Genomic DNA, 72089 nt, shown 5'->3' with positions numbered 1-72089 from the left:
TGACTGTCCTGACCAGGAGGATTACAGTACCGATGACTGACTGTCCTGACCAGGAGGATTACAGTACCGATGACTGACCTGACCAGGAGGATTACAGTACCGATGACTGTCCTGATCAGGAGGATTACAGTACCGATGACTGTCCTGATCAGGAGGATTACAGTACAGATGACTGTCCTGACCAGGAGGATTACAGTACCGATGACTGTCCTGATCAGGAGGATTACAGTACCGATGACTGTCCTGATCAGGAGGATTACAGTACAGATGACTGTCCTGACCAGGAGGATTACAGTACCGATGACTGACTGTCCTGACCAGGAGGATTACAGTACCGATGACTGACCTGACCAGGAGGATTACAGTACCGATGACTGTCCTGATCAGGAGGATTACAGTACCGATGACTGTCCTGATCAGGAGGATTACAGTACAGATGACTGTCCTGACCAGGAGGATTACAGTACCGATGACTGTCCTGACCAGGAGGATTACAGTACCGATGACTGTCCTGACCAGGAGGATTACAGTACCGATGACTGACTGTCCTGACCAGGAGGATTACAGTACCGATGACTGACTGTCCTGACCAGGAGGATTACAGTACCGATGACTGTCCTGACCAGGAGGATTACAGTACCGATGACTGACTGTCCTGACCAGGAGGATTACAGTACCGATGACTGACTGTCCTGACCAGGAGGATTACAGTACCGAGGACTGACTGTCCTGACCAGGAGGATTACAGTACCGAGGACTGACTGTCCTGACCAGGAGGATTACAGTACCGATGACTGTCCTGACCAGGAGGATTACAGTACCGATGACTGTCCTGACCAGGAGGATTACAGTACCGACTGACTGTCCTGACCAGGAGGATTACAGATGACTGTCCTGACCAGGAGGATTACAGTACCGATGACTGTCCTGACCAGGAGGATTACAGTACCGATGACTGTCCTGACCAGGAGGATTACAGTACCGAGGACTGACTGTCCTGACCAGGAGGATTACAGTACCGATGACTGTCCTGACCAGGAGGATTACAGTACAGATGACTGACTGTCCTGACCAGGAGGATTACAGTACCGATGACTGACTGTCCTGACCAGGAGGATTACAGTACCAATGACTGACTGTCCTGACCAGGAGGATTACAGTACCAATGACTGACTGTCCATACCAGGAGGATTATAGTACCGATGACTGACTGTCATGATCAGGAGGATTGTAGTACATATGGTTGACTGTCATTCACAAGCTGTCTAGTGTTTACTCTCACAGATAGTTATCGGTTGTCAATAGCGAGCTGCTGAACTCCTGGCCTAGTTTGCTCAATGAGAGATCAGAGATCAAGGTGAATTTACCTTCTGGCCTGTTAGTTTACCTGTTAGCCTACATGTTAGTCTACCTTTTAGCCTACCTGTTAGCCTACCTGTTAGTTTACCTGTAAGCTTACCTGTTAGTTTACCTGTTAGTTTACCTGTTATCCTACCTGTAAGCTTACCTGTTAGTTTACCTGTTAGTCTACCTGTTAGCCTACCTGTTAGCCTACATGTTATCTTACCTGTTAGCCTACCTGTTAGTTTACATGTTAGCCTACCTGTTAGCCTACCTGTTAGCTTACCTGTTAGCTGCACAGACACAATGGAATTCTGTAGAACCCAGGTGAATAAACCCACATCTCATTACCACATGAATAAACCCACATCTCATTACCAGGTGAATAAACCCACATCTCATTACCAGGTGAATAAAACCACATCTCATTACCAGGTGAATAAACCCACATCTCATTCATTACCAGGTGAATAAACCCACATCTCATTACCAGGTGAATAAACCCACATCTCATTACCAGGTGAATAAACCCACATCTCATTACCAGGTGAATAAACCCACATCTCATTACCAGGTGAATAAACCCACATCCCATTACCAGGTGAATAAACCCACATCCCATTACCAGGTGAATAAACCCACATCCCATTACCAGGTGAATAAACCCACATCTCATTACCAGGTGAATAAACCCACATCTCATTACCAGGTGAATTAATTTCATAGGAACACATCCCATTACCAGTGTGTCATTGTACATTCTGATCCACATTTCCACTAACACAACACCATTGTTCTTCAAATTCAAGGCAAGCAGGCGTTTTAAGCACACACACACATACACACATACAAGCAAGGGAGATCAACTTCTTTAGTTGTTTAATATACATTCTGAAGTTTCCACATTTCCAATACACAATATCATTGTTCTTCAAATTGATATTCTGGTTAATGACTGCAACTGATTTCAATATCATGGACACAGTACACACACATTTACAACATTTCCACACACACATAAACACATTGCCACCCACTACAGTGTGAGTTTAAATTTCCTCTGGGTCAGACATTTAAATTGGATACATTTACTCCTAACATAATTGTACACTTTGTATATATTTTTTACATAGGTGGACATCCAAGTAATTCTTCCAGAATATACAGAATATCTGGAGTTATTAAGAGTTTTCTAAAGTTGACTATATGTGTCTTTGGAGCCTAAACATTTAAAAGAGTTTGTTTTCTATTTCAGTTTGGAGGGGAGATCTTCTCTCCCCTCATTTTTACAAAATGTCACCTTATTTGTAAGTAGAGTTGGAAATCTTTATTGGGTAAATTGAATTAATTTCTTGAGTTGTTATCATCAAACATAAATGAGTCCACGGTTTTAAATGAGTCCACGGTTTTAAATGAGTCCACGGTTTTAGCTTTCCATTCTCTATTTACTAAAGGTTTTCCATCATTTGGCCAGAGAGGGGCTTGGGCTGATTGTATTGGAACAAAGCTAAACGTTTTATGTAAACTAAAGGTAATGTCACATCATTTTATGATGGGATTATTTATCCCTTTCCAGTATTTCAGATTGTTACACAGACCTCTTGTTCTATGATCACCCAAGGAGTGGGATTTTAGGATGCTTGTTATAAGCCAATTTGAAATGGTACCTTGCATTAAAACGCCAAACAGTATTTCTGAATATCAGGAAGGCCCAGGCCTCCTCTATTTCTGTCCAATGATAATTTTGAGCAGCTGACTCTAGGAGGTTTCTCTCTCCAGGGGAACTTCCTGAACAAAGTATTGAACTTCTTCAACATATTATCCTGACGGGGTGTTACGTCCATTGTTGGAATTAGACCAAGGTGCAGCGTGGTAGGCGTACATTTTGAATTTATTTAAATGAACACCAAAAAAAAAAAAAAAAAGATAAACGACACGTAAAGTATTGTAGCGCTAACACAGCAACTAACAAAAACAAGATCCCACAACTGAAGGTGGGAAAAAGGGCTGCCTAAGTATGATCCCCAATCAGAGACAACGATAGACAGCTGCCTCTGATTGGGAACCATACCCAGCCAACAAAGAAATAGAACACATAGATTTGCCCACCCAAGTCACACCCTGACCTAACCAGGATTGCACTGAGGAGGTACTGTGTGTTGTACATGGATGAATGGTCGTTTTTTTTTCTTCTAGTGTCTGTTTTACCCCACAGCAAGAGATGGAGGGCTTTCCCTCTTTCAAGGTCGTCTGATATATTTTTAATTAGAATGACCATGTTAAAGGGAGTGATTTCATCTATTTATGTTTTTACATGACTCATTATTAAATAATCGTTTTTCCTCTTAAATCTACACACAATACCCATAATGATAAAGCATAAACCGGTTTTAGAAATGTTTTGCAAATTTTTTTAAAACAAGTATTCAGACCTTTCGCTATGAGACTCAAAATTGAGCTCAGGTGCATCCTGTTCCCATTGATCATCCTTGAGATGTTTTTACAACTTGATTGGAGTCCACCTGTGGTACATTCAATTGATTGGACATGATTTGGAAAGGCGCACACCTGTCTATATAAGGTCCCAAAAACCAAGCCATGAGTTCAAAGGAATTGTCCGTAAGAGGTCCAAGACAGGATTGTGTCGAGGCCTCAGATCTGGGGAGGATACAAAAAATGTCTGCAGCATTAAAGGTCCCCAAGAACACAGTGGCCTCCATCATTCTTAAATGGAAGAAGTTTGGAACCACCAAGACTCTTCCTAGAGCTGGCCACCCAGCCAAACTGAGCAATCGGGGGAGAAGGGCCTTGGTCAGTTGGTCAGGGAGGTGACCAAGAACCCGATGGTCATTCCGAACAGAGCTCCAGAGTTTCTCTGTGGAGATGGGAGAAACTTCCAGAAGGACAACCATCTGTCCCACCCTGATCTGTTTCACCTGTCTTTGTGCTTGTCTCCACCCCCTCCAAGTGTCGCCCATCTTCTCCATTATCCCCAGTGTATTTATACTTGTGTTCTCTGTTTGTCTGTTGCCAGTTCGTCTTGTCTTGTCAGGTCTTACCAGCGTGTTTTCCTGTCTCCCTGCTTTCTCAAGTTCTGTTTCCTAGTTTCCCCGGTTCTGACCATTCTGCCTGCCCTGACCCTGAGCCTGCCTGCCGTTCTGTACCTGCCTGACTCAGACCCTTTAAAGAACCTCTGCCTATCCTGACCCCGAGCCTGCCTGCCATTCTGTATCGTATTGACTCCGCCCTGGATTACGGACCTCTGCCTGCCTTTGACCTGTCTTTTACCTTCGCCCTGTTTGGGTCAATAAACATCTGTGACTCTAGCTGTCTGCACCTGGGTCTTATCCTGAGTTCTGATACCATCTCTGCAGCACTACACAAATCAGGCCTTTATGGCAGAGTGGCCAGATGGAAGCCACTTTTCAGTAAAAGGCACATGACAGCCCGCTTGGTGTTTGCCAAAAGGCACCTAAACAAGATTCACTGGTCTGATGAAACCAAGATTGAAATCTTTGGCCTGAATGCCAAGCGTCACATCTGGAGGAAACCTGCCACCATCCCTTATGGTGAAGCATGGTGGTGGCAGCATCATGCTGTGGGGATGTTATTCAGCGGCAGGGACTGGGAGGCTAGTCAGGATCGAGGGAAAGATGAACGGAGCAAAGTACAGAGAGATCCTTGATGAAAACCTGCTCCAGAGCGCTCAGGACCTCAGGATCACAAGTAAATGTGATATTTCCGTTTTTTATTTTTAATAACTTAGCAAACATTTCTAAAAACATGTTTTTGCTTTGTCATGATGGGGTAGTGTGTGTAGATTGATGAGGGGGAAAAACAATTTAATCCATTTTAGAATAAGGCTGTAACATAACAAAATGTGGGAAAAGTCAAGGGGGTTTGAATACGTTCCGATGGCACTGTATATACTACATTCTATTGTATACTACATTCTATTGTATACTACATTCTATTGTATACTACATTCTATTGTATACTACATTCTATTGTATACTACTATACTATTGTATACTACATTCTATTGTATACTACATTCTATTGTATACTACATTCTATTGTATACTACTATACTATTGTATACTACATTCTATTGTATACTACATTCTATTGTATACTACATTCTATTGTATACTACTATACTATTGTATACTACATTATATTGTATACTACTATACTATTGTATACTACATTCTATTGTATACTACATTCTATTGTATACTACATTCTATTGTATACTACTATACTATTGTATACTACATTCTATTGTATACTACTATACTATTGTATACTACATTCTATTGTATACTACATTCTATTGTATACTACATTCTATTGTATACTACTATACGATTGTATACTACATTATATTGTATACTACATTCCATTGTATACTACATTCTATTGTATACTACTATACTATTGTATACTACATTCTATTGTATACTACATTCTATTGTATACTACATTCTATTGTATACTACTATACTATTGTATACTACATTCTATTGTATACTACATTCTATTGTATACTACATTCTATTGTATACTACATTCTATTGTATACTACTATACTATTGTATACTACATTCTATTGTATACTACTATACTATTGTATACTACATTCTATTGTATACTACATTCTATTGTATACTACATTCTATTGTATACTACATTCTATTGTATACTACATTCTATTGTATACTACATTCAATGCCTCTCCGCTCATCCTAATACTTATATATTTTTTAATTCTATTATTTTACTTTTAGATTTGTATGTATTGTTGTGAATTGTTAGATACTACTACACTGTTGGAGCATTTCCTTACACCCTTAATTAAATTGGCTTAATATGTGACGAATGCGATTTGATTTGATTCACTGTCTCTGTGACAGTGTATGTTTGAAGGTTTTCCCCAATATATCTTATAGCCAGATAATTAGCAAAAACATGTGAGAGAGTTTCTAGTACACGCTTAACAAACGTCCAATAGGATGCCTAAAAAAATTAATACCAGAATTTTATTTTTTAAAACTCTAAATCAAAATCAAATCAAATGTATTCATAAAGCCTTTCTTACATCAGCTGATGTCACAAAGTGCTGCACAGAAACCCAGCCTAAAAACCCCAAACAGCAAGCAATGCAGGTGTAGAAGCACGGTGGCTAGGAAAAACCCTCTAGAACGTGTATGTGGTCATCTGCTCGTCGAACATCTCATTCCAAAATCATGGGCATTAATATGGAGTTGGTGCCCCCTTTTGCTGCTATAACAGCCTCTACTCTTCTGGGAAGGCTTTCCACTAGATGTTGGAACATTGCTGCTATAACAGCCTCCACCACTCTTCTTGGAAGGCTTTCCACTAGATGTTGGAACATTGCTGCTATAACAGCCTCCATTCTTCAGGGAAGGCTTTCCACTAGATGTTGGAACATTGCTGCTATAACAGCCTCCATTCTTCAGGGAAGGCTTTCCACTAGATGTTGGAACATTGTTGCGAGGACTCCATTCAGCCACAAGAGCATTAGTGAGGTTCGGGCACTGATGTTGGGCGATTAGGCCTGGCTGGCAGTCGGCGTTACAATTCATCCCAAAGTTTTTCGATGGCGATGAGGTCAGTGATCTGTGCAGGCCAGTCAAGTTCTTCCACACATCTCGACAAACCATTTCTGTATGGACCTCGCTTTGTGCACGGAGGCATTGCCATTCTGAAACAGGAAAGGGCCTTCCCCAAATTGTTGTCACAAGGTTGGGAGCACAGAATCGTCTAGAATGTCATTGTAAGATATAAATATACCCATGACATTGAAAAAGCACCTGGAAGCACCTGTATGATCATCGAGACTCTTGGAGGAATGTTATATGGATAGATTAGTCAAAAGTATAACGTTTTGGATGAGATGGGTCCCATTATGTCTGGCGAAAACCAAACACAAGCATGGTGGATGGTAGTGTGATGGTTTTAAGGATGTTTTGCTGCCTCAGGACTTGGACGACTTGCCTTAATAGAAGGAACGATGAATTCTGCTCTGTATCAGAGGACTGTGTGTTTTTTGGATCATTGTCTTGCTGCATGACCCAGCTGCAGTTCAGCTTCAGCTCACAGACAGATGGCCTGACATTATCCTGTAGAATTAAGGCTACATGAAAATGTATAAAAAGCAACAAATTTGAAGTTTTAGAATGGCCTAGTCAAAGTCCAAACCTAATCCCAATTGAGATGTTGTGGCAGGATTTGAAACAAGCAGTTCATGCTTGAAAACCCACAAATGTCACTGAGTTACAGCAGTTCTGTATGGAAGAGTGGACCAAAATTCCTCCACAGCGATGTGAGAGACTGATCAACAACTACAGGAAGTGGTTGGAGTCGTTACAGTTAAATGTGGCACAACCAGTTACTGAGGGTAAGGGAGCAATTACTTCTTCACACAGGGGAAAATGGGTGTTGGATAACTTAATTAAATATATAAAATAAGTCTCCATTTTATCTTGTTATTTGTAAACTCTGGTTCCGTTTATCTAACATTATGTGTTGGTTGAAGATCTGATAACATTCAGTATAAAAAATATAAAACATTTGCAAAAACAGAAAATCTCAGAAAGGGGGCAAATACTTTTTCATGTATATCAGAAACAAAATTCATGAGATTAGTAATTTGCTAATCTTAGATAATATTGAAACCAGTTAATTGTAAAAACGTGTAGCAACCTTTGAGGACACAAGCTCCAGTAAACAAATTTGATGAAAATATGAACATATAAAGATGTATTTTCTATTCAACAAAACTGTATGAATAAGGCTTGAAAGGACTTATATGCATTCAAAATATAAACTCAGTATAAAAAGAAACGTCCCTTTTTCAGGACCTTGTCTTTCAAAGATAATTCGTAAAAATCCAAATAACTTCACAGATCTTCATTGTAAAAGGGTTTAAACACTGTTTGCCATGCTTGTTCAATGAACCATTAACAATTAATGAACATGCACCTGTGGAACGGTCATTAAGACACTAACAGCTTATACAGACGGTAGGCAGTTAAGGTCACAGTCATGAAAACGTAGGACACTAAAGAGGCCTTTCAACTGACTCTGAAAAACACCAAAAGAAAGATGCCCAGGGTCCATGCTCATCTGCGTGAACATGCCTTAGGCATGCTGAAAGGAAGCATGAGGACTGCAGATGTGGCCAGGGCAATGAATTACAATGTCCGTACTGTGAGACGCCTAAGACAGCGCTACAGGGAGACAGGACGGACAGCTGATCATTCTCGCATTGGCAGACCACGTGTAACAACACCTGCACAGGATCGGTACATCCGAACATCCCACCTGCGGGACAGGTACAGGATGGCAACAACAACTGACCGAGTTATACCAGGAATGAACAATTCCTCCATCAGTGCTCAGGCTGTCCGCAATAGGCTGAGAGAGGCTGGACTGAGGGCTTGTAGGCCTGTTGTAAGGCAGGTCCTCACCAAACATCACTGGCAACAATGTCGCCTATGGGCACAAACCCACCGTCACTGGACCAGACAGGACTGGCAAAAAGTGCTCTTCACTAACAAGTCGAGGTTTTGTCTCACCAGGGGTGATGGTCGAATTTGCGTTTATCATCGAAGGAATGAGCGTTACACTGAGGCCTGTTCTCTGGAGCGGGATCGATTTGGAGGTGGAGGGTCCGTCATGGTCTGAGGCGGTGTGTCACAACATCATCGGACTGAGCTCAAATCAAATCAAATGTATTTGTCACATACACATGGTCAGCAGATGTTAATGCGAGTGTAGCGAAATGCTTGTGTTTCTAGTTCCGACAATGCAGTAATAACCAACGAGTAATCTAACCTAACAATTCCAAAACTACTACCTTATTCACACAAGTGTAAAGGGATAAATAATATGTACATAAAGATATATGAATGAGTGATGGTACAGAACGGCATAGGCAAGATGCAGTAGATGGTATAGAGTACAGTATATACATATGAGATGAGTAATGTAGGGTACGTAAACATTATATAAAGTGGCATTGTTTAAAGTGGCTAGTGATGCAGTAGATGGTATAGAGTACAGTATATACATATGAGATGAGTAATGTAGGGTATGTAAACATTATATAAAGTGGCATAGTTTTATTTATTACATACATTGTTACATTGTTAAAGTGGCTAGATTTGAGTCAGTGTGTTGGCAGCAGACACTCAATGTTAGTGATGGCTGTTTAACAGTCTGATGGCCTTGAGATAGAAGCTGTTTTTCAGTCTCTTCGGTCCCAGCTTTGATGTAGCTGTACTGACCTCGCCTTCTGGATAATAGCGGGGTGAACAGGCAGTGGCTCGGGTGGTCGTTGTCCTTGTTGTCATTGCAGGCAATCTCAAAGCTGTGCGTTACAGGGAAGACATCCTCCTCCCTCATGTGGTACCCTTCCTGTAGGTTCACCCTGACATGACCCTCCAGCATGACAATGCCACCAGGCATACTGCTACTTCTGTGCATGATTTCCTGCAAGACAGGAATGTCACTGTTCTGCCATAGCCAGCGAAGAGCCCGTCTGGGACCTGTTTGATCGGAGGTGAGGGCTAGGGCCATTCTCCCCCAGAAATGTCCGGGAACTTGCAGGTGCCTTGGTGGAAGAGGGGGTAACATCTCACAGCAAGAACTGGCAAATCTGGTGCCGTCCATGAGGAGATGCACTGCAGTACTTAATGCAGCTGGTGGCCACACCAGATACTGACTGTTACTTTTGATTTTGAACCCCCCCTTAGTTCAGGGACACATTATTCCACTTCTGTTAGTCACATGTCTGTGGAACTTGTTCAGTTTATGTCTCAGTTGTTGAATCTTGTTAAGTTCATACAAATATTTACACATGTTAAGTTTGCTGAAAATTAACACAGTTGACAGTTAGAGGATGTTTCTTTTTAATGCTGAGTTTAGTACGATCAAATTATAGATTTCACCTTAACTGTAAGATACATATTTGTATGTTTTGTGTTAAAGACATTTGCATATTTTCTAAAGGTCTCTCTTGATCCAAACGTTTGCCCCCATCGCTGTGAATATCTCACAGAGCTCAAGCTTGGCTTCCTGAAACATAGTTGTTGTCCATCTATGACAAACAGAATGTTTTTTTGTTTTTTTTCAAAATCTATGGATTATTTTTGATTAATGGCTATAAATCAATCTCTGAATGTGCTAAATTGATGAAACCACTCTCTCCTGCTGCGCTACGATGTCATGTTTGCTTTGTCAGTGGATGTGATATAGGGTTCAGCCAGGAGTCGGGAGGAGGGCCATCCCAGCTTCAAGTGGTTTCAGATTTTCACATCCTACATCAAACAGGCTCAGTGTCTGTGGGAACCTGGGCTATCGCTCAATGCAAGACATTTCCATCTAAGGTGTCCACAGATCGATTTATACGCAAAAAATGTTGGTTGGAACCGGAACCAGAACCACGCAGGTCCTATAAACATATTTATATATATAAACATATTAAACACCTATTTCATCTCAGAGGTTTTAATATATCATAAATTTCTGAGACTGGGACCTTTGATGATACAAGGATATAACGTCTATAGACAAGACAGGAATGTCTACGGGGGAGGTGTTGCTGTATATATTCAGGATATAACGTCTATAGACAAGACAGGAATGTCTACGGGGGAGGTGTTGCTGTATATATTCAGGATATAACGTCTGTAGAAAAGACAGAAATGACTACTGTATGTATACGTTGCTGTATATATTCAGGGCCATATTCCTGTAAAGCTCAGAGACGATCTCATCAAGAGAATCCAGATGCAGCACCTTTTAAAATGTTATTGTACCTTTATTTAACTGGGCAAGTCAGTTAAGAACAAATTCTTATTTTCAATGACGGCCTAGGAACAGTGGGTTAACTGCCTGTTCAGGGGCAGAATGACAGTTTTGTACCTTGGGGATTTGAACCTTCCGGTTACTAGTCCAACACTCTAACCACTAGGCTACCCTGCCGCCCCACTTAGACTATTTGTAAAATTATTATTGGCAATTGTTGACACGCATGCAGCTGTTAAGTAACTAACTGTGAGAACTGTTAGAGCCTCTTGGATTGATGATGAACTGAACAATGGTACGGTTCAAAGACATGATGCAAACGAGGTGGCCAACAAGTCAGGCTGCTCATCTGATTGGTTGACAGACTGTCAATTGAGACATTTTGTGATTAAACTTAACAACAACAAAAAAACGACCAGTTATATTACCAAAACAAGATAAAGTAAATATAAAATCAACGGGAAAATACTTTGGAGCACCTTTAATGCAGAAAACCCCATTAATCTCCATCATTCATTACATTTGACTGTTTATAACAAATTATATTGCCAATCATTTCATTGGCTATTTCACCGGTAAAGTGGACAAACTGAGAAGTGAAATGACAACACTGAACAGTGAACCATCTTATTTGTGTATTGAAAATAAATAAGGAATGAGGAGGATTGACATTTTGAATTCGGTCAAGTTTGTGTGGAAGAGGTGGAAAAAACTACAGTATTGGTATCCATTATTAATGATAAGCCACCAGGCATAGACAGCGTTGATGGGGAACTATTGAGAATGGTAGCAGACTGTATTGCCACCCTTATTTGTCATGTCTCTAACCAAAGCTTTAAGGTGTGTGTCCACAGGAGTGGAAGAAAGCTACAGTCATTCCACTATTCCACTAGTAAAGCACTATTTTCTGGCTCTGACAGCCGCCCAATCAGTTTGCTGCCTTTTTGTTTGTAAACTGACAGAGAAAATTGTTTGAACAAATATGTTATTTTTCAAAGAACAAGGTGACTACTGACTTTCAGCATGCATATAGAGAAGGGCACTCAACTTGTACTGCACTGACTCAGGTGACTGGTGATTGGCTAAAAATACATTGATACGATGATAGTTGGAGCTGTATGGTCAGATTTCAGTGCAGCCTTTGATGCAATTGATCATAAATTATTATTGAAAAAACCTCACTTGCCATCACATGATTGGAAAGTTATTTATCCAATAGAACTCAGAGAGTATTCTTCGATGGAAGTTTCTCTAACATCAGATATGTACTGTGCGGTATCTCTCAGGGCAGTTGCCTTGGGACATTACTCTTCTCCATTCTCACAAAACCATTTGTCACTTGTCTTAGAAGAAGCTAAACTATGTTTGCTGATGATTGCACACTCTACACATCAGCACCTACAGCCAGTGAGCTCACAGACTCTTGGCAAGGAGTTACAGTCAGTGTCAGAATGGATACCAATAAATTGGTCTTAAATACATCTAAAACCAAAAGCATTGTATTTGGTTCAAAGCATTCCTCACAGACCTACACCTCAACTGGAGGTGTGTATAAAGGGTGTGACCATTGAACACGTTGAAGTAGCCAAACTCCTAGGAGGAACATTGGATGGTCAGTTATCATGGTCAAGTTATATTGACAAAGTTGTTATGAAGATGGGGGAGAGGAACGTCTGATAAAAATATGTTATGCGTTTTTTGACACGAAGATCGACTGTACTAGTAGTAAATGGTCTGATCTTGTCCCATCTTGATTTCTGTCAGGTGCAGAAGAAAAAAAAGACCTAGAAAATCTTTAGCTTTGCTCAAAACAAACAGAGCAGCACACCTTGCACTTAACTGCACACACAGAACTAACATCAACAACATGCGTGGTAGTCCTTCATGTTTGAGCAGAAATGGACTACTTCCCTTCTAGTCTTTTTAAGAAACATTTGTGTGTTGAAAATACCTAACCACTAATATAATCTATCAGCATACCCTACCAAACATGCCACTAAGAGATTCTTCATGGTACCCAAACCAAAAACTGATTTAATGTGTCGCTCAGTTATGCACAGAGCCATGTCATCGTGGAATGTTCTGCCACCAGAGGTTAGTTTGCTGACGACACAACAGTGATCAGCGAACAGTGTGGTGCCAGGACAACAACCTCTCCCTCAATGTGACCAAGACAAAGGAGCTGATCGTGGACTACAGGAAAAGGCGGGCTGAACAAACCCCCATTAACATTGACGGGGCTGTAGTGGAGCAGGTTGAGAGCTTCAAGATCCTTGGTGTCCACATCACCAACAAACTATCATGGTCCAAACACACCAAGACAGTCGTGAAGAGGGCACGACAAAACCTTTCTAAGGCACTGCATCGCAGTGCTAGCTGTGCCACCAGAGACTGGGTTCGAGCCCAGGCTCTGTCGCAGCCGACCGGGAGGTCCATGGGGTGACGCACAATTGGCCTAGCGTCGTCCGGGTTATGGAGGGTTTGGCTGGTAGGGATATCCTTGTCTCATCGCGCACTAGCGACTCCTGTGGCGGGCTGGGCGCAGTGCACGCTGACCAGGTCGCTAGGTGCACGGTGTTTCCTCCGACACATTGGTCTGGCTGGCTTCCGGGTTGGACGCGCGCTGTGTTAATAAGAAGCAGTGCAGCTTGGTTGGGTTGAGACCTTCGTCTCTCCTGAGTCCGTACCGGAGTTGTAGCGATGAGACAAGACAGAAACTACAAACAATTGGATACCACGAAATTGGGGAGAACAAGTAACGCGGTGTGCTCCATGGAAGAGATGGGAGAGGTGACATGCCTAGAAAAATGTACAACCGCCAGGGTGTTTGTAGTTACGGGCGCTGCCTAGCAACCATGAAGCGTTTAAGAGCATATAGAGAGTGCCGATGCTGCCTCCTTAGTGCGGCTACATTTTAGGCTGAATTTTGACGCATTCTTCACTAGGTCGGTTGGCGGGAAATAAGCCATTTCTAAAGAAAAGTGAGCCAAAAGCCCGGATGCTAAAGGGCCTCTTGGTTTGAAAGGTGTACGACTGCCTTTTCAATATATAACTCTCATTTTTATGCATTTTATTTTATTAAATGTAATATCTTTTGTTGTAATTTGTACATTTTATGTTAACATCTAGACTGGTTTACATCTAGACTGGTTTACATCTAGACTGGTTTACATCCAGGCTGGTTAACATCTAGACTGGTTAACATCTAGACTGGTTAACTTCCAGACTGGTTAACATCCAGACTGGTTAACATCTAGACTGGTTTACATCTAGACTGGTTAACATCCAGGCTCGTTAACATCTAGACTGGTTAACATCTAGACTGGTTAACTTCCAGACTGGTTAACATCCAGACTGGTTAACATCTAGACTGGTTAACATCTAGACTGGTTAACATCCAGACTGGTTAACATCTAGACTGGTTAACATCGAGACTGGTTAACATCCAGACTGGTTAACGTCTAGACTGGTTAACATCTAGACTGGTTAACATCCAGGCTGGTTTACATCTAGACTGGTTAACATCCAGACTGGTTAACGTCTAGACTAGTTAACATCTAGACTGGTTTACATCTAGACTGGTTAACATCAAGACTGGTTTACATCTAGACTGGTTTACATCTAGACTGGTTTACATCTAGACTGGTTTACATCTAGACTGGTTTACATCAAGGCTGGTTAACATCTAGACTGGTTAACATCTAGACTGGTTAACATCCAGACTGGTTAACATCTAGACTGGTTAACATCGAGACTGGTTAGCATCTAGGCTGGTTAGCATCTAGACGGGTTAGCATCCAGACTGGTTAACATCTAGATTGGTTAACATCTAGACTGGTTAACATCTAGACTGGTTAACATCCAGGCTGGTTAGCATCCAGACTGATTAACATCTAGACTGGTTAACATCTAGACTGGTTAACATCTAAATGGGTTAACATCCAGACTGGTTAGCATCTAGACTGGTTAACATCTAGACTGGTTAACATCTAAATTGGTTAACATCTAGACTGGTTAACATCTAGACTGGTTAACATCTAGACTGGTTAACATCCAGACTGTTTAACATATAGACTGGTTAGCATCTAGACTGGTTTACATCTAGACTGGTTAACATCTAGTCTGGTTAACATCTAGACTGGTTAACATCCAGACTGGTTAACATCTAGACTGGTTAACATCCAGACTGGTTAACATCTAGGCTCGTTAACATCTAGACTGGTTAACATCTAGACTGGTTAACATCCAGATTGGTTAACATCTAGACTGGTTTACATCTAGACTGGTTAACATCCAGACTGGTTAACATCCAGACTGGTTAACGTCTAGACTGGTTAACATCTAGACTGGTTAACATCCAGGCTGGTTTACATCTAGACTGGTTAACATCCAGACTGGTTAACGTCTAGACTAGTTAACATCTAGACTGGTTTACATCTAGACTGGTTAACATCAAGACTGGTTTACATCTAGACTGGTTAACATCTAGACTGGTTTACATCTAGACTGGTTAACATCTAGACTGGTTTACATCTAGACTGGTTAACATCTAGACTGGTTAACGTCTAGACTGGTTTACATCTAGACTGGTTAACATCTAGACTGGTTAACATCTAGACTGGTTAACATCTAGACTGGTTAACATCCAGGCTCGTTAACATCTAGACTGGTTAACATCCAGACTGGTTAACATCTAGACTGGTTAACATCCAGACTGGTTTACATTTAGACTGGTTAACATATAGACTGGTTAACATCTAGACTGGTTAACATCCAGGCTGGTAAACGTCTAGACTGGTTAACATCTAGACTGGTTTACATCTAGACTGGTTAACATCTAGACTGGTTTACATCTAAACTGGTTAACATCTAAATGGGTTAACATCCAGACTGGTTAGCATCTAGACTGGTTAACATCTAGACTGGTTAACATCTAAATGGGTTAACATCTAGACTGGTTAATATCTAAATGGGTTAACATCTAGACTGGTTAACATCTAGACTGGTTAACATCTAGACTGGTTAACGTCTAGACTGGTTAACATCTAGACTGGTTAACGTCTAGACTGGTTAACATCCAGACTGGTTAACATCTACATGGGTTAACATCTAGACAGGTTAACATCCAGACTGGTTAGCATCTAGACAGGTTAACATCTAGACTGGTTAACATCTACATGGGTTAACATCTAGACAGGTTAACATCCAGACTGGTTAGCATCTAGACAGGTTAACATCCAGACTGGTTAACGTCTAGACTGGTTAACATCCAGACTGGTTAACATCTAGACTGGTTAACATCCAGACTGGTTAACATCCAGACTGGTTAACGTCTAGACTGGTTAACATCTAGACTGGTTAACATCCAGACTGGTTAACGTCTAGACTGGTTAACATCTAGACTGGTTAACATCCAGACTGGTTAACGTCTAGACTGGTTAACATCTAGACTGGTTAACATCCAGACTGGTTAACATCCAGACTGGTTAACATCTAGACTGGTTAACATCTAGACTGCTAACATCTAGACTGGTTAACATCTAGACTGGTTAACATCCAGGCTGGTTAACATATAGACTGGTTAACATATAGACAGGCTGCTGTGCTGTGTGTTGTTTCTCCCACAACCATTATCACATTATGCAGTTCAACCACACCACAACACAACACAACACACACACAAATACACAGGGACCCTGCAGTCCTGAAAGGTTGCAGCAGGACTCTGGGGCTGAGTGAGGGTAGTGGGGTGAAGGCAGGGCCCAGGGATGACTGTGAGCAGTGTTAGCTACTTCTGGATGGGTGACAGTCAGGGTCACTTCTCTCTGCTACAGCTCTCTCTCCAGGCAGAGTGTGTGTAAGAAAGAGGCAGTCTCTCTACAGGGTTGAAGGGTTTAGAGGAAGGGTTTGATGTGGAGTCTGGAAGAGCCAAGGCTGGCAGAAAGAGACCTTCCTTTCCCTCCACATCCCGAGACCAGGGCCAGGGGAGCTAGTCACTCTGTAACACACACACACACACACACACACACACACACACACACACACACACACACACACACACACACACACACACACACACACACACACACACACACACACACACACACACACACACACACACACACACACACACACGGCTGGAGGAGGGAACAGGGAAACAAGGTGTATACTGTGATCTCAGGGCAGAGCGGGGGGTGGGGGTGGGCAAGCCGGGGGGCTCTGGTTACCCCAACAGGAGGTGTGTTACCACACAGCCTCTCACTGTCGATGGAAGTAGGATGGGAGAGGGGGAGTGAGGGAGGATGGGGAGATGAGGTGTGGGACTGTAAGTGGGTGTGCTGCATGGAGAGAAGAAGAAGACAAGAAGGAGACAAGAAGGAGACAAGGAGAAGAGAAGAAGACAAGGAGACAAGGAGAGAAGAAGGAACGTGAATCAAAGTTTGATTCCAAACACTTATGGAGAAATTCAAAATGTCTCTTTCCCCAACAGTCTTTTATATGTGGCCTACTTCTACAACTTTATTGTTTTTTCTGTTATAAATCGACACAACTAATGAAGGGTGTCGTGCCCTGCGTCTGTTTGTAGAAGACTTTATCCTGGCAAACATGACGCTTCCCTGAAGCCTCTGGAACAACGACAGGAATTCAATCTCGAATTCCAAAGAAAAGGTATCAAATGAAATTGAAGCTAACAGATTTGTGTGTATTTTATTTGACAGGCACATTGTCCATTGAGGGAAGAAGGAGAGAAGAAGGAGACAAGGAGACAAGAAGGAGAGAAGGAGACAAGAAGGAGACAAGAAGGAGAAAAGAATGAGTGAAGGAGACAAGAAGAAGACAAGAAAGAGTGAAGGAGGAGAGAAGGAGGAGACAATGAGACAAGAAGGAGACAAGAAAGACTGAAGGAATGAAGAAGGAGACAAGAAAGAGACAAGAAAGAGTGAAGGAGAGAAGAAGGAGAGAAGAAGGAGACAAGAAGAGAAGAAGTAGAGAAGAACGAGTGAAGAAGTGAAGAAGGAGAGACGAAGGAGAGAAGAAGAATTAGACGAGAAGGAGGAGAGAAGAAGTAGACAAGAAGGAGACAAGGAGACAAGAAAGAGTGAAGGAGAGAAGAAGGAGAGAACAAGTAGAGAAGAAGGAGTGAAGAAGGAGAAAAGAAGGAGACAAGAAAGAGTGAAGGAGAGAAGAAGGAGAGAAGAAGGAGAGACGAAAGAGTGAAGGAGAGAAGGAGAGAAGAATAAGAGCAGGAGAGGAGACAAGAAGGAGACAAGAAAGAGTGAAGGAGAGAAGGAGACAAGAATAAGAGAAGGAGGAGAGGAGACAAGAAGGAGACAAGAAAGAGTGAAGGAGACAAGAAGGAGACGGGAAGGAGAGGAGGCAATAAGAAGGAGACAAGAAAGAGTGAAAGAGAGAAGAAGGAAACAAGACGGAAACAAGGAGACCAGAAAGAGTGAAGGAGACAAGGAGACAAGAAGGAGGTAAGGAGTGAAGAAGTAGAGAAGAAAGAGACATTAAGGAGACAAGAAGGAGACTAGAAGAAGACAAGAAGGAGACAAGAAAGAGTGAAGGAGAGAAGGAGAAAAGAAGGAGACAAGAAGGAGACGAAAGAAAAAGGAAAGGAGAGAAGGAGAAAATAAGGAGACAAGAAAGAGTGAAGGAGAGAAGGAGACAAGAAGTAGACAAGAAGGAGACAAGAAAGAATGAAGAAGAGAAGAAGGAAGCAAGAAGGAGAGAAAAAATAGGAAAATATGAGACATTGAATCAAAGTTTGATTCCAAAAACTTATGGAGAAATTCAAAATGTCTCTTTCCCCAACAGTCTTTTATATGTGGCCTACTTCTACCACTTTATTATTTTTTCTGTTATAAATCAACACAACTAATGAAGGGTGTCGTGCCCTGCGTCTGTTTTTAGAAGACTTTATCCTGGCAAACATGACGCTTCCCTGAAGCCTCTGGAACAACGACAGGAATTCAATCTCGAATTCCAAAGAAAAGGTATCAAATGAAACAGATTTGCTTGAAACAGATTTGTGTGTATTTTATTTGACAGGCACCTTCTGCATTGATCAACTTGTCATGGCAGATTTGGCCAGCCGGCTACATTTCATCTGTAGTCCCCATGAATTTAAGAACATTTTCGAAGGTAAGGCATGAATTATATAGTTATTTCTGAGTTTTGTGTCGCGCCTGGCGGGTTGAAATATGATTGTCATGTGTTTGTTTGATGGGGTGCTGTCCTCAGATAATCGCATGGTTTGCTTTCTCCGTAAAGCCTTTTTGAAATCTGACACAGCGGCTGGATTCACAAGAAGTTCAGCTTTATTTTGATGTGTTACACTTGTGATTGTATGAAAGTTAAATATTTCTAATAATTGCTGTTTTTCAGTCTCTCGGTCCCTACTTTGATGCACCTGTACTGACCTCGCCATCTGGATGATAGCGGGGTGAACAGGCAATGGCTCGGGTGGTTGTTGTCCTTGATGATCTTTTTGGCCTTCCTGTGACGTAGGTGTCCTGGAGGGCAGATAGTTTGCCCCCTGTGATGCGTTGTGCAGACCTCATTACCCTCTGGAGAGCCCTGTGGTTGTGGGCGGAGCGGTTGCCGTACCAGGCGGGGATACAGCCCGACAGGATGCTCTCGATTGTGCATCTGTAGAAGTTTGTGAGTGTTTTTGGTTGACAAGCCGAATTTCTTCAGCCTCCTGAGGTTGAAGAGGCGCTGCACCACCTTCCTCACCACGCTGTCTGTGTGGTTGGACCATTTCAGTTTGTCTGTGATGTGGACACCGAGGAATTTAAAACTTACTACCCTCTCCTCTACTGTCCCGTCAATGTGGATAGGGGGGGGTGCTCCCTCCCTCTGCTGTTTCCTGAAGTCCACGATCATCTCCGTTGTTTTGTTGACGTTGAGTGTAATACCCATGATTCATTACTGTATGGTATATGTCTTGTCTTGTTTGATATTCTAACTGGTATTTGATTAGAACTGTGAAGGGGGTTGATACTTTGAATGTTTGTGTCTTAGAAATAAGACACAAATAAAGCAGATTTGTTTTCTGAAAGAAACGCTCAGTGGCCAGTTTATTAGGTACACCCATCTGGTACCGGGTCGGACCCTCCTGTAGCCATGAGGGGATGCACCTGGTCAGCAGCAGCAAAAAATTACACCCATTGAGCTGCAATAATCACGCTGTGAAGAGTAAACAATCCTTCTAAAGCGTTCAATGAGAGAGAGAGCACAGGGCCAGAAATGATGGGTATTTTATTAGTGTATAGCAGAGAGTCAATCAGCTCTTTAAAAATCAAGTTTCAACTGTTCAGAGCTGCCCTTCATAATGTCATTAAAACCCACATGGACTACAACAGAATCGATGTCCATGTCATGGTGTAGTACATTCGGGAGCAGTTTAGTAATGTAATTTACTCGAGCTCCGGGAAAGGACATTGTTTTTGCTCCAGGAATGGTCACATGTCTTACCATGCAGCTGCCCAAAATCACAGCTGGCAAGAAGGAAGTGGAAATCCGCCCACTCCCATGCTTCACAGGATTTGGGGAACCCTTTATGGATGTGCGAGAGTCAGGATAACTTGAGCCCGTTGTTCCCGGCGCCTGGCACAGGACTCCGACAGATGGAGAAGCCCTACTTGATCCATAGCATGGACGAAAGGTTGCCGACGTCGACTTCGAAATCGTAGTTGTAGGCACTGAGGCCGTGGACACAGGCACCCCCAGAGACAGTGCAGGAATATCAGGCTCCAGGACGGCTAAACTATTTGTTGTTTGTATCCTCTCCGGGCCTCTCGTTGGGAGTGTAGACTGCTTTGTGGGAGGCCGCATTCTTCGGCTTCCACGGCTCGTGACATGCGACCATCATTGATTGCCTCTCTTGCTGTGCTCCTTTGACTCCACTATCAGATGGGGCAACACCGGTCAGTCGGATATATCAACAAACGCCGGAGATGCATCCAACAAGCGCAAAAGCCGTCTAGCCAACGGCATAGAAAATGTAAACATTCAACTCTGCGTCTTCCCCAGTTTCTTACGTAGGCCGGCGACCTGCGTAATCAAGGAATCCACCTCAAGCCTATAATCCTCGGCAAGCAAACTATTACCTCATAGGATCTCTGAGTGATCCAGTTTTTCCCGAAACAAAGCGTGGTAGACACAGCTTCTACAGCGCTGGAACCGTTCATTTAACTCTCCAGACGAAGAGGGCTCCATTGCAAAACTCATCGGGGACTAACTTTGATGTCTAACAGAGATTCTAAGCTGTACGGTTATGATTTTGATTTGTCCTGGTGTTCCTGCTATTCTTACATGATTTGTTCAGTAAACAATTTGACTTCCAAAATGCCTTGTATTTTAAATGTGGGTTTCTCTTCTGACTGAAAACATGAAATAAGAAGAAATAAGAATTTAAAGTCATAAGACACGGCCAGATATGGGATTATTAACACATACTAACTACACTACAGCTTAGCATCTCTGTCAAGCAGGCTTCAACTTGTCTGTTAATAGGGATTGCGGGACAAGAAAGTTCGGTATTCGTATTTAATGAATAGTGGTTTTGTTTCGATCAAAAATAACTAACCAAGTGTACAAAGTTCAGATGTGCACTCTGATGATGTACGAATCTGGAGCTTCTTCTTCTTGTTTTTAGATGATAGGAATGAAACCCGGTGTGGTGATTGGCTGCAACAGCCCATTCGTGACAAGGACTGGCAAGTTGTCCTTTCCGAGCTTCCGTTCTGCACACCACTGTTGTACTGCGCCGTTATTTGCCTGTTTGTGGCCCGCCTGTTGAATTGCACAATTCTTGATATTCTCCTTCGACCGCTCTCATCAATGAGCTGTTTCCCCCCACAGGTGTCACATTCTGACTTTTATTTCCTTTGTTTTGTCTTTATTTAGTATGGTCAGGGCGTGAGTTGGTGTGGGCAGTCTATGTTTGTGTTTCTATGTTTTTTTTATATTTCTGTGTTTGGCCTGATATGGTTCTCAATCAGAGGCAGCTGTTTATCGTTGTCCCTGATTGAGAACCATATTTAGGTAGCCTGGGTTTCACTGTTGGTTTGTGGGTGTTTGTTTCCATGTGTGTGTTTGTCGGTACTGTTTCGGTTTGGTGATTTCACATATTCGTTTATTGTTTTTGTATTTCACAGTGTTCAGTGCTTTTCTTATTAAAATCGTCATGAACACTTACCACGCCGCATCTTGGTCCGATCCTTACTCCTCTTCAGACGAAGGAGGAAATCTGACGTTACAGAAACACCCACCAACAGAGGACCAAGTGGCGTGGTAATGGGCAGCAGCAACAGCGGCCGAAGACACAGGACTCATGGACTTGGGAGGAAATTCTAGACGGGAGAGGACCCTGGGCACAGTCAGGGGAATATCGCCGCCCCAAATCAGAGCTGGAAGCAGCGAAGGCAGAGAGGCACTGGTATGAGGAGGCAGCACGGCGGCGCGGTTGGAAGCCCGAGAGTCAGCCACAAAAAATTATTGGGGGGTCACACAGGGAGTGTGTCGAAGCCAGGTAGGAGACCTGCGCCAACTTCCTGTGCTTACCGGAGAGCGAGAGGGACCGGGCAGGCACCGTGTTATGCTGTGGAGCGCACGGTGTCCCCGGTGCGGGTGCATAGCCCGGTGCGGTACATTTCAGCTCCTCGTATCGGCCGGGCTAGAGTGGGCATCGAGCCAGGTGCCATGAAGCCGGCTCTATGCATCTGGTCTCCAGTGCATCTCCTTGGGCCAGCGTACATGGCACCAGCCTTACGCATGGTGTCCCCAGTTTGCCAGCACAGCCCAGCGCGGGCTATTCCACCTCGCCGCACTGTCCTGGCTACCGGGAACATTCAACCAGGTAAGGTTGGGCAGGCTCGGTGCTCAAGAGCTCCAGTGCGCCTGCACGGTCCGGTCTACCCAGTGCCACCTCCACGCACCAGCCCTCCGGTGGCAGCCCCCCACTCCAGGCTGTCTCTCCGTTTTCTGCCTACAGGGTCTCCCACCTGTCCAGCACTGCCAGAGCCTTCCTCCTCTCCAGCACTGCCAGAGTCTCCTGTCTGTCCTGAGCTGCCAGAGTCTCCCATCTGTCCAGAGCTGCCAGAGTCTCCTGTCTGTCCTGAGCTGCCAGAATCTCCCATCTGTCCAGAGCTGCTAGCGTCTCCCGTCTGTCCTGAGCTGCTAGCGTCTCCCGTCTGTCCTGAGCTGCTAACGTCTCCCGTCTGTCCTGAGCTGCTAGAGTCTCCCGTCTGTCTTGAGCTGCTAGAGTCTCCCGCCTGTCCTGAGCTGCTAGAGTCTCCCGTCTGTCCGGAGCTGCTAGAGCCGCCAGTCTGTCCTGAGCCGTCAGCCAGCCAGGAGCTGCCAGAGCCGCCAGCCAGCCAGGAGCTGCCAGAACCGCCAGCCAGCCAGGAGCTGCCAGAGCCGCCAGCCAGCCAGGAGCTGCCAGAGCCGCCAGCCAGCCAGGAGCTGCCAGAGCCGTCAGTCAGCCAGGATCTGCCAGAGCCGTCAGTCAGCCAGGCGATGTCAGAATCGCCCTTCACTCCGGAGCTGCCGGAGTCTCCCGCCTGTCCGGCGCTGCCGGAGGCGTCCTTCACTCCAGCGCTGCCGGAATCCCGCGTCTATTCGGAACCCATGTCTAGGATCCCCAGTCCAAGGTCAGTGGCGAGGGTCAACGCTTTAAAGAGGCCACGGAGGCGGGCGAAGAGGCGCACTAGAACTATGGTGAAGTGGGGTCCACGTCCCATGCCAGAATCGCCACCCCGGACAGAGGCCCACCAAGACCCTCCCCTATAGGTTCAGGTTTTGCGGCCGGAGTCCGCACCTTTGGGGGGGGGGGGGGGGGGGTACTGTCACGTTCTTGATCTTTATTTCCTTTGTTTTGTCTTTATTTAGTATGGTCAGGGCGTGAGTTGGGGTGGGCAGTCTATGTTTGTGTTTCTATGTTTTTTCTATTTCTGTGTTTGGCCTGATATGGTTCTCAATCAGAGGCAGCTGTTTATCGTTGTCCCTGATTGAGAACCATATTTAGGTAGCCTGGGTTTCACTGTTGGTTTGTGGGTGTTTGTTTCCGTGTGTGTGTCTCCACACGGTACTGTTTCGGTTTGGTTATTTCACATATTCGTTTATTGTTCTTGTATTTCACAGTGTTCAGTGCTTTTCTTATTCAAATCGCCATGAACACTTACCACGCCGCATCTTGGTCCGATCCTTAGTCCTCTTCAGACGAAGAGGAGGAAATCTGCCGTTACAACAGGACTGGATGTTTTCAGTTTGTCACACCATTCTTGGTAAACCCTAAACACCGTTGTGCGTGAAAAGCCCAGGAGGCTTTCTGAGGTACTGGAACCGTACCCCTTGCACCGACAATCATACCACGTATGACTAACGTTCAATCAAACAGTAACTAAATGCCTCAACCCATGTCTGCCTGCTTTATATAGCAAGTCACAGCCATGTGACTCACTGTCTGTAGGAGCGAACCATTTTCGTGAACGGGGTGGTGTACCTAATAAACTGTCCGGTGAGTGTATATCTACTCTATCCAAAATTGTATTCACAGTGAAAAAAAAGGCCATGGCTTTTTGTAAATCATTCAGCTATAGAGAAACACAAGGTTATGTTCTTGGAGTCAATGCAATAGCAGGGTATAACACACAGAAACAGTTTCATTGCAAAAGTAAGATGAAAGCCTGGATTCAATCTGATCACCCCTTTTCGGCACCTTTTAAAAGGCATAGTTCCTGTGGATGCACTTGATATGTCGGCTCATTTGGAAATTAGCTTTAGAGCGCGCTATCATGTGAATCTACCACTGTTCTGATTGAATCCTGGCCAAAGTTGTCTCAGCAGTGTGTTTCAGGCCAGGCTGATGTGAAAGCCCTGACAGCCCAGGCTGGTGTGGAAGACCTGACAGCCCAGGCTGGTGTGGAAGACCAGACAGCCCAGGCTGATGTGAAAGACCAGACAGCCCAGGCTGATGTGGAAGACCAGACAGCCCAGGCTGATGTGGAAGACCAGACAGCCCAGGCTGATGTGAAAGACCAGACAGCCCAGGCTGATGTGGAAGACCAGACATTCCAGGCTGATGTGAAAGACCAGACAGCCCAGGCTGATGTGAAAGACCAGACAGCCCAGGCTGATGTGAAAGACCAGACAGCCCAGGCTGATGTGAAAGACCAGACAGCCCAGGCTGATGTGGAAGACCAGACAGCCCAGGCTGGTGTGGAAGACCAGACAGGCCAGGCTGATGTGGAAGACCAGACAGCCCAGGCTGGTGTGAAAGACCAGACAGCCCAGGCTGGTGTGGAAGACCAGACAGGCCAGGCTGGTGTGGAAGACAAGACAGCCCAGGCTGATGTGAAAGATCAGACAGCTTAGGCTGGTGTGGAAGACCAGACAGGCCAGGCTGATGTGAAAGACCAGACAGGCAAGGCTGATGTGAAAGACCAGACAGGCCAGGCTGATGTGAAAGACCAGACAGCCCAGGCTGATGTGAAAGACCAGACAGCCCAGGCTGATGTGAAAGACCTGACAGCCCAGGCTGGTGTGGAAGACCTGACAGCCCAGGCTGGTGTGGAAGACCAGACAGCCCAGGCTGATGTGAAAGACCAGACAGCCCAGGCTGATGTGGAAGACCAGACAGCCCAGGCTGATGTGGAAGACCAGACAGCCCAGGCTGATGTGAAAGACCAGACACCCCAGGCTGATGTGGAAGACCAGACATTCCAGGCTGATGTGAAAGACCAGACAGCCCAGGCTGATGTGAAAGACCAGACAGCCCAGGCTGATGTGAAAGACCAGACAGCCCAGGCTGATGTGAAATACCAGACAGCCCAGGCTGATGTGGAAGACCAGACAGCCCAGGCTGGTGTGGAAGACCAGACAGGCCATGCTGGTGTGGAAGACCAGACAGGCCAGGCTGGTGTGGAAGACCAGACAGCCCAGGCTGATGTGAAAGATCAGACAGCTCAGGCTGGTGTGGAAGACCAGACAGGCCAGGCTGATGTGAAAGACCAGACAGGCCAGGCTGATGTGAAAGACCAGACAGGCCAGGCTGATGTGCACCTGTTGATTGAGGAGTGTCAATGATCACTTGTCATAGTGTTAGGTTAAACCTACACCTAATATTATGCTTACCTAGAATGCCTAATTAATTACAGTTGATAATTGCTTAAAGAAAACCAGACCTGTTTTATATCTCTACCTTGGTCTACATAGTAGGCTAATGAATTGGTTATTGGCTTGTTGGAATTATAAATTGTTATTTTGGCTGGGGAAGATTTTGTAGGCTGCTTAAAGAAATAAGTTTAAGCTAAAATAAATTAAACAAATTACATTCGTACTAGTGAAGTGGCTTACTTGAGTTTTTCCCGTATTGGTTGGGATTCCACTCCAAAATCTCCATCTGTTTTGTCCTTAAGACAAAAATTGGATTACCAGGCACGGCTACTCGTTATCAATTGGTCTGTAATGAGTTGCACTGTAGGCTAACTTTAGGGCATTGGTGTTTATTTCTAAGCTGGCTTTACGAGGAAGCAGGGGTCAGGAGTTTCCGTTTGGCACACGAGGCAGTATCTCAGTGAATGAAGACTTGAGAGAAGGGAAGAGAAGCTCCTCGGAACTGACAGGGATTCGGGCCTTTGGAACGTTGAGAAGATGGAACAGCTAGCACCACTGAGACATCCAATGAAGATAGCTAACATTCCGTGGAGGAATAACAACCTGAGTCAGCTGTACAAGGAGCCTCCTCTGTCGGAACAGGGAGAGACTGTCATCGGAGTTTACCTGTTGCTGATAGGTGGGTGTTGTGTGTAGTTAGTGGACTAGCGCCTTAGCTTTGAGTTTACTCTGTAATGAAAAGGGCTATGGAAATTAAATGTCTTATTATTATTGTGTGGTTGAATGCTGTTGAGATAGAAGTATGTATGTACTGTACGTTGCAGATAGAAGTATGTATGTACTGTACGTTGCAGATAGAAGTATGTATGTACTGTACGTTGCAGATAGAAGTATATATGTACTGTACGTACGTTTCAGATAGAAGTATGTATGTACTGTACGTTGCAGATAGAAGTATGTATGTACTGTACGTTGCAGATAGAAGTATGTATGTACTGTACGTTTCAGATAGAAGTATGTATGTACTGTACGTTGCAGATAGAAGTATGTATGTACTGTACGTTGCAGATAGAAGTATGTATGTACTGTACGTTGCAGATAGAAGTATGTATGTACTGTACGTTGCAGATAGAAGTATGTATGTACTGTACGTTGCAGATAGAAGTATGTATGTACTGTACGTTGCAGATAGAAGTATGTATGTACTGTACGTTTCAGATAGAAGTATGTATGTACTGTACGTTGCAGATAGAAGTATGTATGTACTGTACGTTGCAGATAGAAGTATGTATGTACTGTACGTTTCAGATAGAAGTATGTATGTACTGTACGTTGCAGATAGAAGTATGTATGTACTGTACGTTGCAGATAGAAGTATGTATGTACTGTACGTTTCAGATAGAAGTATGTATGTACTGTACGTTTCAGATAGAAGTATGTATGTACTGTACGTTTCAGATAGAAGTATGTATGTACTGTACGTTTCAGATAGAAGTATGTATGTACTGTACGTTTCAGATAGAAGTATGTATGTACTGTACGTTGCAGATAGAAGTATGTATATACTGTACGTTTCAGATAGAAGTATGTATGTACTGTACGTTGCAGATATAAGTATGTATGTACTGTACGTTTCAGATAATACACATTTTCAATATCCTAATGTAAACCATGTTGTTTACATATAGAAATCAACACAGAATTGTTTTTAACATTATATTTCTTTAAACAGAATCAAAATTGTTTGTTTGTATTTGGATGTTGCAGTTCAGTTTGTATGTAGCCTAATTTGCAAATTATATAAAAAATATATATATTTTCAAGATGTTTTTTCAGATCTTATTTTGGATTCAAACGCAGGAACTATTGTTAAGTATTGTGAAGTTTATTTAAATGTAGTCCTATGCCAATGAGATGCAGGAAATAGTGAATGAAGTGCTCCATTTTGATAGCTCAAGGACAAGAACAGTCATCTTGAATCCACCGGACACTCATCTGGCTAATGGCTGATATAACCAAGTAGCTGTTGTACAAGTGGCCATCATACCACGGCCCAATCTTCTGAGCTACCGGTATGCCTAACGTGAACCAGGCTACTGAGTCAAGGAGTTTGTCTCACGGATACAGAGTGTTCAGAAAAGTATTCAGACCACTTGACTCTTTCCACATTTTGTCGACATTACTGCCTTATTCTAAAATATATTTTTTTTTTTATCCTCATCAGATTACACACAACACACTATAACGACAAAGTAAAAACAGTTGTTTAATTTGTTCTTGCAAATGTATACAAAATGTATAAATAGAAATATCATATTTACATACAGCGCCTTGAAAAAGTATTCATCCCCTCTGCGTTTTTTGTGATTATTTTACATTACAACCTGTAGTTTATTTATTTGAATTTCATGTAATGGACACACACAAAATAGTCCAAATTGGTGAAGTGAAATAAAATAACTTGTTTAAAAAAAAAATCAAAAAAAATTGAATATGGATAATGTGGTGTGTGCATATGTAGTCACCCCCTTTTTCATTGCAGCCCCTAAATGAGGTCTGGTGCAACCAGTTACCTTCACATAATTAGTTAGATTGCACACAGGTGGACTGTATTTAAGTGTCACGTGATCTGTCACATGATCTCAGTATAGAGTGCCTTGCGAAAGTATTCGGCCCCCTTGAACTTTGCGACCTTTTGCCACATTTCAGGCTTCAAACATAAAGATATAAAACTGTATTTTTTTGTGAAGAATCAACAACAAGTGGGACACAATCATGAAGTGGAACGACATTTATTGGATATTTCAAACTTTTTTAACAAATCAAAAACTGAAAAATTGGGCGTGCAAAATTATTCAGCCCCCTTAAGTTAATACTTTGTAGCGCCACCTTTTGCTGCGATTACAGCTGTAAGTCGCTTGGGGTATGTCTCTATCAGTTTTGCAGAATTGAGAGACTGACATTTTTTCCCATTCCTCCTTGCAAAACAGCTCGAGCTCAGTGAGGTTGGATGGAGAGCATTTGTGAACAGCAGTTTTCAGTTCTTTCCACAGATTCTCGATTGGATTCAGGTCTGGACTTTGACTTGGCCATTCTAACACCTGGATATGTTTATTTTTGAACCATTCCATTGTAGATTTTGCTTTATGTTTTGGATCATTGTCTTGTTGGAAGACAAATCTCCGTCCCAGTCTCAGGTCTTTTGCAGACTCCATCAGGTTTTCTTCCAGAATGGTCCTGTATTTGGCTCCATCCATCTTCCCATCAATTTTAACCATCTTCCCTGTCCCTGCTGAAGAAAAGCAGGCCCAAACCATGATGCTGCCACCACCATGTTTGACAGTGGGGATGGTGTGTTCAGGGTGATGAGCTGTGTTGCTTTTACGCCAAACATAATGTTTTGCATTGTTGCCAAAAAGTTCAATTTTGGTTTCATCTGACCAAAGCACCTTCTTCCACATGTTTGGTGTGTCTCCCAGGTGGCTTATGGCAAACTTTAAACAACACTTTTTATGGATATCTTTAAGAAATGGCTTTCTTCTTGCCACTCTTCCATAAAGGCCAGATTTGTGCAATATACGACTGATTGTTGTCCTATGGACAGAGTCTCCCACCTCAGCTGTAGATCTCTGCTGTTCATTCAGAGTGATCATGGGCCTCTTGGCTGCATCTCTGATCATCTCTGATCAGTTCTCCTTGTATGAGCTGAAAGTTTAGCGGGACGGCCAGGTCTTGGTAGATTTGCAGTGGTCTGATACTCCTTCCATTTCAATATTATCGCTTGCACAGTGCTCCTTGGGATGTTTAAAGCTTGGAAAATCTTTTTGTATCCAAATCCGGCTTTAAACTTCTTCACAACAGTATCTCGGACCTGCCTGGTGTGTTCCTTGTTCTTCATGATGCTCTCTGCGCTTTTAACGGACCTCTGAGACTATCACAGTGCAGGTGCATTTATACGGAGACTTGATTACACACAGGTGGATTGTATTTATCATCATTAGTCATTTAGGTCAACATTGGATCATTCAGAGATCCTCACTGAACTTCTGGAGAGAGTTTGCTGCACTGAAAGTAAAGGGGCTGAATAATTTTGCACGCCCAATTTTTCAGTTTTTGATTTGTTAAAAAAGTTTTAAATATCCAATAAATGTTGTTCCACTTCATGATTGTGTCCCACTTGTTGTTGATTCTTCACAAAAAATACAGTTTTATATCTTTATGTTTGAAGCCTGAAATGTGGCAAAAGGTCGCAAAGTTCAAGGGGGCCGAATACTTTCGCAAGGCACTGTATACCAAGAGACTTGTGCATTTAAAGTTTGTTCACAGAGTGTATTTAACACCAAGGAATCGTTTTATGATGAAATTGGCCCCAAGTCCCAACTATTCACTGTATCCCCTAAATCAGGTAGGCACATTCCTTCACATGATGTGGGAGTGCCCTTGCAGTTAAATGCTTCTGGGACAAAGTTACAAAATTCATTTTAAAGTGCATGTTATTTAACGATGATAGCTCCTTGAATATCTCAATGTCAGAGATGGTTACAGCTGGCAGGCAGCGCCACAGAAAAAAACATGTTGACTCTAAGATGGCAGCCATCTCAATTTAACCAGTAGATACAGTAACTAACTGCAGTTATAGCGTTATAATTATCGACATGAGAGAATGAATGGTGCTAGTCAAGGAACAATTGCGGTCTGGAAAAATATTATTGTCCCTGTAAAGGATTATCTCAGTTAAAGCCAAACACATACAGATAAACAATCTATAAAGCCCAGACATGTTGGATGGGTGGAGTAGAGGGAGACATGTTGGATTTGTGGGGTAGAGGGAGGTTGGAGTATAGGGAGACATGTTGCGTGGTTGGGGTTAGGGGAGGTTGGGGCTGGATGGAGATATGTTGGATGGGTGGGGTTAGGGGAGGTTGGGCTGGAGGGAGCCATGTTGGATGGCTGGGGTTAGGGGAGGTTGGGCTGGAGGGAGCCATGTTGGATGGGTGGGGTAGAGGGAGGTTGGGGTAGAGGGAGACATGTTGGATGGATGGGGTAGAGGGAGGTTGGGCTGGATGGAGACATGTTGGATAGGTGGGGTTAGGGGAGGTTGGGCTGGAGGGAGCCATGTTGGATGGGTGGGGTTAGGGGAAGTTGGGCTGGATGGAGACATGTTGGATGGGTGGGGTTAGGGGAGGTTGGGGCTGGATGGAGACATGTTGGATGGGTGGGGTTAGGGGAGGTTGGGGCTGGATGGAGACATGTTGGATGGGTGGGGTTAGGGGAGACATGTTGGATGGGTGGGGTTAGGGGAGCCATGTTGGATGGGTGGGGTTAGGGGAGCCATGTTGGATGGGTGGGGTTAGGGGAGACATGTTGGATGGGTGGGGTTAGGGGAGACATGTTGGATGGGTGGGGTTAGGGGAGCCATGTTGGATGGGTGGGGTTAGGGGAGACATGTTGGATGGGTGGGGTTAGGGGAGCCATGTTGGATGGGTGGGGTTAGGGGAGACATGTTGGATGGGTGCGGTTAGGGGAGATGTGTTGGATGGGTGCGGTTAGGGGAGATGTGTTGGATGGGTGGGGTTAGGGAAGGTTGGGGTGGAGGCTCACTTCTGTTATATTTGTGTCTCTCTTTACATACTCAATGTGTTGTTATGTTTTGTCTCTGTGATGCGAGCGAACTATTAAATTACATTAATTTGTGCATTCTGCATGTAGTCCCCCTATCAAGAAAAATGGAAAAACGTGTACAAATTTGGTCAAAAATAAAGGGGATTGTCTCTCACCTAAATCAACTGGTCAAGGACCTTTGTAGCCCTCTCTCCACCTCTCTAGGGGACGTGGAACCCCACGGCTGTGTGGCTCATGATCGGGTATGAGTGGAATGCTTTGGACTGTTGACCATTGATCCTGTAACACCTTAAATGCCATGCCGGGAGGAGCAAGACCTCTTAATCTGTAAATTGAGACTTAAAATAACAGGTGTTATTGGAAGCCATGCTGGGAAAAAAATATGTTTGAAGTTGCTATTGAGATAATTATTCAAATTAGTTTTATGTGCACCAGAGCTTTTCCCCTGAAAACAATTATCAGATATGATTTATTTTTTTTAATTGCATAAGTAGGCCTATATCTGAATTTCTATCCTGTCGGTGAAATGTTTCAGTGAATTTGTGTGTCTCATCTCTTCTCCAGGTTGGCTGTCGTTGTTTGGCAACAGTCTCGTGATATTGGTGCTGTACAGACAGAGGGCCTCCCTGCTGCCTACAGACTTCCTCACGTTGAACCTGGCTATCTCGGACGCGAGCATCTCCATGTTCGGGTACTCCAGAGGGATTTTGGACATCTTTAACCTCTTCAGAGATGACGGCTTTTGGATCACCTGGTTCTGGACCTGCCAGGTTAAGAGATAAATATTGGTTGATTGGTTGCTTGGTTGGATAGTTGGTTGGTTGTTGCTATCCAGGATCTTTGGGACGTCCCTATCCTAAATGTACGGAAGAGTATTAGGGCCAAGTGAAGAGAAACATCAAACTGCTCGTGGTTGGTGGCACTTGCATTATTATTGTTGTTTGCATGATAGTACTTTTTTTTAAAAGTGACAATATTTCCAGAATGAACTCGAAATGTAATTTCGAGAATAAAGTCAAACTATTGAGAATAAAGTCTCAGTTATATTTTAAGATTTAAGTAAGGGGATTTGGTTAAGCATGTCTTCTTGGTTTCCCGTTGCTGTGAAACGCCTCAGTTAGATGACCCGGTGGAAACTATACTTTAGAATTGGCTTTAGGTAAGAAGGAAATCCTTTCTCTTTTACATAATTTATTTTATCTTTATTTGACCTTTTATTTAACTAGTCGAGTCAGTTAAGAACAAATTCTTATTTTCAATGACGGCCAACCAGGGAACAGTGGGTTAACTGCCTCGTTCAGGGGAACAGTGGGTTAACTGCCTGTTCAGGGGCAGAACAATGACGGCCACCCAGGGAACAGTGGGTTAACTGCCTGTTCAGGGGCAGAACAATGACGGCCAACCAGGGAACAGTGGGTTAACTGCCTTGTTCAGGGGCAGAACAATGACGGCCAACCAGGGAACAGTGGGTTAACTGCCTTGTTCAGGGGGCAGGAGGACAGATGGACCCCCTTTAGTGCATCATAGCCATATTATTGTAGGTGTTATGGAAAAGGAGGAGCCGTGGTTGCATAAATAGGTAGAGATGGGTGGGTTGTGTGTGTGCGTGTGTGTGTGTGTGTGTGTGTGTGTGGGTTGCAAAAAGTGGGGGCAAAATAAACAAATGGCCATCAAAACTACACACACACACACACACACACACACACACAGAGAGTTTCCCCCTGGCAATTTCAGACTGTAGGAATAAACTCTTCTAAAGACCATGGTGCATTCTTGCCACTGTCACTGAAAGCTGCGTAGCCTAGGCAACAACCTTTCAGAAAGGTAACTATTAACGACTGTATCCGTGGTGATTTACTAACAGTAGTATTTGCCCCTTAAGGCAGCTATCCTTCTAACGACAATAGGCTCGTTGGCTACGACAGCACACCCAATAAAACTAATTATTTTGGGATCCTTGAGACCGGGGGCTATGCGTGTGCATGTCCCATGTCAAATTCACTACAACGCCTCTATTTTACAGCCCATTACCCAGTACCCTAACTTGTAGGCTAATGGTACATTTTAGTGGGCAAGTGAAAGTCAATTATAGGGCTATTCAACGGCTGAGGGCGCAGGGGTAAGAGGAAGCTCACTGCATTTCCAGTGCTAGAGGCGTCACTACAGTCCCTGGTTCGATTCCAGGCTGTATCACAGCGGTCTAAGCCACTGCATCTAGAGGCGTCACTACAGACCCTGGTTCGATTCCAGGCTGTATCACAGCGGTCTAAGCCACTGCATCGAAAGGCGTCACTACAGTCCCTGGTTCGATTCCAGGCTGTATCACAGCGGTCTAAGCCACTGCATCTAGAGGCGTCACTACAGACCCTGGTTCGATTCCAGGCTGTATCACAGCGGTCTAAGCCACTGCATCTAGAGGCGTCACTACAGACCCTGGTTCGATTCCAGGCTGTATCACAGCGGTCTAAGCCACTGCATCTAGAGGCGTCACTACAGACCCTGGTTCGATTCCAGGCTGTATCACAACCGGCCGTGATTGGGAGCCCCATAGGGCGGCGCACAATTGGCCCAGCGTCGTCCGGGTTAGAGTTTGGCCGGGGGTAGTCCGTCATTGTAAATGACGTCTTATCTGACTTGCCTAGTTAAATACAAATTGTGTAAACGAAGCTAATCTGAGGCACTGTTTGAATATATGCTAATTTAGGCTACCACTGGTCCCCCTTACAGAGGCCGTTAGGTTATAATAATGGAACCTAAAATTACTGTCTTAGAGGGGGCTTTAACCAAACCCCAGGCCCCCCTGCTCAGTGGCAAGGTCCATGACAGGAGTTGGGGGAGGGGGGGGGGGGGGGGGGGGGGGTATTAGCCTCCCCCGACCCACCTGTCTCTATACCTATGTACTGAACCACATGGGTGTGTGTGTATTAAGTCTGTGTATAGCCCCCCCCGACCCACCTGTCTCTATACCTATGTACTGAACCACATGGGTGTGGCTGAAATAGCCCCCCCTGACCCACCTGTCTCTATACCTATGTACTGAACCACATGGGTGTGTGTGTGTGTGTGTGTATTAGCCTCCCCCGACCCACCTGTCTCTATACCTATGTACTGAACCACATGGGTGTGTCTGAAATAGCTCCCCCCCCGACCCACCTGTCTCTATACCTATGTACTGAACCACATGGGTGTGTCTGAAATAGCTCCCCCCCCGACCCACCTGTCTCTATACCTATGTACTGAACCACATGGGTGTGGCTGAAATAGCCCCCCCCCCCCCGACCCACCTGTCTCTATACCTATGTACTGAACCACATGGGTGTGTCTGAAATAGCCAAATCCCCTAATTTGATGGGGTGTCGACATACTTTGGTATATGTAGTGTATTCTCTCCAAATGTAGTCTGAACAGGTGAGAAACATGGTGGAGGAACGTGGATCATTGAAGAGGGACCATACATCACTTTAAAACGCATTCATTTCAATGGAACTCAATATTCATGTTTGGACATGACAAAATTACCATAATTTGTAAAACATGTACCTCAGTCCTCATTTTAACAATGTTTATTCTACCTATAAAATCCAATGAAGTAGGCCTAAAATAATGAAAGTCAAATTGTTGAGTTTAGTAAAAATGCTATGTCTTTTCAAGTTTGATCTCATGCTCTTCGGATTGTATAAGGCGCCAAAGTACCTTTCAACGATAAATGATTTATTCTATATTTGGTCAAGATACTCATGATGGTTTTAGACCCATGATTGAGGGGGGCTTGGAGTCTAGAGTATAGAACCTGTGCTATTTCAGATTCCTCTTTCCAGAAGAGTCCAAATGAGTCCTAGGCTGAGCTAGACTAGGGCTCACCTGGAAAGAGCCAGAGTGAAGGGAGGCCCTTTCCTAATGTCTTGTAACAATCCAGAGTGAAGGGAGGCCCTTTCCTAATGTCTTGGACCAATCCAGAGGGAAGGAGGTCCATTTCCTAATGTCTTGGACCAATCCAGAGTGAAGGGAGACCCTTTCCTAATGTATTGGACCAATCCAGAGTGAAGGGAGAGCCTTTCCTAATGTCTTGGACCAATCCAGAGTGAAGGGAGAGCCTTTCCTAATGTCTTGGACCAATCCAGAGTGAAGAGGGCCCATTTCCTAATGTCTTGGACCAATCCAGAGTGAAGGGGCCCATTTCCTAATGTCTTGGACCAATCCAGAGTGAAGGGGGCCCATTTCCTAATGTCTTGGACCAATCCAGAGTAAAGGGGGTCAATATTCTAATGTCTTGGACCAATCCAGAGTGAAGGGGGCCCATTTACTAATGTCTTGGACCAATCCAGAGTGAAGGGGGCCCATTTCCTAATGTCTTGGACCAATCCAGAGTGAAGGAGGTCCATTTCCTAATGTCTTGGACCAATATTCTAATATCTTGAACCAATCTAGATGAATGCAGTGAAGGAGTGGTAAGTGGAAACAGAGTGAGAAGGGGGGATTAAGACTAGGACTAGTATTCATGTGGGTAGAAGGTTAATCTGTAATCAGATTATGGCTGTGGACCGTGGAGCCAGGGTTCCTGTACCATCTGTCAACAACCACATACCCATTGGAATCTGGAAGCCTGGTCCCAGATCTGTTTGTTTTGTCAACAACCGGGTGGTTGTTGCAACAGCACAAACAGATCTGAGACCAGTTAGGAATTTGGGGATTCCATCTGAAAAACCATTAGGCAATATAATATGTTGAGACAAGTACAGACAATGTTGGTGTCGTGTCTGTAGAGTGAACTGGAATGACAGGATTCCTTTACCTCAGATCAGTGTTGGAAAAGAACTGCTGTGAATCCACGAGAAAGAAAGCCTTCAAAATACAAATTTGTGTCTTCAGTATGAAATACAGATCTGCCTGGTCCCAGATCTGTTGGTGACCACACCCGTTAGAGTTGTCAAAGAGAGCACAAATAGATCTGGGACCAGGCTATTTTCAAATACGTCTCTCAGCCTGAAATAACGAACGCAAAGCAAACTTAATATCTCAATCTTTTGATACAACGTTACCTATTTCATTTCCTGCATCGGTATAGTCGGAGAAATCTGCTTGAACTATGTATATATATATATATATTTATTTTTTACCTACATGTATGTTTGCCTCTGCTCCTCTCTCCCTGAGGGGTTTTAACTCGCGACTGAAATAAACGTCATACTTGGTTGGTACTTTAGGAATTTCTGACTGCTTTATTTACCTTAGTGAAGGTTAGCCCGTGGTCAAGGCCTGATATCCTGCTAGCTACTCTGTGAGAGGACCCTCTGTGGATTTAGGACCTACAACAACATTGGTGTAACAATAACTGCCTCAGTGCCAGTCACAGGCTGTGTCTGAAATGACCTGTGTGGAGAACGACATTTCACCAGGGCTCACATAGGGTACATAGTAGTTCAGTATACAGGGAATACAGGCGCCATTTTGGATCCAGAGTCTCCCTACCGTTATGAGAGAGTCTAAGCTCAGAAGCGGAGATGTAGAGATATAACCAGGCCTGTAGCTATGTGTTATAATTAGGTTCATGAGCAGAAGGAAGGGAGAAGGGAGGCTTCCACACCTTTGTTCTAGAAAACAGCCTTACTTAATGATCTCACCTCTCAGCCATTGCTGTTATCTCAGGTTTTTAATGGGAGGAGAGAACAATATTGGGATAGGAAGCATTCCCCTCTCTTGTGTCTTTAGAGAGATGTGGAGGAAAGTAAAGTAGAGACGGAGGGAGGGAGGGAGCAAAGAGAGAGAGAGAGAGAGAGACAGAGAGAGACAGAGACAGAGACAGAGACAGAGTCAGAGACAGAGAGAGAGAGAGAGAGAGAGAGAGAGAGAGAGAGAGAGAGAGAGAGAGAGGGAGCGAGACAGAGACAGAGACAGAGAGGGGGTAAGTGGAGTGAGAGAGTGAGACAGAAAGCAAGAAGTTGAGGGAAGGAGAGAGAGAGAGAGAGAGAGAGAGAGAGAGAGAGAGGGAGCGAGAGAGAGAGGGAGCGAGAGAGAGAGAGAGAGGGAGGGAGCGAGACAGGCATGTGAGAAGTATTAGCAGATTACTGCATCAGAGAGCGTGAAGGGACATGAACAGAAGTATTAGCAGATTACTGCATCAGAGAGCGTGACGGGACATGAACAGAACAGGTACACATGGGACATTCCACCCGTCTCTGAGTGGCTCCGTCAGGATGGGGACGTGGCGAGACCCTTTGGAGCTATTAGAGGAGGACTTTAAGTTTGGGGTCAATTCAAATTTGTGAAATTCCAATTTATAGTTCACCTCCTGAAATGACTGAATTGAAATGGAATTGACCGTGGAACACATAAGCCGAGAGGATGCAACTGTACAGTATGATACTGTAGGCCCAGATGTCTGACCCAGGTTGAGGTACAGGAATGACTTTGGTACGGAGGATACTTATTGCACAGATGGCCCTAAAGCAGAGTTCCAATAGTAGACAATAGTCGCAAATGATTCCTTGATCAACCATAATAAGCCTACAGAGATATTGGCTCCAGGCAGGCTTGGTTTGCCTCGTTCTACCTTCTCTGACTTACGGATCACATTCTGTTTCTCTGTAAACACATTAGTCAGTTGGTTTCACCAGCCTGAGGCTGGGTTAGAGTTAAGGTATTCTGGCATTACCACACGTTCAAGGAAAAGCCTGGAAGGGAAGTGCAGGAAAAGCCTAGAAGGGAAGTGCAGGAAAAGCCTAGAAGGGAAGGGCAGGAAAAGCCTAGAAGGGAAGGGCAGGAAAAGCCTAGAAGGGAAGTGCAGGAAAAGCCTAGAAGGGAAGTGCAGGAAAAGCCTGGAAGGGAAGTGCAGGAAAAGCCTAGAAGGGAAGGGCAGGAAAAGCCTAGAAGGGAAGGGCAGGAAAAGCCTAGAAGGGAAGGGCAGGAAAAGCCTAGAAGGGAAGTGCAGGAAAAGCCTAGAAGGGAAGTGCAGGAAAAGCCTAGAAGGGAAGGGCAGGAAAAGCCTGGAAGGGAAGTGCAGGAAAAGCCTAGAAGGGAAGGGCAGGAAAAGCCTAGAAGGGAAGTACAGGAAAAGCCTAGAAGGGGAGTGCAGGAAAAGCCTAGAAGGGAAGGGCAGGAAAAGCCTAGAAGGGAAGGGCAGGAAAAGCCTAGAAGGGAAGTGCAGGAAAAGCCTAGAAGGGAAGGGCAGGAAAAGCCTAGAAGGGAAGTGCAGGAAAAGCCTAGAAGGGAAGGGCAGGAAAAGCCTGGAAGGGAAGTGCAGGAAAAGCCTAGAAGGGAAGGGCAGGAAAAGCCTAGAAGGGAAGGGCAGGAAAAGCCTAGAAGGGAAGGGCAGGAAAAGCCTGGAAGGGAAGTGCAGGAAAAGCCTAGAAGGGAAGGGCAGGAAAAGCCTGGAAGGGAAGTGCAGGAAAAGCCTGGAAGGGAAGTGCAGGAAAAGCCTAGAAGGGAAGTACAGGAAAAGCCTAGAAGGGAAGGGCAGGAAAAGCCTAGAAGGGAAGTGCAGGAAAAGCCTAGAAGGGAAGGGCAGGAAAAGCCTAGAAGGGAAGGGCAGGAAAAGCCTAGAAATTATTTTAGGGTTAAAAGAGGCAGACAGGGTTACAGCTGCAATATGTAACTTTTTGGGAGACCTGACCAAATTCACATAGAAATGTGTGTTACAGATCTGTCACTCTCATTGACAGCCAGTCTAAGAAGCAGTAGATCTGATCTATGTGAGCTAGTTCTATGCTTCTCGTTCTTATGTTTAGTTTTTGCGTCTTTTACTTTGGGTTTTGTACACCAGCTAAGTACTCTCACTATTGTTGTGTCTGAGCCTATAGGGTTAAAGGAAGAGTTTCCTAATGTTGTGTCTGAGCCTATAGGGTTAAAGGAAGAGTTTCCTATTGTTGTGTCTGAGCCTATAGGGTTATTAAGGGAAGAGTTTCCTATTGTTGTGTCTGAGCCTATAGGGTTAAAGGAAGAGTTTCCTATTGTTGTGTCTGAGCCTATAGGGTTAAAGGAAGAGTTTCCTATTGTTGTGTCTGAGCCTATAGGGTTATTAAGGGAAGAGTTTCCTATTGTTGTGTCTGAGCCTATAGGGGTAAGGGAAGAGTTTCCTATTGTTGTGTCTGAGCCTATAGGGTTAATGGAAGAGTTTCCTATTGTTGTGTCTGAGCCTATAGGGTTAATGGTAGAGTTTCCTATTGTTGTGTCTGAGCCTATAGGGTTATTAAGGGAAGAGTTTCCTATTGTTGTGTCTGAGCCTATAGGGTTAAAGGAAGAGTTTCCTATTGTTGTGTCTGAGCCTATAGGGTTATTAAGGGAAGAGTTTCCTATTGTTGTGTCTGAGCCTATAGGGGTAAGGGAAGAGTTTCCTATTGTTGTGTCTGAGCCTATAGGGTTATTAAGGGAAGAGTTTCCAGGCAGAAAGGGTTAGGGGAAAAGACCTGACAGTAATGATATTATAGAAGCTCTTACAGCAGATCAAGAGTAATCAGTGACAGCGAACAGCATGGGAACCTCTCTAAGGGTTTACCTCTATGGTCACAACAGGATACAAGTCAAATCAAATCATATTTATCACATGCGCCAAAAACAACAGGTGTCGTAGACCTTACAGTGAAATGCTGAATACAACAGGTGTAGTAGACCTTACAGTGAAATGCTGAATACAACAGGTGTAGTAGACCTTACAGTGAAATGCTGAATACAACAGGTGTAGTAGACCTTACAGTGAAATGCTGAATACAACAGGTGTAGTAGACCTCACAGTGAAATGCTGAATACAACAGGTGTAGTAGACCTTACAGTGAAATGCTGAATACAACAGGTGTAGTAGACCTTACAGTGAAATGCTGAATACAACAGGTGTAGTAGACCTTACAGTGAAATGCTGAATACAACAGGTGTAGTAGACCTCACAGTGAAATGCTGAATACAACAGGTGTAGTAGACCTTACAGTGAAATGCTGAATACAACAGGTGTAGTAGACCTCACAGTGAAATGCTGAATACAACAGGTGTAGTAGACCTTACAGTGAAATGCTGAATACAACAGGTGTAGTAGACCTTACAGTGAAATGCTGAATACAACAGGTGTAGTAGACCTTACAGTGAAATGCTGAATACAACAGGTGTAGTAGACCTTACAGTGAAATGCTGAATACAACAGGTGTAGTAGACCTTACAGTGAAATGCTGAATACAACAGGTGTAGTAGACCTTACAGTGAAATGCTGAATACAACAGGTGTAGTAGACCTCACAGTGAAATGCTGAATACAACAGGTGTAGTAGACCTCACAGTGAAATGCTGAATACAACAGGTGTAGTAGACCTCACAGTGAAATGCTGAATACAACAGGTGTAGTAGACCTTACAGTGAAATGCTGAATACAACAGGTGTAGTAGACCTCACAGTGAAATGCTGAATACAACAGGTGTAGTAGACCTTACAGTGAAATGCTGAATACAACAGGTGTAGTAGACCTCACAGTGAAATGCTGAATACAACAGGTGTAGTAGAACCTCACAGTGAAATGCTGAATACAACAGGTGTAGTAGACCTCACAGTGAAATGCTGAATACAACAGGTGTAGTAGACCTTACAGTGAAATGCTGAATACAACAGGTGTAGTAGACCTCACAGTGAAATGCTGAATACAACAGGTGTAGTAGAACCTCACAGTGAAATGCTGAATACAACAGGTGTAGTAGACCTCACAGTGAAATGCTGAATACAACAGGTGTAGTAGACCTTACAGTGAAATGCTGAATACAACAGGTGTAGTAGACCTCACAGTGAAATGCTGAATACAACAGGTGTAGTAGACCTTACAGTGAAATGCTGAATACAACAGGTGTAGTAGACCTTACAGTGAAATGCTGAATACAACAGGTGTAGTAGACCTTACAGTGAAATGCTGAATACAACAGGTGTAGTAGACCTTACAGTGAAATGCTGAATACAACAGGTGTAGTAGACCTTACAGTGAAATGCTGAATACAACAGGTGTAGTAGACCTTACAGTGAAATGCTGAATACAACAGGTGTAGTAGACCTTACAGTGAAATGCTGAATACAACAGGTGTAGTAGACCTCACAGTGAAATGCTGAATACAACAGGTGTAGTAGACCTCACAGTGAAATGCTGAATACAACAGGTGTAGTAGACCTTACAGTGAAATGCTGAATACAACAGGTGTAGTAGACCTCACAGTGAAATGCTGAATACAACAGGTGTAGTAGACCTTACAGTGAAATGCTGAATACAACAGGTGTAGTAGACCTCACAGTGAAATGCTGAATACAACAGGTGTAGTAGAACCTCACAGTGAAATGCTGAATACAACAGGTGTAGTAGACCTCACAGTGAAATGCTGAATACAACAGGTGTAGTAGACCTCACAGTGAAATGCTGAATACAACAGGTGTAGTAGAACCTCACAGTGAAATGCTGAATACAACAGGTGTAGTAGACCTCACAGTGAAATGCTGAATACAACAGGTGTAGTAGACCTTACAGTGAAATGCTGAATACAACAGGTGTAGTAGACCTTACATTGAAATGCTGAATACAACAGGTGTAGTAGACCTTACAGTGAAATGCTGAATACAACAGGTGTAGTAGACCTTACAGTGAAATGCTGAATACAACAGGTGTAGTAGACCTTACAGTGAAATGCTGAATACAACAGGTGTAGTAGACCTCACAGTGAAATGCTGAATACAACAGGTGTAGTAGACCTTACAGTGAAATGCTGAATACAACAGGTGTAGTAGGCCTTACAGTGAAATGCTGAATACAACAGGTGTAGTAGACCTCACAGTGAAATGCTGAATACAACAGGTATAGTAGACCATACAGTGAAATGCTGAATACAACAGGTGTAGTAGACCTCACAGTGAAATGCTGAATACAACAGGTGTAGTAGACCTCACAGTGAAATGCTGAATACAACAGGTGTAGTAGACCTTACAGTGAAATGCTGAATACAACAGGTGTAGTAGAACCTCACAGTGAAATGCTGAATACAACAGGTGTAGTAGACCTTACAGTGAAATGCTGAATACAACAGGTGTAGTAGACCTCACAGTGAAATGCTGAATACAACAGGTGTAATAGACCTTACAGTGAAATGCTGAATACAACAGGTGTAGTAGACCTTACAGTGAAATGCTGAATACAACAGGTGTAGTAGACCTCACAGTGAAATGCTGAATACAACAGGTGTAGTAGACCTCACAGTGAAATGCTGAATACAACAGGTGTAGTAGACCTCACAGTGAAATGCTGAATACAACAGGTGTAGTAGACCTCACAGTGAAATGCTGAATACAACAGGTGTAGTAGACCTCACAGTGAAATGCTGAATACAACAGGTGTAGTAGACCTCACAGTGAAATGCTGAATACAACAGGTGTAGTAGACCTCACAGTGAAATGCTGAATACAACAGGTGTAGTAGACCTCACAGTGAAATGCTGAATACAACAGGTATAGTAGACCTCACAGTGAAATGCTGAATACAACAGGTGTAGTAGACCTCACAGTGAAATGCTGAATACAACAGGTATAGTAGACCTTACAGTGAAATGCTGAATACAACAGGTGTAGTAGACCTCACAGTGAAATGCTGAATACAACAGGTGTAGTAGACCTCACAGTGAAATGCTGAATACAACAGGTGTAGTAGACCTCACAGTGAAATGCTGAATACAACAGGTGTAGTAGACCTCACAGTGAAATGCTGAATACAACAGGTGTAGTAGACCTCACAGTGAAATGCTGAATACAACAGGTGTAGTAGACCTTACAGTGAAATGCTGAATACAACAGGTGTAGTAGACCTTACAGTGAAATGCTGAATACAACAGGTGTAGTAGACCTCACAGTGAAATGATGAATACAACAGGTGTAGTAGACCTCACAGTGAAATGCTGAATACAACAGGTGTAGTAGACCTTACAGTGAAATGCTGAATACAACAGGTGTAGTAGACCTTACAGTGAAATGATGAATACAACAGGTGTAGTAGACCTTACAGTGAAATGCTGAATACAACAGGTGTAGTAGACCTCACAGTGATATGCTGAATACAACAGGTGTAGTAGACCTTACAGTGAAATGCTGAATACAACAGGTGTAGTAGACCTTACAGTGAAATGCTGAATACAACAGGTGTAGTAGACCTTACAGTGAAATGCTGAATACAACAGGTGTAGTAGACCTCACAGTGATATGCTGAATACAACAGGTGTAGTAGACCTTACAGTGAAATGCTGAATACAACAGGTGTAGTAGACCTCACAGTGAAATGCTGAATATAAAAGGTGTAGTAGACCTTACAGTGAAATGCTGAATACAACAGGTGTAGTAGACCTCACAGTGATATGCTGAATACAACAGGTGTAGTAGACCTTACAGTGAAATGCTGAATACAACAGGTGTAGTAGACCTCACAGTGAAATGCTGAATATAAAAGGTGTAGTAGACCTTACAGTGAAATGCTGAATACAACAGGTGTAGTAGACCTCACAGTGAAATGCTGAATACAACAGGTGTAGTTGACCTTACAGTGAAATGCTGAATACAACAGGTGTAGTAGACCTCACAGTGAAATGCTGAATACAACAGGTGTAGTAGACCTTACAGTGAAATGCTGAATACAACAGGTGTAGTAGACCTTACAGTGAAATGCTGAATACAACAGGTGTAGTAGACCTTACAGTGAAATGCTGAATACAACAGGTGTAGTAGACCTTACAGTGAAATGCTGAATACAACAGGTGTAGTAGACCTTACAGTGAAATGCTGAATACAACAGGTGTAGTAGACCTTACAGTGAAATGCTGAATACAACAGGTGTAGTAGACCTTACAGTGAAATGCTGAATACAACAGGTGTAGTAGACCTTACAGTGAAATGCTGAATACAACAGGTGTAGTAGACCTCACAGTGAAATGCTGAATACAACAGGTGTAGTAGACCTCACAGTGAAATGCTGAATACAACAGGTGTAGTAGACCTTACAGTGAAATGCTGAATACAACAGGTGTAGTAGGCCTTACAGTGAAATGCTGAATACAACAGGTGTAGTAGACCTCACAGTGAAATGCTGAATACAACAGGTATAGTAGACCATACAGTGAAATGCTGAATACAACAGGTGTAGTAGACCTCACAGTGAAATGCTGAATACAACAGGTGTAGTAGACCTCACAGTGAAATGCTGAATACAACAGGTGTAGTAGACCTTACAGTGAAATGCTGAATACAACAGGTGTAGTAGAACCTCACAGTGAAATGCTGAATACAACAGGTGTAGTAGACCTTACAGTGAAATGCTGAATACAACAGGTGTAGTAGACCTCACAGTGAAATGCTGAATACAACAGGTGTAATAGACCTTACAGTGAAATGCTGAATACAACAGGTGTAGTAGACCTTACAGTGAAATGCTGAATACAACAGGTGTAGTAGACCTCACAGTGAAATGCTGAATACAACAGGTGTAGTAGACCTCACAGTGAAATGCTGAATACAACAGGTGTAGCAGACCTCACAGTGAAATGCTGAATACAACAGGTGTAGTAGACCTCACAGTGAAATGCTGAATACAACAGGTGTAGTAGACCTTACAGTGAAATGCTGAATACAACAGGTGTAGTAGACCTCACAGTGAAATGCTGAATACAACAGGTGTAGTAGACCTCACAGTGAAATGCTGAATACAACAGGTGTAGTAGACCTCACAGTGAAATGCTGAATACAACAGGTGTAGTAGACCTCACAGTGAAATGCTGAATACAACAGGTATAGTAGACCTCACAGTGAAATGCTGAATACAACAGGTGTAGTAGACCTCACAGTGAAATGCTGAATACAACAGGTATAGTAGACCTTACAGTGAAATGCTGAATACAACAGGTGTAGTAGACCTCACAGTGAAATGCTGAATACAACAGGTGTAGTAGACCTCACAGTGAAATGCTGAATACAACAGGTGTAGTAGACCTCACAGTGAAATGCTGAATACAACAGGTGTAGTAGACCTCACAGTGAAATGCTGAATACAACAGGTGTAGTAGACCTCACAGTGAAATGCTGAATACAACAGGTGTAGTAGACCTTACAGTGAAATGCTGAATACAACAGGTGTAGTAGACCTTACAGTGAAATGCTGAATACAACAGGTGTAGTAGACCTCACAGTGAAATGATGAATACAACAGGTGTAGTAGACCTCACAGTGAAATGCTGAATACAACAGGTGTAGTAGACCTTACAGTGAAATGCTGAATACAACAGGTGTAGTAGACCTTACAGTGAAATGATGAATACAACAGGTGTAGTAGACCTTACAGTGAAATGCTGAATACAACAGGTGTAGTAGACCTCACAGTGATATGCTGAATACAACAGGTGTAGTAGACCTTACAGTGAAACGCTGAATACAACAGGTGTAGTAGACCTCACAGTGAAATGCTGAATACAACAGGTGTAGTAGACCTTACAGTGAAATGCTGAATACAACAGGTGTAGTAGACCTTACAGTGAAATGCTGAATACAACAGGTGTAGTAGACCTTACAGTGAAATGCTGAATACAACAGGTGTAGTAGACCTCACAGTGATATGCTGAATACAACAGGTGTAGTAGACCTTACAGTGAAATGCTGAATACAACACGTGTAGTAGACCTCACAGTGAAATGCTGAATATAAAAGGTGTAGTAGACCTTACAGTGAAATGCTGAATACAACAGGTGTAGTAGACCTCACAGTGAAATGCTGAATACAACAGGTGTAGTAGACCTTACAGTGAAATGCTGAATACAACAGGTGTAGTAGACCTCACAGTGAAATGCTGAATACAACAGGTGTAGTAGACCTTACAGTGAAATGCTGAATACAACAGGTGTAGTAGACCTTACAGTGAAATGCTGAATACAACAGGTGTAGTAGACCTTACAGTGAAATGCTGAATACAACAGGTGTAGTAGACCTTACAGTGAAATGCTGAATACAACAGGTGTAGTAGACCTTACAGTGAAATGCTGAATACAACAGGTGTAGTAGACCTTACAGTGAAATGCTGAATACAACAGGTGTAGTAGACCTCACAGTGAAATGCTGAATACAACAGGTGTAGTAGACCTCACAGTGAAATGCTGAATACAACAGGTGTAGTAGACCTCACAGTGAAATGCTGAATACAACAGGTGTAGTAGACCTCACAGTGAAATGCTGAATACAACAGGTGTAGTAGACCTTACAGTGAAATGCTGAATACAACAGGTGTAGTAGACCTTACAGTGAAATGCTGAATACAACAGGTGTAGTAGACCTTACAGTGAAATGCTGAATACAACAGGTGTAGTAGACCTCACAGTGAAATGCTGAATACAACAGGTGTAGTAGACCTCACAGTGAAATGCTGAATACAACAGGTGTAGTAGACCTCACAGTGAAATGCTGAATACAACAGGTGTAGTAGACCTCACAGTGAAATGCTGAATACAACAGGTGTAGTAGACCTTACAGTGAAATGCTGAATACAACAGGTGTAGTAGACCTTACAGTGAAATGCTGAATACAACAGGTGTAGTGGACCTCACAGTGAAATGCTGAATACAACAGGTGTAGTAGACCTCACAGTGAAATGCTGAATACAACAGGTATAGTAGACCTTACAGTGAAATGCTGAATACAACAGGTGTAGTAGACCTTACAGTGAAATGCTGAATACAACAGGTGTAGTAGACCTCACAGTGAAATGCTGAATACAACAGGTGTAGTAGACCTCACAGTGAAATGCTGAATACAACAGGTGTAGTAGACCTCACAGTGAAATGCTGAATACAACAGGTGTAGTAGACCTTACAGTGAAATGCTGAATACAACAGGTGTAGTAGACCTTACAGTGAAATGCTGAATACAACAGGTGTAGTAGACTTCACAGTGAAATGCTGAATACAACAGGTGTAGTAGACCTTACAGTGAAATGCTGAATACAACAGGTGTAGTAGACTTCACAGTGAAATGCTGAATACAACAGGTGTAGTAGACCTTACAGTGAAATGCTGAATACAACAGGTGTAGTAGACCTTACAGTGAAATGCTGAATACAACAGGTGTAGTAGACCTCACAGTGAAATGCTGAATACAACAGGTGTAGTAGACCTTACAGTGAAATGCTGAATACAACAGGTGTAGTAGACCTTACAGTGAAATGCTGAATACAACAGGTGTAGTAGACTTCACAGTGAAATGCTGAATACAACAGGTGTAGTAGACCTTACAGTGAAATGCTGAATACAACAGGTGTAGTAGACCTTACAGTGAAATGCTGAATACAACAGGTGTAGTAGACCTTACAGTGAAATGCTGAATACAACAGGTGTAGTAGACCTTACAGTGAAATGCTGAATACAACAGGTGTAGTAGACCTCACAGTGAAATGCTGAATACAACAGGTGTAGTAGACCTTACAGTGAAATGCTGAATACAACAGGTGTAATAGACCTCACAGTGAAATGCTGAATACAACAGGTGTAGTAGACCTCACAGTGAAATGCTGAATACAACAGGTGTAGTAGACCTTACAGTGAAATGCTGAATACAACAGGTGTAGTAGACCTCACAGTGAAATGCTGAATACAACAGGTGTAGTAGACCTTACAGTGAAATGCTGAATACAACAGGTGTAGTAGACCTCACAGTGAAATGCTGAATACAACAGGTGTAGTAGACCTCACAGTGAAATGCTGAATACAACAGGTGTAGTAGACCTCACAGTGAAATGCTGAATACAACAGGTGTAGTAGACCTTACAGTGAAATGTTTACTTACGAGCCCTTAACCAACAAATCAGTTTTAAGATCAATAAGTGATAGGTAAAAAAAAATAAAGAAAAAATACATATAAAAAAAATATAAAATTTGAAAAATAACAATGAATTAAAGAGCAGCTAAATAACAGGCACCGGTACAGAGTCAATGTGCGGGAGCACAGGTTAGTCGAGGTAGTTGAGGTAAAACTATATATACATGTAGGTAGAGTTATTAAAGTGACTATGTATGGATATTAAACAGAGAGTAGCAGCAGTGTAAAGGGGGGGGGGGGGGGGCAATGCAATAGTCTGGGTAGACATTTAATTAGCTGTTCAGGAGTCATATGGCTTGGGGGGTAGAAGCGGTTAAGAAGCCTTTAGGCCCTAGACTTGGCCCTACAGTACTGCTTGCCGTGCAGTAGCAGAGAGAACCGTCTATGACTGGGGTGGCTGGAGTCTTTGACCATTTTTTGGGCCTTCCTCTGACACCGCCTGGTATAGAGGTCCTGGATGGCAGGAAGCTTGGCCCCAGTGATGTACTGGGCCGTACGCACAACCCTCTGTAGTGCTTTTCGCGACGCGGATCCTGTGCTCTGCCTTACAAACAGGACAACGGAGTGGATCCCATGCAGCGACCCAAAAAAACGACTCCGAAAAAGAGGGAAACGAGGCGGTCTTCTGGTCAGACTCCGGAGACGGGCACATCGTGCACCACTCCCTAGCATTCTTCTTGCCAATGTCCAGTCTCTTGACAACAAGGTTGATGAAATCCGAGCAAGGGTAGCATTCCAGAGGGACATCAGAGACTGTAACGTTCTTTGCTTCACGGAAACGTGGCTTACTGGAGAGACGCTATCCGAAGCGGTGCAGCCAACAGGTTTCTCCACGCATCGCGCAGACAGGAAAAAACATCTTTCTGGTAAAAAGAGGGGCGGGGGCATATGCCTTATGACTAACGTGACATGGTGTGATGAAAGAAACATACAGGAACTCAAATCCTTCTGTTCACCTGATTTAGAATTCCTCACAATCAAATGTAGACCGCATTATCTACCAAGAGAATTCTCTTCGATTATAATCACAGCCGTATATATCCCCCCCCAAGCAGACACATCGTTGGCTCTGAATGAACTTTATTTGACTCTTTGCAAACTGGAAACCATTTATCCGGAGGCTGCATAGCTGGGGATTTTAACAAGGCTAATCTGAAAACAAGACTCCCCAAATTTTATCAGCATATCGATTGCGCAACCAGGGGTGGAAAGACCTTGGATCATTGTTACTCTAACTTCCGCGACGCATATAAGGCCCTACCCCGCCCCCCTTTCGGAAAAGCTGACCACGACTCCATTTTGTTGATCCCTGCCTACAGACAGAAACTAAAACAAGAGGCTCCCACGCTGAGGTCTGTCCAACGCTGGTCCGACCAAGCTGACTCCACACTCCAAGACTGCTTCCATCACGTGGACTGGGACATGTTTCGTATTGCGTCAGACAACAACATTGACGAATACGCTGATTCGGTGTGCGAGTTCATTAGAACGTGCGTTGAAGATGTCGTTCCCATAGCAACGATTAAAACATTCCCTAACCAGAAACCGTGGATTGATGGCAGCATTCGTGTGAAACTGAAAGCGCGAACCACTGCTTTTAATCAGGGCAAGGTGTCTGGTAACATGACCGAATACAAACAGTGCAGCTATTCCCTCCGCAAGGCTATCAAACAAGCTAAGCGTCAGTACAGAGACAAAGTAGAATCTCAATTCAACGGCTCAGACACAAGAGGCATGTGGCAGGGTCTACAGTCAATCACGGACTACAGGAAGAAATCCAGCCCAGTCACGGACCAGGATGTCCTGCTCCCAGGCAGACTAAATAACTTTTTTGCCCGCTTTGAGGACAATACAGTGCCACTGACACGGCCTGCAATGAAAACTTGCGGTCTCTCCTTCACTGCAGCCGAGGTGAGTAAGACATTTAAACGTGTTAACCCTCGCAAGGCTGCAGGCCCAGACGGCATCCCCAGCCGCGCCCTCAGAGCATGCGCAGACCAGCTGGCCGGTGTGTTTACGGACATATTCAATCAATCCCTATACCAGTCTGCTGTTCCCACATGCTTCAAGAGGGCCACCATTGTTCCTGTTCCCAAGAAAGCTAAGGTAACTGAGCTAAACGACTACCGCCCCGTAGCACTCACTTCCGTCATCATGAAGTGCTTTGAGAGACTAGTCAAGGACCATATCACCTCCACCCTACCTGACACCCTAGACCCACTCCAATTTGCTTACCGCCCAAATAGGTCCACAGACGATGCAATCTCAACCACACTGCACACTGCCCTAACCCATCTGGACAAGAGGAATACCTATGTGAGAATGCTGTTCATTGACTACAGCTCGGCATTCAACACCATAGTACCCTCCAAGCTCGTCATCAAGCTCGAGACCCTGGGTCTCGACCCCGCCCTGTGCAACTGGGTACTGGACTTCCTGACGGGCCGCCCCCAGGTGGTGAGGGTAGGCAACAACATCTCCTCCCCGCTGATCCTCAACACTGGGGCCCCACAAGGGTGCGTTCTGAGCCCTCTCCTGTACTCCCTGTTCACCCACGACTGCGTGGCCACGCACGCCTCCAACTCAATCATCAAGTTTGCGGACGACACAACAGTGGTAGGCTTGATTACCAACAACGACGAGACGGCCTACAGGGAGGAGGTGAGGGCCCTCGGAGTGTGGTGTCAGGAAAATAACCTCACACTCAACGTCAACAAAACTAAGGAGATGATTGTGGACTTCAGGAAACAGCAGAGGGAACACCCCCCTATCCACATCGATGGAACAGTAGTGGAGAGGGTAGCAAGTTTTAAGTTCCTCGGCATACACATCACAGACAAACTGAATTGGTCCACTCACACAGACAGCATTGTGAAGAAGGCGCAGCAGCGCCTCTTCAACCTCAGGAGGCTGAAGAAATTCGGCTTGTCACCAAAAGCACTCACAAACTTCTACAGATGCACAATCGAGAGCATCCTGGCGGGCTGTATCACCGCCTGGTACGGCAACTGCTCCGCCCTCAACCGTAAGGCTCTCCAGAGGGTAGTGAGGTCTGCACAACGCATCACCGGGGGCAAACTACCTGCCCTCCAGGACACCTACACCACCCGATGTCACAGGAAGGCCATAAAGATCATCAAGGACATCAACCACCCGAGCCACTGCCTGTTCACCCCGCTATCATCCAGAAGGCGAGGTCAGTACAGGTGCATCAAAGCTGGGACCGAGAGACTGAAAAACAGCTTCTGTCTCAAGGCTATCAGACTGTTAAACAGCCACCACTAACATTGAGTGGCTGCTGCCAACACACTGACACTGACTCAACTCCAGCCACTTTAATAATGGGAATTGATGGGAAATTATGTAAATATATCACTAGCCACTTTAAACAATGCTACCTTACATAATGTTACTTACCCTACATTATTCATCTCATATGCATACGTATATACTGTACTCTATATCATCGACTGTATCCTTATGTAATACATGTATCACTAGCCACTTTAACTATGCCACTTTGTTTACATACTCATCTCATATGTATATACTGTACTCGATACAATCTACTGTATCTGCCTATGCTGCTCTGTACCATCACTCATTCATATATCCTTATGTACATATTCTTTATCCCCTCACACTGTGTACAAGACAGTAGTTTTGGAATTGTTAGTTAGATTACTTGTTGGTTATTACTGCATTGTCGGAACTAGAAGCACAAGCATTTCGCTACACTCGCATTAACATCTGCTAACCATGTGTATGTGACAAATAAAATTTGATTTGATTTGATTTGATTTGATTTGATTTGATGATGATTTGATTTGATTTGCGGTCGGAGGTGGAGCAGTTGTCATATCAGGCAGTAATGCAACCAGCTCTGAATGTTGAAGCTGTAGAACTTTTTGAGGATCTGAGGACCCATGCCAAAAAATGTTCAGTCTCCTGAGGTGGCATAGGCTTTGTCGTGCCTTCTTCACTATTGTCTCGGTGTGTTTGGATCATGTTAGTTTGTTGGTGATGTGGACACCAAGGAACTTGAAGCTCTCAACCGGCTCCACTACAGCCCTGTCGATGAAAATGGGGGCGTGCTCGGTCCTCCTTTTCCTGTAGTCCACAATCATCTCCTTTTTCTTGATCACGTTGAGGGAGAGGTTGTTATCCTGGCACTTCCGTCAGGAAGTCTATAAACAAGTTGCAGAGGGAGGTGTTTAGTCCCAGGATCCTTAGTTTAGTGATGAGCTTTGAGGGCACTATGGTGTTGAACACTGAGCTGTAGTCAATGAATAGCATTCTCACATAGGTGTTCCATTTGTCCAGGTGGGAAAGAGCAGTGTGGAGTGCAATAGAGATTGTGTAATCTGTGGATCTGTTGAGGTGGTATGCAAATATGAGTGGGTCTAGGGTTTCTGGGATAATGGTGTGGATGTGAGCCATGAACAGCCTTTCAAAGCACTTCATGGCTACAGAAGTGAGTGCTACGGGTCAGTAATCATTTAGGCAGCTTACTTTAGTGTTCTTGGGCACAGGGACTATGGTGGTCTGCTTGAAACATGTTGGTATTACAGACTCAGTTAGGGACAGGTTGAAAATGTCAGTGAAGACACTTGCCAGTTGGTCAGCGCATGCTCGGTGTACACGTCCTGTTAATCTGTTTGGCCCTGCGGCCTTGTGAATGTTAACCTGTTTGAAGGTCTTACTCACATCGGCTATGGAGAGTGCGATCACACAGTCATCCAGAACAACTGATGCTCTCATGCATGCCTCAGTGTTGCTTGCCTCGAAGCGAGCGTAGAAGTAATTTATCTCGTATAGTAGGCTCATGTCACTGGGCAGCTCGCAGCTGTGCTTCCCTTTATAGTCTGTAACAGTTTTCAAGCCCTGCCACAGCCGACATGCGTCGGAGCCGGTGTAGTAGCCAGTGTAGTAGCCAGTGTAGTACGTACAGGCCCTGAAGCTAAGTCATTCTCTGATACAAACAAAATCTAAGTATTATACTATCTGATACAGACCAGAGCAAAGTGTTATATTATCTGATACAGACCTGAGCAATATTATCAGACTACAGCAAAAACAAACTAAATGGTCCCGCCCCTAAGGAATGTATGCTTCCAGTAACTTCAGTCATCACTGAGTGACAGGCAGAGACAGCCAGTCATTATCAGATGTGAACCAATAGCTTACTGACCCTCCCCCTATCTCCTCTCCTATAGGTTGATGGCTTCTTCACCTTGTTGTTTGGCCTGGCCAGCATCAACACCCTGACTGTCGTCAGTGTCACCAGATACATCAAGGGATGCCATCCTAACAAAGGTCAGAATAACAGAATAACATATAAATTATAACACAAAAGTCAGAATAACATATAAATTATAACAGCTGAACTATCATCTCGAGTAGGTTGACAAAACGCTGGTAACTTCCTCTGGTTTTCCAGAAATTCCGTTTTATGATTCAAATCAAATCAAACTTTATTTGTCACATGTGCGTAACACAACAAGTGTTGACCTTACTGTGAAATGCTTACTCACAAGCCCTTAACCAACAATGCAAGAAAATATTTAACAAATAAACTAAAGTAAAACGTAATAAAAAGTAACACAATAAAATAACTGCCTAGTTTAGGGGCAGAATGACAGATTTTTACCTTGTCAGCTCGGTGATTTGATCCAGCAACCTGTCAGTTACTGGCCCAACGCTCTAACCACGAGGCTACCTGCTGCCGCCCCCAATAACTATCAACAGCAAACTTAGGAAATTCCTCTGCATGTACATTTCCTCAGTGAAAACAATGTACTGAGCAAATGTCCAATTGGCTTTAACAAATTACCGTACAACAGACCATGTATTCACCCTGCACACCCTAATTGACAAACAAACAAACCAAAACAAAGCCAAAGTCTAAAAAAAGCTTCACTCCGTTTGGCATGTGGGTCTGCTATACAAATTGATGGAAAGTGGTGTTGGGGGAAAAACATCCAACATTATAAAATCCATGAACACAAACAACAAGTGTGCAGTTAAAATTGGCCAAAAATACGAACATTTCTTTACACAGGTCCGTGGGGTGAGAGCTTAAGCCCCACCCTCTTCAACATATATATCAACAAATTGGTGAGGGCACTTGAACAGTCCACAGTACCTGGCCTCACCCTCCTAGAATCTGAAGTCAAATGTCTACTGTTTTCTCATGATCTGGTTCTTCTGTCCCCAAATACCGTTGCTCTGGATCTGGCCAAAAATACTTGAATCAGTTCTAGAACCCCTTACCCATTACCCTTTGTGGTTGTGATGTCTGGGACCATCACCAAATAGAGACTCTGCATGCAGAATTCTGCAAAAAAACATCCTCCGTGTACAACGTAAAACACCAAATAATACAGAGCAGAATTAGGCCGGTACCCGGTAATTATCAAAATCCCCAAAAGAGCCGTTAAATTATACAACCAACTAAAAGAAAGCGATTCCCAAACCTTCCATAACAAGGCCATCGCCTACAGAAATATTTACCTGGAGAAGACTTGCATAAAGTCCAGGAAAGTTCCTAGAGGGCCGTTGTGGTATCGGCTTGAGGGGGGCAGGGGGGGGGGGGGGGGGGTGTACACGGCCTTGACCATAATCAAAGTAAAATCTATTGGGCGATAATACAGCATTTGATTGTGAGCTATTCTAGGTCGGGGGAACAAAGGACTTGAGTTCCTGTATGTTATCACAATTACACCATGAGTCGTTAATCATGAAACATGCAGTTGAAGTCGGAAGTTTACACACGCAGCCAAATACATTTAAACTCAGTTTCTCACAATTCCTGACATTTAATCCCAGTAAAAATTCCCTGTTTTAGGTCAGTTAGGATCACCACTTTATTTTAAGAATGTGAAATGTCAGAATAATAGTAGAGAGAATGATTTATTTCAGCTTTTATTTCTTTCATCACATTCCCAGTGGGTCAGAAGTTTACATACCCTCAATTAGTATTTGGTAGCATTGCCTTTAAATTGTTTAACTTGGGTGAAACGTTTCGGGTAGCCTAAACAATTGTTGGAAAGATTACTTGTGTCATGCACAACGTAGATGTCCTAACAGACTTGTCAAAACTATAGTTTGTTAACATGGAATGTGTGGAGTGGTTGAAAAACTTGTTTTAATGGCTCCAACTTAAGTGTATGTAAACTTCCGACTTCAACTGTACACCCTCACCCTTCTTCTTCTTCCGGAGAGATGTTTATTCCTGTCGGAGCGATCAACTGAGAATCCAGTTGGACCGACTCCAACAGTATATCCCAGAGAAAGACATGTTTCCGTGAAACAAAGTATGTTACAATCCCTGATGTCTCTCTGGAAAGAAGTTAGTGTGCGGTCCATAGGGCCTGGTCAAACGTAGTGCACTAAATAGGGAACATGGTGTCAGCCCTGGTCAAAAGTAGTGCACTAAATAGGGAACATGGTGTCAATTGGGGAGTCACATTCCAGTAGGTCTTATCTGACAAGAGAAGAAAGAGCGTGATATATGTTGTTCTCGCTGTTAATGGGCTGTCATTACTGGCTGGATTTATGGAAGGAGATTACTGTTTGATTAATGATAACTATTATAGTACATTCTCTACACCAGACCTGACAATTAACTTAATTTGAGGTGAGGTTGAGGTGAGGAATGTCTTAACTAGGTAATAATAGAATAACTGCTTCTGTTAACTTCTGTTGTTATCACTCTATGGTGGGTTGATTGCTCCAAAGGGGAGGTTTTTACAGGAGGAGAGGTTTTACAGGAGGAGAGGTTTTACAGGAGGGGAGGTTTTACAGGAGGAGAGGTTTTACAGGAGGAGAGGTTTTACAGGAGGGGAGGTTTACATGACGAGAGGTTTTACAGGAGGAGAGGTTTTACAGGAGGGGAGTTTACAGGAGGGGGGGTTTTACAGTATGTTTTGAGATTATTCCGAAAGAAATACAACATGGCTGACATCTTGGGTAGAGTAGTCTATTCATCAATCAATTGTATACAATTTAATACATTCTGGGTTGTTTTTTTAGTTCATCAGTTGACTGGATCTTGTACTGTATGTGTCATTATTTGATTGTGTGCTAAACGTCTTTCATAAGTCATATCACATTGAAATGATTTGAAATTGATCGTTCAGATTGGCCTCGATTAGACTATTGTGTTACATAATTTACTGAGGCACTAAAAAGCAAATCACCTCATACAGGATTCACACAGCATGTCCTGTAATCAGATATAAGTGACTGATTTAATCTTGTTGGTCATTGGAAGCACACCAATCACAACAATCGATTCATTCTCTTCTCACTGAATACAAACCTATATGTACTTTGTCAAGAAAGGTTATTTTCAGTGGGAGTCATTTACAAGTGCTTGCCGGGTGGCGCCTGAAAAAAAGAGACTCATTGTTCATAAAAATGTCACAGTCTGACATTCATAACTGGGGTGGAAAGAATTCAGGACTTTAACGTGCCAGCTTCCCTCCAACTTTTCCTGTCGCGTGTTTGCAGAGGAATATCATTTGGAAATCAGAGCCCTTTTAGAGAGGGTGACACACTGATCTAGGATCAAGGACTACACAGAAAAACAAATGGTTCTATATTGCACCAGATAAGGGTTGTTTGGCTTGTAACCATAGCAGATCACCTTTTTTTGAAGGTTCTATAAAGAATCATGCTCATGAGGTTCTAAATGGAACCTGTATGGTGCTATAAAGAACTTTCCTAAGGTTCCTCTAAAGAACTATTAAAAAAGGTTCTATATAGCAACAAAAAGTGTTCCGCTATGGTTACAATTCTTAATGGTTCTTTATAGAACCTTTATGGAGAATGGTACTATAAAAAACCTTTCTCAATCGCAAAGGTTCTACACACAATCTTTTGAAGAACAATACAGGCTTTTTTGAAATTCAATGTTAGCCATATTATTTTGTAAAAATTCCATAGGTGTTAATAGTGTGTTAATTGACAAGTTGAATCAGGTGTGCTAACTAGTGATGTCATGTTTGATGCCGGAGCTCCGGGTGACGCGTCAAAATCGCTAAGCAGTGAGGGAAATGCTGAGGGTGACTGCAGGGATAAAGGGAAATGTTGAGGGTGACTGCAGGGATAAAGGGAAATGTTGAGGGTGACTGCAGGGATAAAGGGAAATGTTGAGGGTGACTGCAGGATTAAAGGGAAATGTTGAGGGGGACTGCAGGATTATAGGGAAATGTTGAGGGTGACTGCAGGATTATAGGTAAATGTTGAGGGTGACTGCAGGATTAAAGGGACATTTTGAGGGTGACTGCAGGATTATAGGGAAATGTTGAAGGTGACTGCAGGATTAAAAGGAAATGTTGAGGGTGACTGCAGGATTATAGGGAAATGTTGAGGGTGACTGCAGGATTATAGGGAAATGTTGAGGGTGACTGCAGGATTATAGGGAAATGTTGAGGGTGACTGCAGGGATAAAGGGAAATGTTGAGGGTGACTGCAGGATTAAAGGGAAATGTTGAGGGGGACTGCAGGATTATAGGGAAATGTTGAGGGTGACTGCAGGATTATAGGTAAATGTTGAGGGTGACTGCAGGATTAAAGGGACATTTTGAGGGTGACTGCAGGATTATAGGAAAATGTTGAAGGTGACTGCAGGATTAAAAGGAAATGTTGAGGGTGACTGCAGGATTAAAGGGAAATGTTGAGGGTGACTGCAGGATTATAGGGAAATGTTCAGGGTGACTGCAGGATTATAGGGAAATGTTGAGGGTGACTGCACGATTATAGGCGATGTTGAGGGTGACTGCAGGATTATAGGGAAATGTTGAGGGTGACTGCAGGATTATAGGGAAATGTTGAGGGTGACTGCACGATTATAGGCGATGTTGAGGGTGACTGCACGATTATAGGGAAATGTTGAGGGTGACTGCAGGATTAAAGGGAAATGTTGATTATCGTTTTTTACACACTGTGTCTCAAACCATGTTATATCAATCAATCACATTAATTTATAAAGCCCTTTTTACATCAACCGATGTCACAAAGTGGCTTGACTGGAACACACACTCATTGCCTGTGTGTGTGTGTGTGTGTGTGTGTGTGTGTGTGTGTGTGTGTGTGTGTGTGTGTGTGTGTGTGTGTGTGTGTCCTGTTTCCAGCCTACTGCGTCAGTTTAAGCACCATCTGCATCTCTCTAATGTTCATCTGGGTTGGAGCTTTGTTCTGGTCTGTCGCTCCACTGCTGGGCTGGGGCAGCTACACAGGTTAGTGTCTCCCTCCCTTCCTCCCTCGATCCATCCATACATACATCCATCCCTCCCTCCATCAATCCATCCATCCATCCATTCATCCCTCCATCCATCCATCCATCCATCCATCCATCCATCCATCCATCCATCCATCCCTCTATATATCCATCCATCCTTCCATTTATCCCTCTATATATCCATCCATCCATTTATCCCTCTATATATCCATGTATTCATCCCTCCATCCATCCATTTATCCATCTATATATCCATGTATTCATCCATCCATCCGTTCATCCATTCATGCATGCGACCATCCATCCATTTATTCATCTATTTATCCATGTATTCCTCCATCCATCCGTTCATCCATTCATGGATGCGACCACCTCTCGAAACACCGCTCTAACCTATCCATTTATTCCTCTATATATACATCCATCCATCCATCCATCCATTTATCCCTCTATATATCCATGTATTCATCCATCCATCCATTCATCCATTCATCCATCCATTTATCCCTCTATATATCCATCCATCCATCCATCCATTCATCCCTCTATATATCCATCCATCCATCCATTTATCCCTCTATATATCCATCCATCCATCCATCCATTTATCCCTCTATATATCCATGTATTCATCCCTCCATCCATCCATTTATCCCTCTATATATCCATCCATCCATCCGTTCATCCATCCATTTATCCCTCTATATATCCATCCATCCATCCATCCATCCATCCCTCTATATATCCATCCATCCATCCGTTTATCCCTCTATATATCCATCCATCCATCCATTCATCTCTCTATATATCCATCCATCCATCCATCCATCCATCCATTTATCCCTCTATATATCCATGTATTCATCCATCCATCCATCCGTTCATCCATTCATGCATGCGACCACCCACCCATCCATCCATCCATCCATCCATTCATGCGACCACCTCTCCAAACACCACTCTAACCCATTCATCCCCATATCTCCACCTCCAGACTGCGGGTACGGGACCTGTGAGGTGGACTGGTCCAAGGCTAACTACTCCACCATCTACAAGTCCTACATCATGTCCATCCTTATCTCCTGCTTCTTCGTCCCGGTCATGGTCATGGTGTTCTCCTATGTAGCCATCATCCATACAGTGGTGAGCAGCAACGCCATGTCTGCTGATGGATACCTCTCAGTCAGACAGAGGAAGGTGGAACGAGACGTCACGAGGGTGAGCCAATTAACCAACCAATCAATCAATCAATTCAATCAATAACATTTAGTTAGAAGACCTATTTACATCAACAGAACAGAAACAGAAAGGGATTTTTTTAAATAACCCAGCCAAGATCGCAAAAGGTTCATCAGAAGCACAGTGGACAGTAAACGTTCAAATAAAATAAAAAATGACAAATATTTGTCACCTGTTTTGTAAACAACACGTGTAGACTAACAGTGAAATGCTGACTTACGGGCCCTTCACAACGACACGTGTAGACTAACAGTGAAATGCTGAATTACGGGCCCTTCACAACGACACGTGTAGACTAACAGTGAAATGCTGACTTACGGGCCCTTCACAACGACACGTGTAGACTAACAGTGAAATGCTGAATTACGGGCCCTTCACAACGACACGTGTAGACTAACAGTGAAATGCTGACTTACGGGCCCTTCACAACGACACGTGTAGACTAACAGTGAAATGCTGAATTACGGGCCCTTCACAACGACACGTGTAGACTAACAGTGAAATGCTGACTTACGGGCCCTTCACAACGACACGTGTAGACTAACAGTGAAATGCTGAATTACGGGCCCTTCACAACGACACGTGTAGACTAACAGTGAAATGCTGAATTACGGGCCCTTCACAACGACACGTGTAGAATAACAGTGAAATGCTGAATTACGGGCCCTTCACAACGACACATGTAGACTAACAGTGAAATGCTGAATTATGGGCCCTTCACAACGACACGTGTAGACTAACAGTGAAATGCTGACTTACGGGGCCCTTCACAACGACACGTGTAGACTAACAGTGAAATGCTGACTTACGGGCCCTTCACAACCACACGTGTAGACTAACAGTGAAATGCTGACTTACGGGCCCTTCACAACGACACGTGTAGACTGACAGTGAAATGCTGACTTACGGGCCCTTCACAACAATACGGAGAGAAAGAAAATTGAAAAATAATAACACAAGGAATAAATACACAATGAGTAATGATAACTTGACTATATACATAGGGTACCAGTACTGAGTAATGATAACTAGGTTATATACACGGGGTACCAGTACTGAGTAATGATAACTAGGTTATATACACAGAGTACCAGTACTGAGTAATGATATCTAGGTTATGTACACAGAGTACCAGTACTGAGTAATGATAACTAGGCTATATACACAGAGTACCAGTACTGAGTAATGATAACTAGGCTTTATACACAGAGTACCAGTACTGAGTAATGATAACTAGGCTATATACACAGAGTACCAGTACTGAGTAATGATAACTTGGCTGTATACACGGGGTACCAGTACTGAGTAATGATAACTAGGCTATATACACGGGGTACCAGTACTGAGTAATGATAACCTGGCTGTATACACGGGGTACCAGTACTGAGTAATGAGAACTAGGCTATATACACGGGGTATCAGTACTGAGTAATGAGAACTAGGCTATATACACAGAGTACCAGTACCCAGTCCATGTGCAGGGGTACGAGGTAATTAAGGTAGATACGTATGTACATAAAGGCAAGGGTAAAGTGACTAAGCAATATGATAGATAATACGCAGTAGCAGAAGTAAATGTGAGGTGTCAATGCAGATCGTCCGGGTAGCTATTTGGTCAACTATTTAGCAGCCTTATGGCTTGAGGGTAGAAGCTGTTCAGGGTCCTGTTGGTTCCAGACATGGTGCATCGGTACCGCTTGCCGTGCGGTAGCAGAGAGAACAGTCTCTGACTTGGGTGGCTGGAGTTCTTGACAATTTTTAAGGCCTTCCTTTGACACCGCCTGGTATAGTGATGTAATGGGCCATATGCACTACCCTCTGTATCATCTTGCTGTTGGATGCAAAGCAGTTGCCATATCATGCGCTGATGCAGCCAGTCAAGATGCTCTCAATGGTGCAGCTGTAGAATTTTTTGAAGAGCTGAGGGCCCATGCCAAATCTTTTCAGCATCATGAGGGGGAAGAGGCTTTTGTCGTGCCTTTTTAAGGATTGTGTTGGTGTATGTGGACCACCCTAATTCCTTAGTGATATGGACATCGACGTTGAGGGAGAGGTTGTTGTCCTGGCACCACATTGCCAGGTCACTGACCTCCTCCCTATAGGCTGTCTCATCGTCGTCAGTGATCAGGCCTACCACCGTGGTGTCGTCAGCAAACTTAACGATGGTGTTGGAGTCGTGCTCAGCCACACAGTCATGGGTGAACAGGGAGTATAGGAGTGGACTCAGCATGCACCCTTGAGGGGACCCAGTTTTGAGGGTCAGCATGGTGGATGTGTTGTTGCCTCTCCTCACCGCCTGGGGGCGGGCCCGTCAGGATGTCCAGAATCCAGTTGCAGAGGGCGGTGTTCAGTTAAAGGTTCCTGAGCTTAGTGATGAGCTATGAGGGCTCTAAGCTGTTGAACGCTGAGCTGTAGCCAATGAACAGCATTCTCATATAGGTGTTCCTTTTGTCCAGGTGGGAAAGGGCAGTGTTGAGTACAATAGAGATTGCGTCATCTGTGGATCTGTTTGGGTGGTATGCAAATTGGAGTGGGTCTAGGGTTTCTGGGATAATGGAGTGGATGTGAGGCATGAACAGCTTTTTAAAGCATTTCATGGCTACAGATGTGAGTGCTATGTGACGATAGTCATTTAGACAGATTAGCTTGGCACAGGGACTATGGGGGTCTGTTGAAACATGTTGGTATTACAGACTGAGTCAGGGAGAGGTTGAAAAGGTTAGTGAGGACATTTGCCAGCTGGTCAGCACATCCTACGTGTACTGGTATTTCGTCTGGCATTGCGGCCTTGTGAATGTTAACCTGTTTAAAGATCTTACTCACAATGGCTACAAAAAATGAGATCACACAGTCGTCCGGAATGGCTGGTGCTCTCATGCATTGTTCAGTGTTACTTGCCTTGAGGCGAGCATTGATGGCATTTCAATCTTCTGGTAGGCTTACATCACTGGGCAACTAGCAGCTGCAATTCCCTTTGGAATCCGTGATAGTTTGCAAGCCCTGCCACATCTAACGAGCGTCAGAGCCGGTGTTGTAGGATTCGATCTTAGTCCTTTATCGGTACTTTGCCTGTTTGATGTCTCTTTGGAGGTCATAGCAGGATTTCTTGTAAGCGTCCAGATTAGTGTTCCGCTCCTTGAAAGCGACAGCTCTATCCTTAAATTCAGTGCGGATGTTGCCTGTAATACATGGCTTCTGGTTGGGATATGTATGTACTGTCACTGTGGGGACGAAGTCGTCGATGCATTTATTAATGACGCTGGTGACTGATGTGGTAAACTCATCAATGTTATCGGGTGAATCCCAAAACATATTCCAGTCTGTGCTAGCCAAACAGTCCTGTAGCTAGCCAAACAGTCCTGTAGCTAGCCAAACAGTCCTGTAGCTAGCCAAACAGTCCTGTAGCTAGCTAAAAATGTCCTGTAGCTAGCCAAACAGTCCTGTAGCTAGCCAAACAGTCCTGTAGCTAGCCAAACAGTCCTGGAGCTAGCTAAAAATGTCCTGTAGCTAGCCAAACAGTCCTGGAGCTAGCCAAACAGTCCTGTAGCTAGCTAAAAATGTCCTGTAGCTAGCCAAACAGTCCTGTAGCTAGCTAAACAGTCCTGTAGACAGCCAAACAGTCCTGGAGCTAGCCAAACAGTCCTGTAGCTAGCCAAACAGTCCTGTAGCTAGCCAAACAGTCATGTAGCTAGCCAAACAGTCCTGTAGCTAGCCAAACAGTCCTGTAGCTAGCCAAACAGTCCTGTAGCTAGCCAAACAGTCCTGTAGCTAGCCAAACAGTCCTGTAGCTAGCCAAACAGTCCTGTAGCTAGCCAATCAGTCGTGTAGCTAGCCAAACAGTCCTGTAGTTAGCCAAACGGTCCTGTAGCTAGCCAAACAGTCCTGTAGCTAGCCAAACAGTCCTGTAGCTAGCTAAACAGTCCTGTAGCTAGCCAAACAGTCCTGTAGCTAGCAGAACAGTCCTGTAGCTAGCCAAACAGTCCTGTAGCTAGCTAAAAATGTCCTGTAGCTAGCCAAACAGTCCTGTAGCTAGCTAAACAGTCCTGTAGACAGCCAAACAGTCCTGTAGCTAGCCAAACAGTCCTGTAGCTAGCTAAACAGTCCTGTAGCTAGCCAAACAGTCATGTAGCTAGCCAAACAGTCCTGTAGCTAGCCAAACAGTCCTGTAGCTAGCCAAACAGTCCTGTAGCTAGCCAAACAGTCCTGTATCTAGCCAAACAGTCCTTTAGCTAGCCAAACGGTCCTGTAGCTAGCCAAACAGTCCTGTAGCTAGCCAAACAGTCCTGTAGCTAGCCAAACAGTCCTGTAGCTAGCCAAACAGTCCTTTAGCTAGCCAAACAGTCCTGTAGCTAGCCAAACAGTCCTGTAGCTAGCCAAACAGTCCTGTAGCTAGCCAAACAGTCCTGTAGCTAGCCAAACAGTCCTGTAGCTAGCCAAACAGTCCTGTAGCTAGCCAAACAGTCCTTTAGCTAGCCAAACAGTCCTTTAGCTAGCCAAACAGTCCTGTAGCTAGCCAAACAGTCCTTTAGCTAGCCAAACAGTCCTGTAGCTAGCCAAACAGTCCTGTAGCTTTTTTAATCTCTCTTCTCTGTCACTTCTCCTTCAGGTCTCCATAGTGATCTGCACAGCCTTCATCATGGCATGGTCTCCCTATGCTGTGGTCTCCATGTGGTCTGCCTGTGGTTACCACGTCCCCAACATGACTTTAATCTTCACCCGTCTCTTCGCTAAATCCGCCTCCTTCTACAACCCCCTCATCTACTTCGGAATGAGTTCTAAGTTCCGTAAGGAAGTCTTTGTGCTGTTGCCGTGTTACGGTGGCTCCGCCCACAAGGAGGTGGTCCGCCTCAAGAACTTCCAGGAGCTTGACGAGCTGAAGCTGAAAGGCCATCCCGAGGCCACGACCCTTCCTGTGAACTCACTTCCTCTGCAGTCAAGAGAGGCGAAATATAGTGAAGAAGAGATGCCGCAGACAGAGGGTCCCGTGGCTCAGGATTCAGACTCAGGGGTGAATAGTCCATCCCACACGCCGCCTACTGTCAGTCAGGAGTCACTCTACTACATTCCCAATGTACCCCTTACCCCCTTACCCAGCATGCACTCTGAGATGCCAGAGTACGAGAGTGAAAGACTCTAAAAATCTCTAAATGTGTATCCAAAATGGCACCTTACACTATTAGAGAGAAAGGTGCAATCTAGAACCTAAAAGGTTTCTTCAGAGAACCTATTTCATGTAGAACCCTTTTTCTACCTGAAACCAAAATGGTTTCTACGTGGAAAAGATATGCGTTCTCCAATGAGGACAGAACCCTTTCAGAAACCTTTTTTCTAACAGTGTATGCGTTCAAAATAGAACCCTATTCTCTACATAGTGCACTACTTTTGACCAGGCCCTATGGTAGTACGTAGGGAATAGTGTGCCAGTACAGAGACTAGGGTGTCACTACAGAGAATAGGGTGTCCCTGTACAGGGAATAAGGTGTCACTATGTAGGGATTAGGGTGTCACTATGTAGGGAATAGGGTGTCACTATGTAGGGATTAGGGTGTCACTATGTAGGGAATAGGGTGTCACTATGTAGGGAATAGAGTGTCACTATGTAGGGAATAGAGTGTCACTATGTAGGGAATAGAGTGTCACTATATTGGGAATAGAGTGTCACTATGTAGGGAATAGGGTGTCACTATGTAGGGTGTCACTATATAGGGAATAGAGTGTCACTATGTAGGGAATAGAGTGTCACTATGTAGGGAATAGAGTGTCACTATATAGGGAATAGAGTGTCACTATGTAGGGAATAGAGTGTCACTATGTAGGGAATAGGGTGTCACTATGTAGGGTGTCACTATATAGGGAATAGAGTGTCACTATGTAGGGAATAGAGTGTCACTATGTAGGGAATAGAGTGTCACTATGTAGGGAATAGAGTGTCACTATGTAGGGAATAGAGTGTCACTATATTGGGAATAGAGTGTCACTATGTAGGGAATAGGGTGTCACTATGTAGGGTGTCACTATATAGGGAATAGAGTGTCACTATGTAGGGTGTCACTATGTAGGGAATAGGGTGTCACTATGTAGGGAATAGAGTGTCACTATGTAGGGAATAGAGTGTCACTATGTAGGGAATAGAGTGTCACTATATTGGGAATAGAGTGTCACTATGTAGGGAATAGGGTGTCACTATGTAGGGTGTCACTATATAGGGAATAGAGTGTCACTATGTAGGGAATAGAGTGTCACTATGTAGGGAATAGAGTGTCACTATATAGGGAATAGAGTGTCACTATGTAGGGAATAGAGTGTCACTATGTAGGGAATAGGGTGTCACTATGTAGGGTGTCACTATATAGGGAATAGAGTGTCACTATGTAGGGAATAGAGTGTCACTATGTAGGGAATAGAGTGTCACTATGTAGGGAATAGAGTGTCACTATGTAGGGAATAGAGTGTCACTATGTAGGGAATAGAGTGTCACAATGTAGGGAATAGAGTGTCACTATGTAGGGAATAGAGTGTCACTATGTAGGGAATAGAGTGTCACTATGTAGGGAATAGAGTGTCACTATGTAGGGAAGAGAGTGTCACTATATAGGGAATAGAGTGTCACTATATAGGGAATAGAGTGTCACTATGTAGGGTGCCACTATATAGGGAATAGGGTGTCACTATATAGGGAATAGAGTGTCACTATGTAGGGAATAGAGTGTCACTATGTAGGGAATAGAGTGTCACTATATAGGGAATAGGGTGTCACTATGTAGGGTGTAACTATCTAGGGAATAGAGTGTCACTATGTAGGGTGTCACTATATAGGGAATAGAGTGTCACTATGTAGGGAATAGAGTGTCACTATGTAGGGAATAGAGTGTCACTATGTAGGGAATAGAGTGTCACTATGTAGGGAATAGAGTGTCACTATGTAGGGAATAGAGTGTCACTATGTAGGGAATAGGGTGTCACTATGTAGGGTGTCACTATATAGGGAATAGAGTTTCACTATGTAGGGAATAGAGTGTCACTATGTAGGGAATAGAGTGTCACTATGTAGGGAATAGAGTGTCACTATGTAGGGAATAGAGTGTCACTATGTAGGGAATAGAGTGTCACTATGTAGGGAATAGAGTGTCACTATGTAGGGAATAGAGTGTCACTATATAGGGAATAGAGTGTCACTATATAGGGAATAGAGTGTCACTATGTAGGGTGTCACTATATAGGGAATAGGGTGTCACTATATAGGGAATAGAGTGTCACTATGTAGGGAATAGAGTGTCACTATGTAGGGAATAGAGTGTCACTATATAGGGAATAGGGTGTCACTATGTAGGGTGTCACTATATAGGGAATAGAGTGTCACTATGTAGGGTGTCACTATATAGGGAATATAGTGTCACTATGTAGGGAATAGAGTGTCAATATGTAGGGAATAGAGTGTCACTATGTAGGGAATAGAGTGTCACTATGTAGGGTGTCACTATATAGGGAATAGGGTGTCACTATGTAGGGTGTCACTATATAGGGAATAGAGTGTCACTATGTAGGGAATAGAGTGTCACTATGTAGGGAATAGGGTGTCACTATGTAGGGAATAGGGTGTCACTATGTAGGGAATAGGGTGTCACTATATAGGGAATAGAGTGTCACTATATTGGGAATAGAGTGTCACTATGTAGGGAATAGAGTGTCACTATGTAGGGAATAGAGTGTCACTATATAGGGAATAGGGTGTCACTATATAGGGAATAGGGTGTCACTATGTAGGGTGTCACTATATAGGGAATAGAGTGTCACTATGTAGGGAATAGAGTGTCACTATATAGGGAATAGAGTGTCACTATGTAGGGAATAGGGTGTCACTATGTAGGGTGTCACTATATAGGGAATAGGGTGTCACTATGTAGGGTGTCACTATGTAGGGTGTCACTATGTAGGGAATAGGGTGTCACTATGTAGGGAATAGGGTGTCACTATGTAGGGATTAGGGTGTCACTATGTAGGGAATAGGGTGTCACTATATAGGGAATAGAGTGTCACTATGTAGGGTGTCACTATATAGGGAATAGAGTGTCACTATGTAGGGAATAGAGTGTCACTATGTAGGGAATAGAGTGTCACTATATAGGGAATAGAGTGTCACTATGTAGGGAATAGGGTGTCACTATGTAGGGTGTCACTATATAGGGAATAGGGTGTCACTATGTAGGTTGTCACTATGTAGGGTGTCACTATATAGGGAATAGAGTGTCACTATGTAGGGAATAGAGTGTCACTATGTAGGGAATAGGGTGTCACTATGTAGGGAATAGAGTGTCACTATGCAGGGAATAGAGTGTCACTATGTAGGGAATAGGATGGCATTTCGGACCAAACTATGTTTTCTGTCAGCTGTTGTCTTTGTTTCCGTTTTACTTGAAATTGAACCGCTACCTGAATTATTAGAGAACACTGTTGTACATTGATATTTTTTTTAAATATTTGTTGGGTAATTTATTTATGTTGATGTGTGCTTGTTTGTGTCAATAAAATATTGTTTTTTTTTCTCCTGATTCTCAAGAGTGCATTTATTGAAACAGAGTATCGGAGCACGGCGCTGTACTTTGAACATACCGTCTCTTCTGTCCTCATGGACACAGCACTGAGTGATACGTGGGGTTAAGAGTGGTGACACATGGTAACACACAGAAGTGTTGACTGTAGAGGTACATGTCTTATTGCAGATGGACAGACAGGACACTATGAACTGTGACTGTAAGTGACATGCCTTATTGCAGATGGACAGACAGGACACTATGACCTGTGACTGTAGAGGTAAATGTCTTATTGCAGATGGACAAGAGGAATTCTGTGTTCCCCTTTGGCCTGTCTCAGTGGGTTCAATGTAAGTATGCTATGCATTATGAATTGGCTGCAGTAATAGTGGATATTTAGTATCTGTAAGGCTGTAGTGTCAGGGGGTATTTAGTATCTGTAAGGCTGTAGTGTCAGGGGGTATTTAGTATCTGTAAGGCTGTAGTGTCAGGGGGTATTTAGTATCTGTAAGGCTGTAGTGTCAGGGGGTATTTAGTATCTGTAAGGCTGTAGTGTCAGGGGGTATTTAGTATCTGTAAGGCTGTAGTGTCAGGGGGTATTTAGTATCTGTAAGGCTGTAGTGTCAGGGGGTATTTAGTATCGGTAAGGCTGTAGTGTCAGGGGGTATTTAGTATCTGTAAGGCTGTAGTGTCAGGGGGTATTTAGTATCTGTAAGGCTGTAGTGTCAGGGGGTATTTAGTATCTGTAAGGCTGTAGTGTCAGGGGGTATTTAGTATCTGTAAGTCTGTAGTGTCAGGGGGTATTTAGTATCTGTAAGGCTGTAGTGTCAGGGGGTATTTAGTATCTGTAAGGCTGTAGTGTCAGGGGGTATTTAGTATCTGTAAGGCTGTAGTGTCAGGGGATATTTAATTAAGTATCAACCCTTTTTTTCAATTTTCGCCTAAAATGACATACCCAAATCTAACTGTCTGTAGCTCAGGACCTGAAGCAAAGATATGCAAATTCTTTGCATCATTTGAAAGGAAACAATTTGAAGTTTGTGGAAGGAAATGAATGTAGCAGAATATAACACAATAGATCTGGTAAAAGATAATACACAGAAAAAAACAACAGGTTTTTTGTATTTTTTAAGTACCATCATCTTTGAAATGCAAGAGAAAGGCCATTATGTATTATTCCAGCCCATGTGCAATTTGGATTTTGGCCACTAGACGGCAGCAGTGTATGTGTAAAGTTTTAGACTGATCCAATGAACCATTTAATTTCTGTTCAAAATTTTGTATCAAGACTGCCCAAATGTGCCTAATTTCTTTATTAATAACTTTTCATGTTCAAAACTGTGCACTCTTCTCAAACAATAGCATGGTATTCTTTCACTCTAATAGCTACTGTAAATTGGACAGTGCGGTTAGATTAACAATAATTTAAGCTTTCTACCCATATCAGATATGTCTATGTCCTGGGAAATTTTCTTGTTACTTGTTACTTGCTAGTCATGCTAATCGTATTAGCCTACGTTAGCTCAACTGTCCCGCAGGGGACGCACCAATCCTTAAGAATATATTAAGCTGTTTTAGTACATTTCTGCGGTGCAGTGGTGCAAAGACGGCCAGTGGGCTGAGGCGAGCATCCTCTTGTCTACCGCCAGGGAATGTGGGTAATTCAGGAGATATGATCAGCATGTGCCCTCAGAGGGAGACCTGTCCTCCACACCACAACAAACACACACACACACACGCAAGCAAACACCAACACACATACACACACAAGCACGAACACACACATACAAACACACACACACACACACAGGCAAGCAAACACCAACACACATACACACACAAGCACGAACACACACATACAAACACACACACACACACAGGCAAGCACAAACATGTGCCCACACACACACACACACAAACACACACACAGGCAAGCACACACACACAAGCACAAACACACACACACACATACACACACAGAGGCAAGCACACACACATGCACACACACACAAACACACACACACACACACACTGAGGGAGACCTGTCCTGTACTGGGAGCAAGTCCTGACCAAACACAACCACACCACCAGGTTCCTATTGTACAGAGGAGCCAGGGGACAGTCACAGTCTAGAGCCAGGGGACAGTCACGGCCCAGAGCCAGGGGACAGTCACAGTCTAGAGCCAGGGGACAGCCCAGAGCAAGGGGACAGTCACAGCCCAGAGCCAGGGGACAGTCACAGTCTAGAGCCAGGGGACAGCCCAGAGCCAGGGGACAGTCACAGCCCAGAGCCAGGGGACAGTCACAGCCCAGAGCCAGAGGACAGTCACAGTCTAGAGCCAGGGGACAGCCCAGAGCCAGGGGACAGTCACAGTCTAGAGCCAGGGGACAGTCACAGTCCAGAGCCAGGGGACAGCCACAGTACAGAGCCAGGGGACAGTCACAGTTCAGAGCCAGGGGACAGTCACAGTCTAGAGCCAGGGGACAGACACAGCCCAGAGCCAGGGGACAGTCACAGTCCAGAGCCAAGGGACATTCACAGTCCAGAGCCAGGGGACAGTCACAGTACAGAGCCAGGGGACAGTCACAGTACAGAGCCAGGGGACAGTCACAGTCTAGAGCCAGGGGACAGTCACAGCCCAGAGCCAGGGGACAGCCACAGTCTATAGCCAGGGGACAGTCACAGTCTAGACCCAGGGGACAGTCACAGCCCAGAGCCAGGGGACAGCCCAGAGCCAGGGGACAGTTCAGAGCCAGGGGACAGTCACTCAGATACAGGTCTACCCAGATACAGGTCTACTAGATACAGGTCTACTCATATACAGGTCTACTCAGATACAGGTTTACTACAGGTCTACTGATATACAGGTCTACCCAGATGCAGGTCTACACAGATACAGGTCTACTACAGGTCTACTCAGATACAGGTCTACTACAGGTCTACTACAGGTTTACTCAGATACAGGTTTACTCAGATACAGGTCTACCCAGATACAGGTCTACCCAGATACAGGTCTACTCAGATACAGGTCTACTCAGATACAGGTCTACTCAGATACAGGTCTACTACAGGTCTACTCAGATACAGGTCCACCCAGATACAGGTCTACCCAGATACAGGTCTACCCAGATACAGGTCTACTCAGATACAGGTCTACTCAGATACAAGTCTACTCAGATACAGGTCTACTACAGGTCTACCCAGATACAGGTCTACTCAGATACAGGTCTACTCAGATACAGGTCTACCCAGATACAGGTCTACTCAGATACAGGTCTACTCAGATACAGGTCTACTCAGATAGAGGTCTA

The 72089-nt window shown here is 43.8% G+C and overlaps 3 protein-coding genes across 3 annotated transcripts; all 3 read left to right on the top strand.

The window, feature by feature from the left end:
* The first annotated feature begins 23703 nt into the window (after window positions 1-23703).
* On the top strand, window positions 23704-26271 carry LOC139367820 (repetin-like). Its single transcript, XM_071106158.1, has 3 exons — window positions 23704-23904; window positions 25021-25539; window positions 25579-26271. The coding sequence occupies exons 1-3, from the start codon at window positions 23704-23706 to the stop codon at window positions 26269-26271; spliced, it is 1413 nt and encodes a 470-aa protein (XP_070962259.1).
* A 567-nt stretch (window positions 26272-26838) lies between these two features.
* On the top strand, window positions 26839-65437 carry LOC139367404 (visual pigment-like receptor peropsin). The gene is made up of 6 exons (XM_071105605.1): window positions 26839-26980; window positions 32488-32693; window positions 53978-54077; window positions 58901-59005; window positions 60002-60225; window positions 64853-65437. Exons 1-6 carry the CDS (start codon window positions 26839-26841, stop codon window positions 65381-65383), a joined length of 1308 nt encoding a protein of 435 aa, XP_070961706.1. The 3' UTR covers window positions 65384-65437.
* LOC139367405 (guanine nucleotide exchange factor subunit RIC1-like) lies at window positions 59053-59761 on the top strand (the record flags this gene model as incomplete). Its single annotated transcript, XM_071105606.1, has 2 exons — window positions 59053-59349; window positions 59390-59761. Coding segments are annotated over 2 exons (669 nt in total), but the record flags the coding sequence as incomplete, so codon positions are not given.
* Window positions 65438-72089: the final 6652 nt, after the last annotated feature.

Source organism: Oncorhynchus clarkii, chromosome 16 (genome assembly GCF_045791955.1).
Source record: "Oncorhynchus clarkii lewisi isolate Uvic-CL-2024 chromosome 16, UVic_Ocla_1.0, whole genome shotgun sequence".
In the NCBI taxonomy this organism is placed as follows: domain Eukaryota; kingdom Metazoa; phylum Chordata; class Actinopteri; order Salmoniformes; family Salmonidae; genus Oncorhynchus; species Oncorhynchus clarkii.
Note: the sequence above shows the minus strand (reverse complement) of the source record. Positions and strands in the feature narration are given on the sequence as shown.

Excerpts from the sequence above, each read along its gene's own strand:
- LOC139367404 (XM_071105605.1), top strand. The coding sequence starts at position 26,839 with ATGGAACAGCTAGCACCACTGAGACATCCAATGAAGATAGCTAACATT. Across the intron at positions 26,981-32,487 it reads AGTTTACCTGTTGCTGATAG|GTTGGCTGTCGTTGTTTGGC; the intron begins GTGGGTGTTGTG and ends TCTCTTCTCCAG. Across the intron at positions 59,006-60,001 it reads GGGCTGGGGCAGCTACACAG|ACTGCGGGTACGGGACCTGT; the intron begins GTTAGTGTCTCC and ends CTCCACCTCCAG.
- LOC139367820 (XM_071106158.1), top strand. The coding sequence starts at position 23,704 with ATGTCAGAATCGCCCTTCACTCCGGAGCTGCCGGAGTCTCCCGCCTGT. Across the intron at positions 23,905-25,020 it reads AGAGGCGCACTAGAACTATG|TTGTCTCAGCAGTGTGTTTC; the intron begins GTGAAGTGGGGT and ends TCCTGGCCAAAG. Across the intron at positions 25,540-25,578 it reads ACAAGACAGCCCAGGCTGAT|ACAGGCCAGGCTGATGTGAA; the intron begins GTGAAAGATCAG and ends GTGGAAGACCAG.